General features: G+C 36.6%; 6 protein-coding genes across 6 annotated transcripts; 2 read left to right on the top strand and 4 right to left on the bottom strand.

Moving 5' to 3' along the window:
* Positions 1-17,705: 17,705 nt before the first annotated feature.
* C7974DRAFT_387125 (putative epoxide hydrolase 2) lies at positions 17,706-19,412 on the bottom strand. The gene is made up of 6 exons (XM_046141133.1): positions 19,086-19,412; positions 18,996-19,031; positions 18,598-18,938; positions 18,320-18,536; positions 18,026-18,269; positions 17,706-17,974 (listed from the first exon to the last, which is right to left on the bottom strand). The coding sequence occupies exons 1-6, from the start codon at positions 19,164-19,166 to the stop codon at positions 17,763-17,765; spliced, it is 1,131 nt and encodes a 376-aa protein (XP_045999739.1). The 5' UTR covers positions 19,167-19,412; the 3' UTR covers positions 17,706-17,762.
* A 1,043-nt stretch (positions 19,413-20,455) lies between these two features.
* Positions 20,456-22,101, top strand: C7974DRAFT_329314 (pyridine nucleotide-disulfide oxidoreductase-domain-containing protein). The gene is made up of 2 exons (XM_046139055.1): positions 20,456-21,147; positions 21,286-22,101. Exons 1-2 carry the CDS (start codon positions 20,540-20,542, stop codon positions 21,956-21,958), a joined length of 1,281 nt encoding a protein of 426 aa, XP_045999738.1. The 5' UTR covers positions 20,456-20,539; the 3' UTR covers positions 21,959-22,101.
* A 7,634-nt stretch (positions 22,102-29,735) lies between these two features.
* On the bottom strand, positions 29,736-30,885 carry C7974DRAFT_120319 (uncharacterized protein). Its single transcript, XM_046135139.1, has 3 exons — positions 30,625-30,885; positions 29,819-30,412; positions 29,736-29,762 (listed from the first exon to the last, which is right to left on the bottom strand). Exons 1-2 carry the CDS (start codon positions 30,766-30,768, stop codon positions 29,903-29,905), a joined length of 654 nt encoding a protein of 217 aa, XP_045999737.1. The 5' UTR covers positions 30,769-30,885; the 3' UTR covers positions 29,736-29,762; positions 29,819-29,902.
* Positions 30,886-41,532: 10,647 nt separating this feature from the next.
* Positions 41,533-43,223, bottom strand: C7974DRAFT_387116 (uncharacterized protein). The gene is made up of 2 exons (XM_046141132.1): positions 42,929-43,223; positions 41,533-42,885 (listed from the first exon to the last, which is right to left on the bottom strand). The coding sequence occupies exons 1-2, from the start codon at positions 43,035-43,037 to the stop codon at positions 41,906-41,908; spliced, it is 1,089 nt and encodes a 362-aa protein (XP_045999736.1). The 5' UTR covers positions 43,038-43,223; the 3' UTR covers positions 41,533-41,905.
* A 7,677-nt stretch (positions 43,224-50,900) lies between these two features.
* Positions 50,901-51,101, top strand: C7974DRAFT_305621 (uncharacterized protein; the record flags this gene model as incomplete). The annotated part of the gene is made up of 1 exon (XM_046138034.1): positions 50,901-51,101. A coding segment is annotated over one exon (201 nt), but the record flags the coding sequence as incomplete, so codon positions are not given.
* Positions 51,102-54,321: 3,220 nt separating this feature from the next.
* C7974DRAFT_304941 (uncharacterized protein) lies at positions 54,322-54,522 on the bottom strand (the record flags this gene model as incomplete). Its single annotated transcript, XM_046137998.1, has 1 exon — positions 54,322-54,522. A coding segment is annotated over one exon (201 nt), but the record flags the coding sequence as incomplete, so codon positions are not given.
* Between the last annotated feature and the right edge of the window lie 6,426 nt (positions 54,523-60,948).

Below are 60,948 nucleotides of genomic sequence, written 5' to 3'. Positions count from 1 at the left end.
TAATAGAGGTAAGTTAGAACTAAGTTAGAGGGGAGTTAGAGGTTATTTAAGTTAGGTAGTATCTTATTTATAAGATTTAAGATTTTAGTAGTTAATTCTTATATTACCTCTCTCCTTTATAGTTATATTATCCCTAATATAGTTAATTAGCCTTATACTTATCCCTATACTAACTTAGTTCTAAGCTAGCTCTGCTCTATCTTACTATCTCTTTATTTATGCCTTATTATTATTTATTTATTATATAATTATTAATAAAGGACCCTATATTTATATATAGCGCGTGCTTAGCATTAGCTAATAAAGCTATACCTAGCTAAGTTAGAGGGCTTATAAGTCTATAATACTATTTATATAGTAATTTTGCATCTCTAGTATAACTAACTAGGCTTAGCGCCTAAGCTAGTAGTAAGGTATAAATAATTATGCCTATATACTAATATTCTCTAATAGATACTACTTTTTACTATAAGTTAATATCCTTACTTTTAACTTAGGCCTCTACTAATTCTTCTCTAGGCTTATTTCTTAGTTACTATACTAATACTAGTCCCTCTTAGCGCTCTTATAGTATCCTATTAGGTTATCTACTCTTATTCTATATATGCCCTAGTAAAGGGCAATTAGATTAAATAGAAGTTTAATTTAAGAACTTTATTCTAGTATATATACTATATATAGTAGAATAAGAAGTATTAACTAGTAATATTATAATATCCTTATCCTACTTATAACTATATACTAACCTAGAAAGGTTCTAATTTATATTAGTTCTAAGTATACTACTCTTAAGAAGGCGCTTAATATATAGGTTAAGGCGTTAGTAGAAGATAAAGAGAGGATTTTAGCTAGAGAAGCTACTACTATAGAGAAGGTATATATAGATATATAGCGCAATATTTATTAGGCAGTGCTTAAGCTTTCTAGTATTATATAAGTAGTAACTATATAACTTAAAAAGATATTAGTAACTAGTATTCTTCTATACTACTTCTATATATAACCTACCTATAATATATAGGCTTAAGAGATATTAGAGAGGCTTACTAAGAAGGTAGGTATTCTAATAGAGAAGGTCTAGGCATTAAGAAAGGTAGTAGTAGACCTTTAGTAGATATATAAGGCTAGGGCGTCTACTTAAGAAAGTAGTTCTACTACTAGTAGAAGTTAGGGTTATAGTTTATAATATAGTAGAGGTAGTTATTATATATAAGGCAGAGTAAGGGATCTATAGGTATATATAGGCAGTTTTTATATAATAATAAGCTATAGTAAATCTAATACCCTTCTAGTAGGGCTTAATATTTCTAGAGGAAACTATTATAGTTTACTTAAAGAATAGCTTTAACTATTTCTAGCAAGTTAAGTTTTATCTTCTTTTCTATAGAGGCAAGGGTTATTACTACTGCTATTTCTAGGTATTACTTAGCTAAGTTAGAGTTAATGCTAGAGTATAGTTAGTAGGAACCTAGTAATACTTAAGATTAATTATCTAGCTAGGCTGCCTTAAGGTTACTTAAGTCTTATTTATATTAGCTTAGGATATTAGTATATTTATTTTACTTACTAGGCATATACTTAATCTAGAAATTAAATAGGCTTAATACTTCTACCTAATAGGCTTAATATATATTAAGAACCTTAGTAATTATAAAATATTCTAGTAACTAGTAGTTAGAGCACACTTAGATCTAAGTTATAATTAAAGTTAATTCTACCTACTATTTTTTAAAAGCTTAGAGGATAGCAAATAGTTTCTTATTATAGATCTCCTAGTTAAGTTCTGCTCCTGCTAGAATATAGCTATAGAATATAATAGGATACTATTACTTATCTAAGTATTCTTAAGATAAGATACCTATAATAATACTATCTAATATATTAGTCTTAATTCTTATAGAGTATATAGAGTTAAAGTAATATAAGGTAGGTATAGCTAGAAGACTCTATTTAAGAGACTTAAAACTAGTCTAATATGCCTCTATCTACTTAAATTTATTACTTAGGCTTTAGAGCATAATTAAAGGTTTAGTAACTTAAGAAAACTTAGGTATAAATTATTAATAGAAACTAGTAAAACTAAGGTATAACTTAACTCTAGTAATTATTATAGGGGGCTTTTAATTATATAGGACTTGCACCTTCTTAGGGTCTACTTTAATACCTATGTTAGTAAGAATATAGCCTAGATATTTAGTTCTAGTAATATAGAACTTACTTTTCTTAATATTAATTTAGAGACTAGTAGATCTAAGCTGTTTAAGAATAAGCTTAATATACTTCTTATAAGTTACTTTATTCTTAGAGTAGATTAGGATATTATTAAGGTATATAATATAGAAGTTATCTAAATAATTAATAAGTATATTATTTATATATTATTAGTAGGTAGCTAGACTATTATAAAGGCTAAATAGTAATACCTTATACTTATAGGTACTATATTAGGTATAAAATATAGTATACTCTTTAGAGATAGAATCTATTTAGATTTAATTAAATACTATATAGATATTAAATTTACTAAATATCTTAGCTTTTAATAGGCGTGCTAATAATTTTTCTATATAAGGTATTAGATATAAGTCCTTATAGGTAAGGTTATTAAGCTTCTAGTAATCTATATAAATCTACAGACTACTATTTAGTTTGCATATATATAAAACTAGAGAAGCAAAAGAGCTCTAACTATACTTAATCTATTCTTACTTAAGTTATTCTTATATAAACTTCTTTATAGCTTTAAGTTCTTTAAGGTTCTACTTATATAATAGGGAGTATAAGTTAGGTAAGAGTTCTTCTAATATAATCTTATAATTATATAGTTAATAAGGCAGTAGTATCTTAGCTTCTATCTTATTAAATATATTAGTATATTAGTAATATCTAGCTAGCAGCTTATTACATAGGAGATAAGCGTTTTTAGAGTTATCTTAGTAGTTATCTAGTAATTACTAGATTTTATATAAGTTAGTAATAAAGAATTTGTTTTAGAGTTATTATATAGCAAAATAAAAGGCATTTATAGATAAGGATATAATAGTAGTAACTTTAGATAGATATAGTATAGAAGAGAGTTAGGTTATAGTTATTAGAGTTTTATTTACTATAGCTAAAGGCTAAGATTAAAATTTTAGTATAGAGGTTATACCTTGCATATAACGTATATTTACTAATAGGCTTAATACCTATTAATAATTATCTATATTCTATAGATTATCTTATTACTTAATATCTAGTTATATATTAGGGGAGACTATAGGTTAATATAATATTATTAAAATAGGGGGAGTAGAGTTATAGGATTTTAAATACTTAGCAAGCTAAACTAACAAAGACTACTCTATATTAAGTCTAAGTTTAAACCTGCGTAACTATTTAATCCTAATAATATAATCTTAAGAACCTAAATTAATAATAATAAATAGGTAGTTATATATCTTCTATCTATCTATAATTATATAGAGTTAGATATAATAAGATATAGGGCATATAATCTAGTCCTAAAAACTCTTTACTTATACTAAGAAAGGTAGCTTCTAAATAGGGGTTTAGAGGGCTATTAAAATAGAGTTTATAATTAATAAATTTAAGAATAAGAAACCTTAAGTACTAGTATTAATTAAGAAGTAGAATTATATACTATAACCCTTATAATATAGTATAGTTACTACAAGAAAATAAGGTTTACTAAATAAATAAGATAAGGAAAGATTTAAGAAGTTATATTAGTTTAGGCCTAAGTAGAGTAATTCTCTTAGGTAACTCTATTTTCTATAGGTATTAGGTCCTTATCTATATCTTCCTTAGTATCTATAAACTCCTCTTATTTAACTTTAATTTTACGCACCTAAGGTATTATATATTCTTTTATAAAATATCTAGGTTTACTATAGTTATAGTAAGTATTAGGTATTAGATCCCTTATAGGTATTAGTATACTTAGTATTACTTATAGGTTTAGAGTACTATATATAACTATAGTTAAATAGAGTAGGTTAAGATATTCTTATTAGTATAATAGTATAGTAGGCTACTTTAAGTCTAATTAGAGTTAGGGCCTAAAGAGTAGAGGCTAGGTAATAGCTAGAGGTATTACTATTAGATTATTCCTTTATTCTATATTATAGGTAGTAAGGTATTCTACTATCTATAGGAAGGAGTTTACCTATTACTATTTAAAACCTAGGTTAGGTACTTAAAGAGCTAGAGTAAGTTTAGTCTATAAGTAATAAAACTACTCTAATTAGAGTACTTATCTCTTAATAGCTAAGCTAAGGAAATAACTTTTAAAGGCTAGGAAAGTTTTATTCCTTTCTATTTAAAGTTTATTAAAAATTACTTAACTTTCTACCTACTTATTTCTAGTAATAAAGTATATTTATAAGAGTAATATTATCTCTTCTATAGTATAGAAATAGTTACTATTATTATCTAATAAGTACTAAGGTTCTAGGTACTCTTTAGCTAACCTAGAGGTATAACTCTAAATAAGGGCTATATAAGCTTAGATAGACTAATAGTAATCTAAGTTAATCTCTAATTAATCTTATATTAATACTTACTATTACTAAAAGGTAGAGCTCTTTCTATTAGTAAGTACTTTAATATTAAGAGTTCTTTTACTTAGCTTTTCTCTAGTTATAAAGATAGTATTTACTTTAGATGCTTATTAGACTCTTTATAGTCTAGGGGTCTTAGTAGAGGGATAGAGAAGGTCTATAAAATAAAGACTAGTATAAAGTTTAGCTAGCTCCTAATATAACTAACTAATCTTATAGGCTAATACTATATATAAGTAGTCTAATTCTAACCTACTTTCCTTTAAAAGTAAGGGTTATTCTTAGACTAAACTAGAAGGAGGTTTATAAGACCTACTCTTTCTAAACTTAGCTTAAGATCTAGTTAAGGGACTAGCTATTATGCCTAATATTATATTAAGTCTACTTTAGGTAGGTTATTAGTAGTCTCTATATCTCTACTATAGCATAATCTAATGCAACTTTTCTAAAGTAATAATTTAAACCTAAAGGCTTTAGTTATTAAAAGGTCTCTAGTATCTTAACTAGAAGTAAGTAATTCTAGAAGTAGTATAGTTAGATGCGTGTTAGACTGTTTACTTATAACTAAATACTAATATAATATTATTTAGAGGCTATTACTAGCTAGGATAAGTTTTTAAGTATAATATAGTAATATAGGTAATAAAATTCTCTAATATAGTTCTAATTCTACTATAAGGTATATAGGAGTACTAGAAAAGTTAATAACTAGAGAGAATCTTATTCCTATAGGTCTTATATAAAGAATACTTAAAAACTATCTATTCTAGAACTACTATAGGCTTATCTTTTATACCTATAAGTCTTAGTTAGCTATAGATAGATAAGAAATAGTAATAGAAGTAAGTTAGGACTAAGTTAGAGGGGAGTTAGAGGTTATTTAAGTTAGGTAGTATCTTGTTTATAAGATTTAAGATTTTAGTAACGTAAGTGCATAGCGAGTGGACCGGCTAGGCGAGTGGACCGCCCTAACAAGCCATTGGGCACTCTGCAAGCAATTGCGCAACACCACAATGCTTTACTATAGCTAACAGTAGCAAATATTAATTGCTAACTTCTACTGCATCTTTCTCACACGTGCGCGAGTTGTGCCCTGCCTCACCGCAGCGCCTGCAGTGCCTTTTGTGCTGCTTGCCTGCACCTGTTCGAGCCCTACCCTCACGAGTTTCCCCCTCAAGCTGCGCCCCAACGTCGCGTTGGGCTATCAAATCCTCTGCCTGTTCCTTTGAGAGGTCTCCACCCTTCTGAATCCGCTTTCTTTTGCGCGATTTGCGCTCAGAAGCAGCCCTATTTGACGCTTCAAGCTGCAGCACTCGGGCGGCTAGTAACGTCTGTGAATGCAGTATCATTGCAGTGCCTTTTTGCAGCTAATCCATCATCTTAACTATAGGAGAAGGTGACGATCCTTGGTGCCTCTGAATACGATTGCGAAGCAACGTTGATTGAGCCTCTATCTTATTGGCGTTGGTGGGTGTCTTAGGGTTCCATTGGGGCTCCCCTGTGAGAGGCGGTGTTGGCGTGCGACGCTTCATATCAAGCTTTAATAGCACTACCAATGGATCATTAGGCACTAAGCCAGTTGCTTTGAAGCTTGATACAATGTTTGCCTTTGAAAACGCCTTATTAAACACCTTCCTAAGGGTCGCGATGAAGGCTTTTTTGTCAATCCGGCCAATATAGTCCAGCGCCAAGACTCTGATCTCTTTGCTGTACGCCCGCTTTAGGGGGGCAAAACAACCTACATCAAGTGGTTGTAGGATGTGAGATGAGTGTGGAGGCATACACAGGGTAATAATCTTGCTCTCTGTGCAAAGATTTTGGAAAGTAAGCGACTTGTGGCTCTTGTGGCCGTCGATTATTAGCAGCACGTAGCTACCCACCCTCTGGCCCCGAATCTGCTCAACAAAGTGCCTTAACTAGGCTACTCCAATATCGTTAGTAGTCCAGCCGTTGTTACTAACCCCAATGCGCCATTGGGGCTTCAAATCAGGGTACCAGGACGCGTCGTGGTTCTTTGCTTTGAAGATAAGGTAGGGCGCAATTGCCCAGCCCATCGCGTTGACTGCAGCAATCAAAGTCACCCACTCACGGTCTCCCTGCTGGACCCCAATAGGTTGAGTACGTCTCTTAGATGCAGTAACTACTCTGACGCAATTTCTAACGCCCATAGTAAAGCCAGTCTCGTCAAAGTTGTAGGTATCTTCGTCCTGGATGCCATACTTGGCCTTAACATTCCGTACTAGGTCAAACCAGGGCCCAATGACCCCTGGGTTGCTGCAGAGAACTCTCTAGCGATCCCTCTGTCGAGTTAATCGTGATTGGAGTCTAGGCTCGCGTTTGACGAAGTTTGAAGCCCATTAGGGGCCAACAGGCTCTGCATCGCGTGCAGCGCGCAATTGATTAGCTATATCTTCAACGCAATGGAGCGTTAGGGCAAGTCCTTGCTCGTTAAGCCTCCTTATATACTGCACAAGCGCCTTCTCTTCTATCTTATTAAGGGCTGATGATTTAGGCTAGGTATCGCGTGTTAACTGCCTCCTAGCGCGTCGCCGAAGGAGGGTTGTTTTTAACACCTGGTAGACAACAGCAGCGCGTCGCACGCTTAGTTCTTGGGGTTTCTTGATTGCTTGGAGTGCAAGCTTGATCCTGTCTTCTTTTAAGAGCGATTTGAGGTTATGTGGCTGATCTATTGAGGTTTGAAGGTTGGAGGGCCCAATGGCTTGTTGGGGCGGTCCACTTGCCTAGCCGGTCCACTCGCTATGCACTCACGTTAGTTAATTCTTATATCTATAATATTAAGTATATTATTATTTTATATATACTACTCTATTCTTTCTTTATTATTATATACTATATACTTATTACTAAAGTATTATACTATATTAGCTTAGTACTTAACTTCTAGTTATTAGTCTAGAACCTAGAGTATCTAGTTATAATATTCTTAGTATTTAGTAAATCTATATTATTTACTAGTATAGACCTCTACTAATAATTAGTATAATATAGTTACTTTACTTTAGATACTTTACTAGTTCTTATTAGGTTTAATATATTTATTATCTATTCTAGATTCTATCTCTAGGTTTTTTATAAAATATTCTATATTTTTAGTAATTATTTTTTAATTACTAGTATTAGTAGGTACTATCTTACTAGATATTATATTAAGCTATTATATAACCTTATTTTTACTATAATAGTTTCTAGTAAAGTAGCCTAGTTTACTATAGCTATAGTAAGTTACTAGAAGCTTACTAGTTCTAAAACTACTTTTATTCTTTATATTCTACTATTTAGGTCTCTTATTAATATTAGAAAGGTTTATAGCCTTAGTACTATAATAACTTATATTAGTTCTAGTATAGACTTATTATAATATATTAAACTAGTAGTATTCTCTATACTATTCTTATTAGATATTGTTCTTCTATAGGTTTTTAAAAGTCTATAGTATAGAATTAGTAACTCTTATATAGAAGTTATCTTATAATTCTTACTATAGCTTATATAGTTTAATATTAATATTAAACTAGTATTAACTAGTTTAATAAAGGTATTAGTACTAGCGCTAGTGCATATTAGCTTTCCTTTAATCTTAAGCTTAAGTTTTTATTTAAATATAGTTAAAAGTATAGTATTATTCTAGTTAGTATATATAGTAAGTTACTAAAACTCTATAGTATAGTTAGTAGCTAACTTAGTTTATTTAATATATTAGATATTATATCTAGTACTAGAGACTTTATTAAATATACTAAATATAGGTTTAATATATAACTTAAAAGTATTAAAGTCTTTTATCTAGTTATCTACTTTATTTAAAGTATTACTTAAGTTATACTATTATATAAAAAGCTTAATCTACTTAAATACTATGCTATATATATAGCTACTAGCAAGTATAACTCTTTTCTTTTTTTTAATATACTTACTTTAGAATATAAAGAATAGGTTCTATTATATAAGCTAATTATTAAGCTTACTATATTTACTATAGTAGAGGTTAAGTTTATTAACTATAATATTACCTATATAGGCAGCACTATTATTAGTTATATCTATATTATTTAATAAGCTAGAAGTAGCTTAGTTTTTTAAAGTAGTAAATATCTTAAAAGTATTTAAAATATTAAAGTTATACTTTAAGTAAAGCTTATAAGTACTATTTAATTAGTTCTTAGAAATAAATACTATTAAAGAAACTAAAAAGGTCTTATACTAAGAAGTATAAATATAATCTATCTATCTTAAAAGTAAAAAGTAATAATAAGTAGTATAAAGTAAACTATCTAGCTTAAAAGTTAAGTTAAGATCTAATATTATAGATTAATACTTAGGTTAAATATAAACTATAAGAGTTATATTTTTATTTACTATATACTTAAGCTATTTTAGAGAATTTATAGTCTTATAAAACTTTATCTTAAAGTTTTATAAAATTCTTAAAGATACTAGTTATTTATCTTATAAATTCTATAGCTTACTTAACTTTTATTTTATAAGATACTTTACTTTTTTAGTACTAGCATCTTATATATAGCATACTACTATTACCTATAAAGTAATAGCCTTTCTAGTAGTTATTATACTGCTTTATAATATTTATTTATAAAACTTAGTATTTTTTTTTCTTAGAATTTATATTTATAATACTCTACTACTACCTACTATAGATAAAAGTATATAGCACTCTTAAACTCTATAGAATACTCTATAATTTAAGTTATAATTAAAGCTAATTTAAGAGAAGATTTAGTAATATAAGAATAGCTTACTAACTTAAATAATTAATACTTTTAATTAGCTTACTAAAGGCATAGAGATAATAGTATATTTACTAGTTTTAGTATATAACTAGGTTATAGAGCTTTAAGCTACTAATAAGGCTGCTATATACTATAAATTATATAAAAAAAAGTAGATCTAGAGAAAAGAAACTCTTACTATTAGTAAAGAAGTATACTTAACTACTTTAAAGAAGTTTAAAGCCTATAGTAATAAGAAGAAAGTAAGTAAAAAAAATATATTAAACTAAGTACTTAGTCTTTATAACGCTATAGTAGGTATAGTAAGGTAAGATATAATATATAAATATGCATAAAAGATATATAAAATACTATATAATATAAGTATATAGTAAGTAGACTAGTATACTAAGTAGGCTACTTTTACTAAGACTATACTAAAATACTATTACTATTTAAATACCTCTTTACTAACTCTATTTTAATATATTAAAAGAGTATTAGATCTAGCTTATTCTTTAAGCTCTTAAATGAAATACAAAACTCTTAGTATAATATGCTATAGCTATCTATAGAGTCTTTTAAACTATACTAGACTATTAATAAGTAAGATAACTTTTATATATTAATACTATAGCTAACTTATATAATCTAACTGGTACTAAAAAGTAAGTAATTATTAGATATATACTTAAGCTAGTTAAATAAAAATAGTTATTTTAGCTTATAATTATAGCTAATATAGTTAATTCTCTATAAAAAAAAGTATAGTTTAACTTCTATTAGCCTAAAGTAGGCTAGTAGGTTTATTTTGCGTTAGAAAAAGCTTAAAATAGTCTTTAATTATAAGTATAACTATAAATAAGCCTTCTATAAGAATTCTATAGTAATCTAGGGCTAGTTTAGCCTAGTAGCTAATATTGAAGCTAAGTATAGTACTCTAGATAATAATATATATAACTTTAATAAAATAGGCTTTATAATAGGCTAGATATCTACTAGAGTTATTATTATAGATATAAAGAAGCTAGTATAAGCAAAATAAGTCTAGCTAGGTAACTAGAAGTAAGTAATAGTTATTAAAAGTATTAATACTATAGAATAAGCTATTCTACTCTATATTATCTTTAAAGTCTACTAATACCTATTTAACTAGTATAAAGATAATAACCTACTCTAAGATTAAACTATTACTATTTCTAAAAATAGCTAGACTATTAATAAGCTTAGTTTTAACTAGTTAAAGTACTTTAATAAGTATATAAAGATATATACTATTAGTACTTACTATTTATAAATTATTAATATTTATAGAAGCTATAACTTTATAGAATTTAAATAATACTATAAGAATTATAAGATTATAACTTTATATATACTTATATACTTATTATACTTTCTATAGCTCTTTAATATAGCTTATTTTAGCTTTTTAAAGAAAGTATATAGAGATAAGGTTAATAAGCTTATATATAACTAGATTAACTATATTATAAAGTAGAAGTTTCTACTATGCTTTAAAGTAGCTTATAAAAAAGCTATTACCTTTAGTAATATCTAGAAAAGGTTCTAAACTATAGAACTAGTTCTTTATAACCTAATAAGTTATATTAACTTTTAATATAAAGCTATATACTCTATTACTACTACTTTCTATAAATAATAAGCCTTAGTAGTTATAAACTCTAAGTGATAGCTTAGAACTTAAGTTATAATTAATGCTTATAAAGATAAAAATTTAAAGGTATATAGATAGCTCTCTTATATTAATAGTTAAGGCATTTAAAAAATTATTAAAAAAATTAGTAATTATTATATATAAGCTAGTTTTAGTATAATAGAAAACTAGTAAGCTTTAAGTAGCTAATAAAGCTACTATATAATAAAAATTATATAAAAGAAAGTATATTTATACTAAGAGAAGCCTTATAGTTAAAGAAAGCTAGTAGTTAACTACTTTATAAAAGTTTAAAGTATATAGTAATAGTAAGAAGGTAAAGAAGTAAGTGCATACTAAAGAAGGTAAACTATCCTAATAATATTATAGATAGTATAAAGAGAGTAGATATAATATATAAATATATAAAAATAGAGTAGATAAAGTTTTTAAGTAATACTATAGCTTATTTTCTCTTATATAGTGCTAATTTATAGTATTTTAAGCTATAATAAGTTAAGTTTTAGCATAGTCTTAGTAAAAGTAGCCTACTTAGTATACTAGCCTACTTACTATATACTTATATTATTAGTACTATAAACTATAAGTTATAGTAACTTATAGTAACTTATTATAATATATAAATAAAGTTAAAGTTTAGTATAGTCTTAGTAAAATCTAGTTACTTACTTAGGCTAGCTATCTACTTATAAAGTATATTATACTAGGTTTATAAAATACCTCTTCTAGTAGAATAATTTTACTAAAACCTTTTTTTATTATACTTTACTTTAGCCTATATTAGCCTACTCTAGGCCTATATAAAGTAAAGTAAACTATAATATTATTTAGAAACTACTTTTATATTATTTTTATATATTTATATATTATACTCTATTTTACTATATATTCTATACTATTATTAGGATAGTTTACTTCTATTAGCGCATACTTTTTTCTTTAGCTTTTTTCTATTACTATATACTCTAAACTTCTTTAAAGTAGTTAAGCACTATACCTCTTTAACTATTATACTCTTTTCTATCTTAATTTACTTTTTTTTATATAATTTATACTCTATTATAGCTACTAGAGTCTTTTAAAGCTTATTATATTTTTATCTTATTAATATAAGCTAGTATGCTACCTTTACTTCTTTCTTTATATAGTGTTCTAGCGCGCTATATACTAAATTTAGTAAGCTACCTTATTACTTCTTATAACATACTCTATAGGTAAGCAGATTAATAGGCGAGCAAATTACTTTTACTAAGCCTCTACTAAAGTATCCTCTATATACTAATACCTTAATAATAACCTAATCTTAACGCGTTAAAGAAAGCTTAAATATAGCTTGTGCTTTAAGCTCTTAAACAAGATATAAAACTCTTATAGCAACGCGCTGCAGCTATCTATAATATTCCTTAAGCTATACTAAGCTATTAACTTACTAGATAACCTTTATAAGGTAATACTATGCCTAACTTATAAGGGCTAGATAATCTAGAGGAGTAGATAATTATTAATTATATACTTAAGCTAGACAAGCAAGGATTTAGCCCTTAGCTAGTAGATATAGCTGCAATAGCTAATTCTCTGCGCGCAGAGCGCAATCTAGGCCCTATTAGTATAAACTAGCCTAGTATATTTATAAAGCATTAACTAGAGCTTAAAGTAAAGTTTAATTATAGGTATAACTATAAGCAAGCCCTCTATAAGGATTCTAGAGTTATATAGGGCTAGTTTTCTCTAGTATAAAATATAAAAGCTAAGTATAGTATCCTAGATAATAATATATATAACTTTAACAAGATAGGCTTTATAATAGGCTAGATCTTCTAGAGAGTAGTTATTATAGCTTTAGAGAGATAAGGAAGGCTAAAGGCAGTCTAGCTAGGTAACTAGGAGTAGGCAATAGTTATATAGGGTATTAATGCTAAAGGATAGGCTATTCTACCCTTTATTATCTTTAAGGCGCGCTACTACCTCTCTAGCTAGTATAAGGAGGAAGACCTACTCTAGGATTAGGTTATTATAGTCTCTAGTAATAGCTAGACTACTAATAAGCTTAGTTTTAAGTAGTTAAAGCACTTTAACGCGCATATAAAGGAGCGTACTGCTAGTACCTACTAACTACTAGTTATTAACAGCTATAAGAGCTATAAATTACTCTAATTCTAGAAATACTATAAGAATAACAAGATTATTACTCTATATATGCCTCTATACTTATTATACCTTCTATAGCTACTTAATATAGGCCATTTTGCCCCTTTAAAGATAGTATATAGGCACTAAGCTAAATTACTTATACGCAACTAAATTAGCTATATTATAAAGACTAAGTTCCTACTATAATTTAAAGTAGCCTATAATATAGTATTTACCTCTAGCAATATCTAAGAAGGGTTTTAAGGTACTAGATTAGTCCCCTTTAACCTAGAATAGGTTATATTAGCCCTTAATATAAAGCTTTAGACTTTATTACTACTACTCCCTACTAATAACATACTCTAGCAGTTATAAACCTTTAGTAACACTCTAGAATTTAGGTTATAGTTAACTCTAATTTAAGAGAAGTATAAGAGGTAGCAGGGCAGCTTACTAAATTCTATTCTAAGCGCGCTTAAGCACTATATAAAGAGGGGAGTAATCTTATCCTATAAGCTAGTTTTAGCTTAATAGAAAATTAAAGAGCTTTAAGCAGCTAATAAAGCTACTATATAATAAAAATTATATAAAAGAAAGCAAGTTTAGAAGGAAGGGACCCTAATAGTTAAAGATAGGCAGTAGCTAGCAGCTCTAAAGGAGTTTAGGGCGCGTAGTAATAGGAAGAGGGCAAAGAAGCAGGTGCGCACTTAAGAGGGTAAGCTAACCTAACAGTGCTATAGAAGGTGCAATTAGACAGAATATAACACGTAAATATGCAAGATTAATATAGAAGAGGTCTCTAAATAATATTCTAGCCTATACTATACTATGCAGAACTAAAGTATAGTATTTTAGGCTATAATAGGTTAAGTTTTAGTAGGGGCTTAGCAAAAGTAATTTACTTACCTATTAATCTACTTACCTATAGAGTATATTACTTATTTTAAATTATAGTTAATTATAACTTAAATTTAATTAGGTTTTTAAAAGTTTAAAACTACTAGAGCTTATTATTAGTAGGTAGTTATAGTAATAAAGTGCATAGCTTTATATTAAAGGTTAATATAACCTATTCTAGGTTAAAAAAAACTAGTCTAGTACCTTAGAACTCTTTCTAAGTTTTACTAGAAGTTATTATTATATTATATACTACTTTAAAGTATACTAAGAATAACTACTTATTTATATAGTTAATCTAGTTATATAAGAGCTTATTAACTTAATACCTATAACTACTTCGACTTTAAAGAAGTAAAATAACCTATATTAAGTAGCTATAAGAGGTATAATAAGTATATAGGTATTATAAAAGTAATAATCTTATTATTTTTATAGTATTAGATAAATACTACTAACTAGTAGCTTTTATAACTATCTATAAGTAGTAAATAGTAAGTTCTAAAAGTCTACTTCTTAGTATACTTATTAAAGTACTTTAACTAGTTAATACTAAGCTTATTATTAGTCTAGCTATTTATAGAGACTCTAATAACTTAGTTTAAAAGTACTCTTTTATCTTTATACTAGTTAAAAAGGTAAGTCTTGCTTTTAAAGATAATAAAGAGTAGAATAGCCTATCTAGTAGTATTAATACTAGAAATTAATATAGCTTACTCCTTATTACCTAGCTAGACCTACTTTGCTTATTCTAGCTTTTCTATATCTATAATAACTACTCTAGAGCTAATCTAACCTATTATAAAGCTAGTCTTATTAAAGTTATATATATCTTTATCTATAATACTATACTTAGCTTTAATATTAGCTATAAGGCTAAACTAGCTCTATATTATCTTAGAATTTTTAGAAAAGGCTCTTTTATAGTTATACTTTTAATTAAACTTAACTTTAAGCTCTAAGCAATACTTAATATATATACTAGCCTAGTTCTTACTAATAAAAAGCTAGTTATATTTAGTAAGTAGAGAGTTAGCTATATTTTCTATATTAGTAAGCTAGAGTAGGTATCTTTACTTATCTCGCTTTAGAATATATTAAATAATTACCTTTTTTTTAGTACTTATTAGTTTATTAATTTAAGCTTATAATTATATTATAGAGAGGCTCTAGCAAGGTATATACTAAGCATGCTTTAAGAAATTTTATAGATAGCTATAGTATATTACTAGAAAAGTATTATATTTTATTAGATAGCCTAGATAGTAAGCTATATATTTACTTTATTTAAGAGCTTTTTTATAAGCTTATTATTAAAGTTATACTTTAGTTAAAGACTATAAGTACTAATTCTATTAGTTCTTAGAGATAAGTAGGTTATCTAGATTAGTAAGCTATTACTAAGTAAAGCTTATAGTAAAAGAGTTATAGTAAGTAGTATATAGTAGACTATCTAGCTTAAAGGTAGGTTAAGTTCTAAAAATAAACTTAATTAATAAAGTTAAATATAAATTATAAGAGTTATATTTCTATATATTATATACTTATAAAATATATATAATACTTTACTACTTTTTTTACTCTCTATAAAGTAAAAGATTAAGAAAAGTATATTATACTCTTTTACTTTATTATTAAGAAGAGATTAAAAAAGCACCTATAAGCATATTCTCTAGTATTACTTTGCTAATAAAAGTAACTTTAGTTATACTATAATATAAAGTAAAGCTAGGCTATAATAGATTATAATACTTATATTAAGCTATTATAAGTTATATAAAGTTTAGTATAGTCTTAGTAAAAGTAATTAGCTTACCTAGGTAATTAGCTTACCTATAAAGTATATTAGAGAATTTTAATTAATAATAACTAGAAAAGTTATCTAAGTTAAGCTAAATACTTATATTATAGATAATATATCTTTAAAAGTTAAGGTTTCTACTATAGGCTTACTTTTATATAAAGTCTTAAATATAGTTAACTTTATTATACTTAATAACTTAGTAATAATAAAATAACTTTACTTAGCTTATATAATTATTAAAGCTAAAAAAAACTATAGTTAATATATATATATAGATACTAATATAAGGTATTAACTTAAACAATATCTTCTAGATTATGCTATATAACTCTTAGTTTATAGAATATAGTACTTTTTAAACTCTAGAGGCTACTTTTAACTCTAAGAAGTTAATAGTAAAAAAAGCTAAGGCTACTATAGGTGCTATAATATTTAATAACTTATTAGAACGCTTTAAAGCCTATATTCTATATAGATAAGAATATAAAGCCTACTATATTTAAGCATATAATTCTTTTATTAGCTAAGCTTAGACTAGTAAGAAAAGTTTAAAATATTCTATACTAGAAACAAATTATCTATATTAATCTAGATTAAGCTACTTTAGAAAAGAGTATATACTCTTCTATGCTTAATACTTTCTTTATTAACTATACTATACCTAGTTTTAAAAATATACTTTTTATTTCTATCTTTAATAGTAGAAATATTATAATCTAGAATATAAAGTTTAGCTAGCTTCTATTTAGTACTACTTTTACTGCGCATATTAAAGCTACTTATAATAGTAGCAACTTTAAGAACTTACTTTATATGCCTATTCTATACTATATTAACCTAATAGATTATACTATAGTAGAGTATTAGTTACTTAGCGCAGAGCCTTAATACTCTATTAGGGTAAGATATAAGGGGCAGGTATATAATATAGAGCTATAGCTTAAAGACAAGTCCTAATAGGCTATTAGGGAGATAGACTTATATACTATACTTTAAATATGCATATTCCTACTACTATAATACTACTACTCTTTATCTATATCTAAAGAACTAGCTTAGGTAGATAACTAAACTAAAAACAATAGCTTAGTATAAAAAGTCTTGTCTTAATTTTCTAATTATAGGTACCCTACCTAGTAATTCTAAGGAAGCTATAGTCTTTAATACTAGCCTAAAGTAAAAAGTTTAAGGTTGCAGTAATAAGCTTAATAAAATTATTAAGAATAATCTTGCAAGTGTAGCATAGCTATAGTTTTAAAAGCTATATATAGAGAAAGTTTACTTGCTTAGCAATTTATTTTTTAGTGTTATGAAGCTTTCGCGTCAACAATCACTCCATCAATTCAAAGGCTCAGTTGTTCCTATCTCTAGGCTTAGCTGACCGCGTTCACTTCCGTTAAGCGATGCCTCCCTTTTAAGCCAGCATGTCTCCAGCCCCGAACCGCTTTGGAAATCTTGACAAACCGAAAACTGAGCTCAATTCCCTCTTGTCAATGTTGCAGTACTTGTCTATCGATAATTTTCATGACTATGCGGTAATTTTACTTAAAACTTTATCTATGGTCCCTCCCGGTATTTATCTTAGGGTGGGATGGACTAAATCAGAGAATGTGGCGTTGCGCAAACAGCGACTGCTTAACAAGTTCATGGAATAAGGTTCCAGAGGCCATATTTACGGCCGTATTCGACAACACAGACGAAATAGAAGCCACAGGTGTGCTATGGGGGGACATAGGCTGAGATGGTGCGCAGCATAGTAGTTCGTTGATCTTGCAGGACGAAGCGAAAAGCGCGATTTACGCAGAAGACCGACCATCGAGAGCAATTTTTCATAGCAACAAGCAATCTATCTAATAAGTCTCAAAACCGAAGAACAGACTGTACCAGCCGTTCGCTAATGCTGCACCTGGTCTAGAGTTCTGTAGCAAAACATAATCTTATTGTCACAGGGACTGGAAGAAATCATAGAGTACCTCGTTAACCTCTCGAGCTTTCTCAACATGAACAAAGTGTCCAGCATCAATGGTTCTGATCTGCATTGCCGGGGCGTAGGGCAGCATGGCGCTCAATTGGGCTGCTGGGATACCGACTGTATCTTGTTCCGCCGCGATGAAGAGACTAGGCTGCTCAATTTTTCCCGACGTCGATCGAATGTCTACAGTGCATTAGATCTGTGAAACGAAAGAGCATCCGGGATACGTCTTACCGTCCTCATCTGCTGAGTTGATACCTTGCAAGAATGCTTTGTACCATTTTAAAGGGGCCTCAAGACCTCCCTGTGCTCGAGTGATGGATACCCATTGCTCTCGGGTTGAGTTGGTGATGAACTCGTTGCCATATTCCGCCGTTTGATCCGCTGCTAGCCATTTTTGGAGCATACCGACTTTGTTGAAGTGTTCCACCCAATTCGTTGTGTTGGATGTATAGTACAGGGAGTACATAGAATTTAACTGTATTATTGTCAGCTCGTGTACATACTAGAGTGTGACGTTAGGTTTACGTTTGCATCCATAAGGGTGTGTGCGTCTGGTTCGTTATGGTAGTACCAGTACCCAAGAACAGGGTATCCGAGTCCGGCTTGTGTTATACTGTTATAAGCTTCGACGTAGCTTTGGTTCAGATCTACGCCAGGGCCTATGTAGCCGATATCTAGAAGAGCAAGAGCTGAAAGGTACTTGGACTGATATGTGTGTAAGCGGGACAGTAGGAAAGATCCGCTAAGGCACGTCAGTCTAAATTCCTTGACCTAAACCAAAGTCGGGCATGGTAAATGCTTACAGGTCATGCGAAACTGCAACTACCTTCTCAATGCCTTCGCAATCGAGCAGTTCAGCCACTTCAGCTGACATCGTCTTTAGATTGTAAGCCTCCAGTTCAATGGGCTTATCTGTTCCACCGGTGCCTAGAAGGTCTGGAGCTATGATACCATAGCCACGCCTAGTAAAGTATTCGATCTGATTTATCCAACTATACGAAGACTCTGGGAAGCCGTGAAGGAACAAGAGGTGTGGCTTTTCTTTCTCGAGAGGGGCTTTAATTGCGTAGCGGTAAGTCCTTCCTGAAGCAGGAAGTTTGGCATTCTTCATCATGTGCACATAACTGGTGTTTGCAATATCCGCCTGATACAGGTTAGCGCGTTAGTGCTATTGAAGGAAGCTAGGTACCAGCAAACTTACAGTATCCAGGTTCACGTTGAACTGACATGTCGTATTCTAGTTTGGTGTGAGCCTTACATTCCAGATAACGCTGTGCTAAGATTTCAATACCTCCGCACGACTCTTTAGTACCGCCCCTAACGCAAGCGTGAAGCTATTTATTAGGAGACAAGCTTTGAGAGTGGGAATCATATTTATGATTAAGAGAACAGGAGCTGTGTTTGGTCCTGAAAAGCATCATTGTAGTGGGACCGAGTGTGGCTTTTAGTAGTTTTTGCAAAAGTAGCCAGTTGATTTGCGCCGCGAGCTCGTGCGTCAGGCGTGTCCCTGGAAATGAAGCACTTTGTGTACTGACGCCCCGTATGCTGCTCAGGTCCGGCAACACTTTCTCCGCACGGACCGGACCGCACCTGTGTGAGTTTTGATGGGGGCTTGGCAAAAGTGATCCACTCGCTCGGTGATCCATTTGCCCGTGAGGTACGTTACGTAGGGACTCTATCCACATCATCCTCAGCCATGAGCTCGTAGGTTCTTAGCAGGGTGGTTGACTCACCCGTGCTGTCGACCAATCCGTAAGGGACACTAAGACTTAATAAGGAGTTGCAGTCCTAAAATCCACACGAGCATAAGACGCTGCAACTATCTAAGACTATTCAACATTATTAAAATCATCCTCACAGAATGCCAAACCAATTAAAAATTTCAATTCTCACCTTAAGGAGTCGGTACAACATCGCTCCGGCCCATCTCTTTGATACTTGTCCCCATTATATTGACAGCCGTGCGACAAGCGTGTGGCCGAACACGTCGAACCAGGCTCACGTTAGATTATTTAAAGCGGTCCGCGCCAAGACTATCACGAAAACAGTCCTGTATTCCTCCAGACTAAGCAGTCGTGCTCAACAGCCTCTCAACTCTCAAATGAATTCGCGTCTCTGCCAGCTATAGGTAGAAGAAGCTGATACACACCTAAAGCTTCCCAAGCCAGAGCGACGTCTGTAATACAGCATGCTTATACTGATGCAGCAACTGAAGTTATGGTCTCGGAACAAGAAGATGATTACTGATTGTGTTTTTGGCAAACATGCCGGGATTACCCGAATCAAAAAGGTTCGAAAGAGGCCGAATAGTAATCAACAATAAACAGTCGGCGTCATCGAAGTTGAGCCACAATCGCGGTCGTACGCGGTCTTTCAGGAACTTGCCCTTGTTTACGTCCGTAAGCTAGACCTCCCGACCGACGAGGACAATTTTGTCACAACAACAAGCTCGGCAGCAATGTACAGGGAACATACACGGACAAGTCAAGGTGCCGTGGACTAGGTACTGCCAATATCGACAGCGAAACAATTGTGCCGAAGTCGCGGTCTGTTGAATTCTGTTCAATAATCTAGTACCAGCTTTCCGGCCCCACAACGTATCTACCTATGTATATAGATCTACTTTTTCCTCTCTCTTCTTGCTACACCAAACTGCCATCTCGTCGTCCCAAATATACAAACCATCTCCCAAGAGATTCTCCCAACACTACTGATTATTCTTTCAACCTCCATACCTCAGAAACGATGCCAGGAACTAACACGACCGAGACTATATCCCCCGACTACCTCGTCATCGGTGCGGGTGCTATGGGCATGGGCTTCGTTGATGCCCTGATCTCCGCAAAGAAGGAGATCACGGTGGCCATTGTCGACCGCTATTCCCGTCCGGGGGGCCACTGGACAGTTGCCTACCCATTTGTCACCCTTCACCAACCGTCCGACGTCTACGGTGTCAACTCTCGAAAGCTTGGAGATGAGAAGATTGATCAAGTTGGATACAACAAGGGCCTCGCTGAGGTAGCAACGGGCGACGAGATTGTTGCCTATTACTCCAAGGTCCTGAACACTACTATCCTTCCGTCTGGTCGCGTTACCTACTACCCACTGCACAACTACACTGGTGATGGAGAGTTCCAATCAATTACCACAGGAAAGAACATCCGGGTTGGACCAAACACTCGTATTGTGGACTCCACATACGTGAAGGTCACAGTTCCCTCTATGAACCTACCTTTATATGAGATCTCAGACAAAGCCAATCTTGTCACGCCTAACGCTTTAGCAACACTAAAGCGTCCTTATGGTGCCTATACAATTGTTGGAGCTGGCAAAACTGCAGTTGACGCATGCTCGTGGCTGCTAGCTCAAAACATTAACCCGAAGGACATTTCTTGGATTATGCCGCGCGACTCCTGGTTTATAGAACGCGCTACCCTTCAGCCTCTAGAGGCTACGCCTAACCCTGAACAACTGCTAGAAGAGAAGTCTAGCATTATCATGGGGTCTAAAACATCTCACGAAATGTTTCATCGCATGGAGAAGCTGGGTCATGCCCACCGTCTAGACAAGAGCATTGAGCCTACTATGTTTAGGCACGCGATTGTTACAAAGGCAGAGTTTGAAGAGGTTAAGAAAGTCAAGAACGTCATACGTCAGGGACGAGTCAAGCGCATTGACCCAGACACAGTTACTCTAGAGAAGGGCACATACACTCCTGCGCCTGACACTCTCTTTATTGACTGCACTGCGCCTGGTTTAGGAAACCTGCCACCTGTGCCTGTCTTTAATGGCAGAAACATTACAATCCAGAACGTAAAGTTCTTCCAGCCTACGTTTAGTGCTGCTTTTATTGGACACGTTGAAGGTAGTTACAGTGAGGAGAAGCTTAAGAACCATCTTTGCGACCCTTTCCCGTACACTAAAGTACCGGCGGATTACCCTACAACGCTTCTGGCTTCTATGGAGAACAGACTCAGGTGGATGGAGGAGCCCAAGGTTACTGAATGGTGTGCAAAGTCTCGTCTTGACTTTCCTGTCATGGGCCCGCCGCCTAGGGATCCTGAGAAGGCCGCAGCTTTCAATGGCAGTGTTGAGCAACAAATCAGAGGCCTCTGTGACCACTTGAAAGAGATGATAAAGAACGACGCTGCAAGTGTAGCCTAGCTGCAGTTTAGAAGTCTTCTTTAGGACAATCCTTCTTTTCTTAGCAATCTGTCTGTTGAATTTATTAAGCATTTGCATTTAAAATAAATGTATTCTACTAAAAGGTTTAGTTAGATTAGTTTTTGCGTATCCTAATACTCGTTCTAATTAGAGAAGCAGATTATAACTCTGTTAATACTAACAGAAGCCGCAAAGGCGAGCCTTTCTTTTTAGCGCTATCTTGCTAAGAAGACTATAACAGTACCTAAAGACTAGAAGATTAGGAGTAAAGCGTTTACAATGCGAGTACAAGTTTAAGCCTTAACAAGACAGCTCGAACTGTGCTTTGTTTAACAGCCTTGCAAATATACATGTCTTCTAGCTCTATCCTAGAGCCCTACTTAGGATCAGCCCTATCCTAAGGCCCTACTTAAGATTAGCTCTATCCTAGGGCTGCAACTATATAGAGCCCTATTCTAGAGCTGCAACTATATAGAGCCCTAAATATTATTAGGGGATTTTTTTAGTTAGAGTAGAGATATTTAAGCTTTAGCATAATTCTAGAAATATAGGCTTACTACTATTCTATAACTATTTAGACCTTATATAATTTATTTATAGCCTATATAGAACCTCTACTCTAACTCTATATAATTTTGCAAGCTTTAATAAACTATATAGACTCTAACGCAATACTAAATCTTAATGCAAATTAGTAGCAATATATAGCATAACCTTGCGCATATTTTATACCTATTAGCACTTCTATACAACACGCAGGCAGATAGAAACCTAATAGAGTTGCTAGGTTAAGCTATTAAGCTTTCTATATTGCGCCTCTATATATAAGTATAAACCTTTAATATTAATATTTATAACTAATAATACTAATATTACTTACTATCTATGCTTTAAAAGAACTTTATATATAGATATGCGTGTTATTACTTACTTTATATCTAAGCTACTTAGTATAACCTATATATAATATATAAAGAGTATACTTAGAGTTAATAATCTATATATGCTTTAAAAGTAGATTATAAACAGCTAATCTATACTAATGCTATAGTATAGCAAAACTAGCAGATAGGTAATAAAACACTTATATAAACCTCTTAACTATAGAGCTTAATAAGAACTACTAGCTAGTTATAGGCAGCTATATTATAGCTCTTTTAACCTACCTTAAGCGCTTAAAGCGCTTACTCTTATATTCTACTATAGAGTCTAGTAATAATTAGTTATATAGCGTCTACTAAAGTAAAGTTATAGCGCTCTTAAAGTAGAAAAGCCTACTCTAGTATTAACTAGCGCGCAATAGCTTTAAAAAGCTAGCTCTAGCGCTAGCAGCTTACTAGAGGCTGCTACTCTATCTAGCTTATTAGCTTAAAAGCTATTATATTTACTAGCAGCTAAGAAGTAGAAAGTAAGGTGCTTAATAGTAAGAGATTAAAGTTATATACTTTAAGTAGAGTAGACTATATAAGGTAGAGCCTAATATAAGTAGTAGCAGCCTAGGCTTACTTAGTAGCAGCGTTCTATAACTAGCTTAGAGTAGTCTAGACTATATAATAAAGAATATAAGCTAGAACTATAGTACTATTAGCTATAGTTTTAAATATATTCTATAAGAGTGTTATAATAAAAAAGCTACCTATAGCCTTTTGTCGCACAATCAAGCATATCGCCCTAGTCGCGCAGCTCGGTTGTGGGATTACCAATCGAGCTGGTGGCTCAGTTGTCAGGAGCTCGGAAGCTCCAGGCGCTAAGGGGCCGATATAGAGCTGCTCAGACCGAGGGAGGAGCTCGCTTCGGCGAGGTCATGTGACCCACACCATTTTCCTTTGTATTTAAGACAAGTATCGTCTCGTAGTATATAGAACTAGTGGTCCGCATAATAGATCACCTGAATATAAGCTTACTTGCTCGATAACAGTTATAAGCCCGGCTTCCACAAGAAAACAGTGATCTCCCTGCGTACTCAAGCCGAGCTTGTCAGCTGATATTCAGCCGCTCCAATTTTTCCTCCTCCTTCCCTGCACCAACGAGACACAAGCAATTCCTCTTCACTGGGTGTGTGAGCCCCACACGCCATAAACGAGCTCATCATTGCGGGCGGAAATGCTCAAATACCTAATAGAGCCTATCAGCTCAAGTCGCGAAGCGATTGGCCCAATTGGTATATACAACTAACTTGGCACGCGCGCCTCAAAGACGTTTAGGAGCTCGTTGACCCAGACGCTCGGGACGCTCCAAGCATGCGAGAAGGAGCTCCCCAGCTCCCTCCCATGCGCGCAATTGCCTCCAGACCTCTGCCAAGCACCACACAGCACTCAGCAAGCTCAACTCCGCTCTCATCAAACAGCGCTACAAGCAGCAGGCTAACTCGCTCAGCGTCTGCTGCGCTAACAGGACAAAACGAGCTGCTCAGTGGCACGGCAGAAGATCTACCTATATCAGCACCAGCCGCCCCACCCACCTCGACGCTACCAGACGCCTCAGCGTACACGGGCAAGCCAATAGATCAAGTCACATACAACCAGCAGCTCGCTCTTTTCAAAGTAGAATCAAGCGAGTAGGCAAGCAAGGCAGAGCGCCTCCAGAAGCTATGGAACTAGGTCAACGCGACAGTTGCCCCGGCGATCATGTCATCAGTGATAATGCAGCTCGTTGCTACAAACTCTACAACTCTACAATCGCTCATCCAAGCCCTACGTACAGAGCTCGCTCCCACAAGGGTTAGCACGCTAAACCAAGTACGAGCAGAGTATCGCGCGCACCTTAGAGCTGCTCGTCAGGGACAAGTAGCTCCCCAGGACTGGTATCAAAAATAGACGTTCCTGTACTTACAATCCAAATCATACGAGCTCGCCGACGTAGAGGGGGATCTCACTATCCAAGACTTCTTAGACGCAATATCGTACAAGATCGCACCTGACTAGGGCCGCACTATGCACCAAAGGATCATCTCAGACACTATTCTAGGGCTCAATTCTCTCAGTCTCAATCAGGTTAGCCGAGTATTTGGTGGACTAATGCACAAGCATACCATCAGATCAGGGAAGGACAGTCCTGGAGTTTTTGCTACTTTTGGTAACCACTCCAATATAGTTGGAGCACCCAAACAAGTTACCAACAGCTCACAAAAGAGCCCAGGGTACTCGTGCCCATGCAGGTTCAAAGGCAAGACCCACAAGTAGAAGGCAACCAAGTGCCAAGCACTTAAGACTGCGGTCAGAGGCTTATCTACCCCTCCACTTAACCTATCAGAAAAGCGCCATTCAGAGATACTCCAGAAGCTCAATATGCGCGAGCACCAGGAGACAAAGAAGGCAATTAAGCGTCTTAGCTAGACTACACCAGGCGCTGCTGCAACATCCAGAAACGCGCAGCTAAACACCAAACCAGTTGCTCCACACATTAATTTCCCAGGCAATATATAAGCTGCTTTAATTAACCCTAAATCAATAAGGGAGCTTATGCCCCATACACCCAGCAGCTCAGAACCCTCCAGAGTATACAACCTAATAGACTTTAATGCCCACCCACTGTCAGACAGTACAATCCTCAACAACAGAGCAGCTACGCACCTGGTCAACAGCGCAAAGTTCTTTGTACCTGGTACTCAACGCCCACCAGAGGAAAACAATACAGTAGAGGCAGGCACGGCCGCGTACCCCATTAGTGCACAAGGTGATCATTTATTCAAGAACGCGCTCCACGGAAAGCGCAGCCCATACACAAAGGACCTGCTCCTTACAAACGTCGCACTAGTAGAAAACTTCCATATGAACATAATCTTAGAAGCTCGTTTAAACGACAGCGGTCTCTGGTACCTAGGTCTCGATACAACGCTCCGCATAGGTTACGTGGAGGATCTCAGTTCAAGCATCATATGTGCTACTCTACAGCGCGCTCACAACCTCACTTTCTTTAAATACAAGCCACTGTCATACTACCCACTGCCTCTTATAAGCTCTGTGATACCTATCAAACAATCATACGCCACCTCACCAAGGAGCTCGTCCCCAGAGCTTTGGCACGCGCGAGCAGGTCACCTTGGCCCAGAAGCTCTCAAAGCTCCAGTAAAACAAGCACGCGGAGTACGTATTAACAGCGTGCCCAGAAAACAGTGTAAGCACTGCGCAACGACGCACGCCAAGCAGGTCATCTCCCGCCAGAAGCGCAAAAAGCCCAGCCGTCCATTCTGGAGAATTGGCTGGGATCTGTTCAATATGCCAATAGGACGAAACAGTAAACTGTGGATCCTAGTGATCAAGGAGTACTATAGTAGGAAGCTCTTTGTATTTTGCCTCCAAGGAAAGACGCTTGTAGAGCTCCTCCAGGTACTCCACAACTTTTTAAGCTAGGTACACACCCAGTACAAGCTCAAAATCTGCAAGATCACACAGGACAACAATACAGCGACAATACTATGGCAAGGGAGCTCCAAGTATGAGCATTAGACGCTCAAAGAAGGCATTAATATTAAACGAGAGCCTCCATATACGCACGAACCAAACAGCAGGCCTGAACAAGCAGGCCAGGAGGTAATCACAAAAGCGATTAAAATGTTAAGCGGGGCAAACCTGCCTGAGAAGCTCTAGCCAGAAGTTGTAGAGGCAGCTGCCTAGCTATACAATATGTGCCCAACACATGCAAACAATCTGCGTAGCCCTAACAAGCAGCTCAATAAATAGTTTAGTCAGTACTTTTAATAGTATAAACCCGAGCAGATCAGAGGGGTAACAGCAGATCTAAGACCCAATTGGAGCGGGATTTACGCCTACAGCTACCAAGCGTACCCCTTAAATAAGGAACGAGCAGCTAGCAGGAACAGGAGGGGCTTCAAAGTCACTCCAAGGGGCCATATTAGGTATCTTGTTAGTTACCAAGCATCCAACATATATCGCATATAGGTCCCTATACTTGACCAGGTGATCACAACGCGCAATGTAACGTTTAATAAGGAGCTCTATTATAATAAGAGCAATAAGGCCTCAGCAATCACCATGGAGGAAGCGACGCTGCTCATTGATATCCTCCACAAACCTGGCAATATAGTCGATGCGGGAGAAGCAATCAAGCTCCCCATCAATGTAGAGCAAGATCTATCACTCAATACGTCACCTACCAAGCAACAGCTCAGGGGTGGAGAAGCTCCACAGGGAACTCAATTGCTGGACAGCCAGGAATCCAGTGTTAAGCGAGCTGCTGAAGTGGACACCACACGCGCAACTAGCTTGGCCAGCAAGTCATTGGAGATCCATGTAGGACGACAAGAGATAGGACTGCTCACCCCCAATCGGACGCCAGAGCCCAAGCAGCTCGGCGCCGGCAGGGAAGCTCCAACCTTGGAGGGAGATCATACTAGTAGCTCACAGGAAGTGCACTCAACCATAGAAGGGAGCATGCCAGATAGTTCTCAGGTGCGCGATCCGAATCGGCACCAGGTCAGCCAACCGACCAGAGCCAGATCACCAATTGTTCTAATTCCTACTCGCAGAATAATAGGATCTGAGCAGAGCACCACGCCATCAGCAGGGAGCTCAAACCAACAAGGAAACCGACCAACAGCAACCCAATCAAGCCGTCGACTCCGCAACCAGGAGCTCAACAAGCTGGCGGATAATAATAAAAGAGGACAGTACTCAGTAATATATCCTGAGGCAACTCACGGGTATAATAAGATCCTTAAGCCCTTGTTTAATTACGCAATAAAGCAGGGCAGGTAGAGCAGGGAGCTCATTACTGTACACGCAATAATCACAGCAGCAGTGCGGCGTATAGAGAAGCCACCTAAGACTGCCGAGCAGCATACACACAGCAGCAAGCTCCCCACGCTCCCCAAACTTTAGAAAGATCTAACTAACCACCAGTACAGAGCTCTATTCCGTGAAGCTACAGTCAAAGAGATCCTCATGCTCATAAAGAGGGGTACCTAGATAGAGGTCAAGAGAGCGAGCTCGCCAGTTAAGCCCCTACCGCTCAAGTAGGTATTCACATACAAGTTCGACCAAGACAGCTACTTCCTTAAGTGTAAGGCACAGATTTGTGTGCGCAGAGACCTACAAGCCATTAAATCAATCAACTCAACGTATGCCACGACGCTCGCAGCGCGCTCATTTCACACCGCAATGGCGATCACTGCTCAGTTTGACCTAGAAATCAGTCAGTACGATTTCGTCGGAGCCTTCCTCAACGCGAGCCACCAAGACCAACCTAACGTGCTCTATAAGCTTCCTGATAGATTCAGAAAAGACAGCAAGTGCGTAAAGCTCATGCAGGCACTATATAGGCTGCGCGATTCTCCGTTGCTCTGGTATAAAGAGCTCTCCAGAGCCCTCAAGGAGCTCAGTTTGGAGGCGTCAAAAGAAGAACCTTGCCAATTCTTTGACAAGGAAAGGCGTATACTATTTCTCTTCTACGTCGACAATATCCTCCTCCTCCACCACAAGGACAATCAAGCAGTAGCAGGGCGTCTAATAAGCTCTCTCATAGAGAAATATGAGATTACTAATCAGGGACCCACAGAGTGGTTTCTTAGCATACGTATCGTACGCAATCAAGCAGCTCGCACAATAACACTCGCGCACAACGCCTATATTGACAAGCTCGCTCAGAAGTTCAATATAGCAGGTAACGGAGCCTTCCCGCATACGCCGCTTCCAGCAGAGGAGCTACTCATAAGCGATGGAGAAGCTTCAAAACAGGCAATTAAAGCATTTCAAGAACGCGTCGGCTCCATCTTGTATACGGCGATTATGATCCGTCCCGACGTCGCGTATGCTTCGTCTCAGTTATCGAAGCACCTAACCAACCCGGGAGCTGCTCACTTTAAGGCAGCCGATCAAGTCATCGCATACCTTTACCGGACCAAGCACCTGGGCATACGCTACGGTGCTCATTTAGGCAGCCAGTTACTCATTTGCGGAGACGCATCATTCGCCGACGATAAAGCGACAAGACGATCATCCCAGGGGTATATTGTGCAGCTCTTTGGCGGTCCGATTATATGGAAAGCAGCTCGGCAGGCAACGGTAACAACGTCGACGACGGAAGCAGAGTTGCTCGCACTCGAGCAAGTCGCTAAGGAAACGGTAGCTCTAAAACGGTTCCTGAACGAGCTCCGGCTTGACTTGGGAGCTGCTTGGGAGATATTTTGTGACAATCAGCAAACGATACGACTTGTTGTACAAGAGAGCGAGCGACTCACCACTAAGCTGCGCCATGTGGACATACAAAATATGTGGCTCAAACAAGAGCACGCCCGTGGAACGTTTCAAGTTCGATACTTGAAAACGAGCGATATGCCCGCAGACGGGCTCACAAAAGCGCTCCCCAGGCAGGCTCATGAGCGCTTTTTGACCCATCTGAACCTACACAAGGTTAGTGTCACAGTAAAAGAGCAGGTCAATAGAGAGGCAGAAGATTGTTTATTGTCTGGGGAGGACAACCCCCTCCCCATAGGTTTTGGGACCGAGCTCACCAACCCCAAGAGGCAGCTCTTTCGAGCGCACTACAAGGAGCCAGCAAGCTCGGCTCCCCCCAGAAGAACCAACACCCCAGCACCCGAACAAACCGAGCAGCGGACAGACAGCGCCCTGCTCCCAGGTGGCCAAGTCCTCTAGGCGAAGGTTTTACCCTTGCCAAGGAGCCGCCTGACCACCCGGGCGCAGGTGCGCACCTCGGTGACCTCCTACAAGCTCGATTAGCTCAACTCAACCAGAGTTTAGAAGCTCGATTACTTACGGTGGTGGTAGTGGGCGAGGCCAGCAACAAGTCAGCGAGCTCCTCAGCCACCGGCTGGAGCTCCCGGGGGCTACAAACAAGCAATCAGCCTAAGTCCCACAAGCTCGAAACACCAAGTCTACTTACAGCGGACGGCACTTGTGCCCAGCAGCACACTTGGAGCAACGCCGGCCCCGACCCCCCACCACATCGTGGCACTGAGCAGCTGAACTACTGCTCAGCTGCGCGGCAAAGCAATTGCCGCAGGGGGTCGGGCGCCGAGCGCCAACAGACTGACCGGCCGGCAGCCAGGGAGCAACTGGGGGCGCGGGCAGCGGCGCGAGGCGGGGGTGGCGCGGGAGCGCCCAGGGCAGCACGCTGCGGCGGCGAGCAGCTGGCGGCGGTGGCGGCGGCGAGGGCGGAGGGCGCAGGCGTCGGCGGCGGGCGAGCAGCCCGAGCCCATGCGGGCAGCGCGGCCGGGGCCCAGGCGGGCGAAAGAGACCCCGCCCGGGGGAGTCGCGAGACTCGGTTGGCCGAAGCCAACCCGCCCGAAGGCGACCCCGAGCGGGCGCGCGCGGGAGCAGCTGGCGCGGCGGCGAGCAGCTCGGCGATGGCGGCGGCGACGGCGGGGGCAACGGGGCGAGCAGCGGGCACAGGCGCCAGCAGCGCGCCACGGCGCTTGGCGGCTTTGGCGGCGGTGGCGGCGGCGGTGCGGGCAACGCGGGCGGCTTTGGTTTGACGCTATATAAGGATTAGCAAAAGGTTAAAAAGAGCTGGAAACAGGACACGAGAAGCTCAATTGGACACCGTCCAATGAAAAGCCAACCGGAAATCGACAACGTCAATTCACGCCAAGCCAACACCAGCAAGCAAGCTCACAAGGCATGACAAAACCAAAACGAGCTTGAGAAAGACGGTGGAAAGCGCGGAGAGGTGTAAAACAGTATACTTACTGCCATTGTTGTTAAGTGGACTTGAAGAGCCTCAAAACTGGCGCCGGGCGCTCGTATATATGGAGCGAGACCCGGTGAGAGTGAAGGCCGGCTGCGCGCACGTGATGCGCGCGAGCGACTGGCACCCTGTTTTCTTGCTCCCATCTGACGAGATTGACGGTGAGAGCAAACGCAAAACAGAAACGTTGACGTCACACTGAAACGATCAAACGAGCTACTGTACAACTAATTCGAAGCTCGATTTGAGACGAATGTATAGAGCAAGTTGAAAGACGCCAACTGCTCGTTGCGCCTCGATACGAAAATGAGCAGCTGGAAGAAGTCCAACCGCTCGGCTCTGCCAAACTGGACCGCCAAGATTCTTACGCTTCCCGATTATTAACCGGATGAGCATGCCGACAGCTCCCCAGAAGCTCGATACAACACAGCATTGCGCGAGCTGCCTGGGGACACGCCACACGCGCTAATCTCACAACACAAACAAATCAGCCGAACTTGTAAGCTAAGTATGAGTAAGCTCCTGAAACACTGCCTAGAAGCTCGAAACAGCATAATATTTCTTTGAGTATTAATTCAAAGCGCGATCACGCCAATAGTTAGTCAGGTGCTCGCCTATATAGGCGATCACCTAGGGGGTATGTCGCACAATCGAGCGTATCGCCCTAGTCGCGCAGCTTGGTTGTGGGATTACCAATCAAGCTGGTGGCTCCGTTGTCAGGAGCTCGGAAGCTCCAGGCGCTAAGGGGCTAATATAGAGCTGCTCAGACTAAGGGAGGAGCTTGCTTTAGCAAGGTTATATAACCTATACTATTTTCCTTTATATTTAAGACAAGTATTATCTTATAGTATATAGAACTAGTAGTCTATATAATAGATTACCTAAATATAAGCTTACTTGCTTAATAACACCTTTATATATAGTAGAGTCTAAAACTAAACTAGAAGCTAAAGCTTTAAGCTAGTAATAGCTTTACTTATAAAGTATATAGATATACTAATAATAAAGTAACTACCTAGTACTAGTATACTCTTTAAATATTATAGAAGGCTATAGTACTACTTTAAAAAGATAGTCTTAAATATATAAATAAGAAAAATAATATTATAGTAGGCTAGCTTACTAGTAGTAGAAGTAAGATAGTTATAAATATTACTATTAGTAATACTACTTTTAATAAGATAAATATGCTATACTAAAGTGCTAGTAAGTATAACTATAAGGCTATAGCTATAGTAACGCAGGTAATAAGATCTTCTAATATAGTTCTAATTCTACTATAAGGTATATAGAAGCACTAGAAAAGTTAATAACTAGAGAGAATCTTATTTCTATAGGTCTTATATAAAGAATACTTAAAAACTATCTATTCTAGAACTACTATAGGCTTGCCTTTTATACCTATAAGTCTTAGTTAGCTATAGATAGATAAGAAATAGTAATAGAGGTAAGTTAGAACTAAGTTAGAGGGGAGTTAGAGGTTATTTAAGTTAGGTAGTATCTTATTTATAAGATTTAAGATTTTAGTAGTTAATTCTTATATTACCTCTCTCCTTTATAGTTATATTATCCCTAATATAGTTAATTAGCCTTATACTTATCCCTATACTAACTTAGTTCTAAGCTAGCTCTGCTCTATCTTACTATCTCTTTATTTATGCCTTATTATTATTTATTTATTATATAATTATTAATAAAGGACCCTATATTTATATATAGCGCGTGCTTAGCATTAGCTAATAAAGCTATACCTAGCTAAGTTAGAGGGCTTATAAGTCTATAATACTATTTATATAGTAATTTTGCATCTCTAGTATAACTAACTAGGCTTAGCGCCTAAGCTAGTAGTAAGGTATAAATAATTATGCCTATATACTAATATTCTCTAATAGATACTACTTTTTACTATAAGTTAATATCCTTACTTTTAACTTAGGCCTCTACTAATTCTTCTCTAGGCTTATTTCTTAGTTACTATACTAATACTAGTCCCTCTTAGCGCTCTTATAGTAGCCTATTAGGTTATCTACTCTTATTCTATATATGCCCTAGTAAAGGGCAATTAGATTAAATAGAAGTTTAATTTAAGAACTTTATTCTAGTATATATACTATATATAGTAGAATAAGAAGTATTAACTAGTAATATTATAATATCCTTATCCTACTTATAACTATATACTAACCTAGAAAGGTTCTAATTTATATTAGTTCTAAGTAACGTGCTTACTGGGTTCGTGGGCCACCTGGTCTAGTGGGCCACTTTTGCCAAGACCCTCCCCCATCACACCCTACTTTGGCCTGCATTGGCCCAATCTAGCTCTATACAAGATAAAACAAGCTGTAATATTACTCAGAGACTACTTCTACATCATTCTTGCATGTTCGCGCGTTGTGCCCTGTCTCTCCGCACGTTCCACAGCGTCGTTGGGATGGTTCACCTCCTTTACCCTGCACCTGCTTCTTGCCCTTCTTTCCATCACCACGCGACCTGAACTCCTTTAGGGCAGTCAATCGCTGTGCCTCTTCAACTGTAACACTTCCCTCTGTCTGTATTCGCTTTCTTTTATGTGATTTGCGCTCTGTAGCAGCTGCTAGAGCCTCTTGAAGCTGGGCACGCTCTTTTCTTAGCAAAGCCAGTTCGTACGCTACCTGTGTCCCCCCCTTTGCGTAGCTCTCAAGCGCGCCATAGATAGAGATTGGTGAGCTGCCCTGGTGATTCTTAAACTTCTCTCGAATCAGAGTCGATTGCGACTCAAATTCCACAAGGTTCTTTGGGGTTTGAGACTGCCAGGGCTCGTCGTTGGTGGGCAACTGGGGTGAAGGGGTCCGCAGCTTCACATTAAGGGTTGATATGACCCTTTCTGGGTCAAAGGGGACCAGTCCGGCCCCTCGGAACCCTCCCTGGATGTTGCTGGGAGTAATAGTCGCATTATAGGCTGCTCTGAAGCATACCAGGAACGTCTGCTTGTCTATGTGGTTGATCCGGTTGCGCAAGAGCTTGTTGACCTGATGCCCATACTCCAGCTTCAAAGGGGCAAAACAACCCACGTCAAGCGGCTGGAGAAGGTGCGATGAGTGAGCAGGCATAGTAAGGGTGATAATCTTGCTGTTCTTGCTGTACTGGAGGAATGCTGCTGACTGGTGGCTCTCGTGGCCATCTATAAGTAGCAGACGGTGGGTCCCAACAGTACGCGCCTTAGTATGCCTGTCAAAGTGCTTCAACCAGTCAACACCAAGCTCATTGTTGGTCCAGCCGTTTCTAGAGACCCCAATTACCCAGTCTAGGGGCAGATCTTCGTCCTTGTACCAGTTGGAGAGGTGTTTCTTGCCTTTGAAGATAATAAAGGGTGGAATAGCCCATCCTGCAGCATTCACGCCCAAGATTAACGTAGCCCACTCTTTACTGCCTGGCTGGACTTGCTTTGCTCGTCCTGGGTTCTCTGCGTCTGCAACAACTGCTCCAGGGGTAATCTGGCCCATAGCAAAGCCAGTCTCGTCGAAGTTGTACGTGTCTTCGTCCACGATGCCGTACTTAGCTTTAACATTGGCTACCAGGCTGAACCAGCCTTGTATTATCTCAGGATCCTCGCAGAGGGCTCTCTTGTAGTCGTACTTGCGGCTAAACTTTACTTTAAGCTTTGGTTGACGCTTAACAAACGTACTGGGCCAGTCTCGGCCAACAGGGGCCATTCCGCGCTCTGCTCGCAGCAAATTGGCCATATCAGCCACATCTGACAAGCGAGGGGGTTCTCCTCGCTGTATGAGGTAAAGAACATGATCAACAATCGCCTCCTCCGCGTGCTCGTCCAAATACCGTCGGCTAGGCATAGAATCAGCTCTTGAGGGCTGTCCCGCGCGTCGTCTGCTTAGAGTAGTTCGGGGCACGTTGTAGATAGCTGCAGCGCGTCGCTCTGAGAGATTCGCGTCTTGTTTAAGAGCCTGGAGTGCAAGCTGTACCTGAGCTTCTTTCAACGCGTCTAACTGGTGTTGTTGGGGAGGCATTAAGGTAGTAGTAGTATTTTGGTGTGGTCTTGGCAAAAGTGGCCCACTAGACCAGGTGGCCCACGAACCCAGTAAGCACGTTATACTACTCTTAAGAAGGCGCTTAATATATAGGTTAAGGCGTTAGTAGAAGATAAAGAGAGGATTTTAGCTAGAGAAGCTACTACTATAGAGAAGGTATATATAGATATATAGCGCAATATTTATTAGGCAGTGCTTAAGCTTTCTAGTATTATATAAGTAGTAACTATATAACTTAAAAAGATATTAGTAACTAGTATTCTTCTATACTACTTCTATATATAACCTACCTATAATATATAGGCTTAAGAGATATTAGAGAGGCTTACTAAGAAGGTAGGTATTCTAATAGAGAAGGTCTAGGCATTAAGAAAGGTAGTAGTAGACCTTTAGTAGATATATAAGGCTAGGGCGTCTACTTAAGAAAGTAGTTCTACTACTAGTAGAAGTTAGGGTTATAGTTTATAATATAGTAGAGGTAGTTATTATATATAAGGCAGAGTAAGGGATCTATAGGTATATATAGGCAGTTTTTATATAATAATAAGCTATAGTAAATCTAATACCCTTCTAGTAGGGCTTAATATTTCTAGAGGAAACTATTATAGTTTACTTAAAGAATAGCTTTAACTATTTCTAGCAAGTTAAGTTTTATCTTCTTTTCTATAGAGGCAAGGGTTATTACTACTGCTATTTCTAGGTATTACTTAGCTAAGTTAGAGTTAATGCTAGAGTATAGTTAGTAGGAACCTAGTAATACTTAAGATTAATTATCTAGCTAGGCTGCCTTAAGGTTACTTAAGTCTTATTTATATTAGCTTAGGATATTAGTATATTTATTTTACTTACTAGGCATATACTTAATCTAGAAATTAAATAGGCTTAATACTTCTACCTAATAGGCTTAATATATATTAAGAACCTTAGTAATTATAAAATATTCTAGTAACTAGTAGTTAGAGCACACTTAGATCTAAGTTATAATTAAAGTTAATTCTACCTACTATTTTTTAAAAGCTTAGAGGATAGCAAATAGTTTCTTATTATAGATCTCCTAGTTAAGTTCTGCTCCTGCTAGAATATAGCTATAGAATATAATAGGATACTATTACTTATCTAAGTATTCTTAAGATAAGATACCTATAATAATACTATCTAATATATTAGTCTTAATTCTTATAGAGTATATAGAGTTAAAGTAATATAAGGTAGGTATAGCTAGAAGACTCTATTTAAGAGACTTAAAACTAGTCTAATATGCCTCTATCTACTTAAACTTATTACTTAAGCTTTAGAGCGTAATTAAAGGTTTAGTAACTTAAGAAAACTTAGGCATAAATTATTAATAGAAACTAGTAAAACTAAGATATAACTTAACTCTAGTAATTATTATAGAGGGCTTCTAATTATATAGGACTTGCACCTTCTTAGAGTCTACTTTAATATCTATATTAGTAAGAATATAGCCTAGATATTTAGTTCTAGTAATATAGAAATAGAAAGTACCTAGAGATAATAGATTACTAGTTATAGTATAGAAGTAGGTCTAGCTAGTAGTTAAAGATTATATTCTTGCGCTATTTTAATAGTTACTAGAGAAGAGATTACTACCTAGCTAATAGAGATATACTAAGATTATTCTACTTAAGAAGCTAGGTAAAGAAAACTATACTATTATAAAAGTATAGAAACTAATCTTACTACTAGCTATACTTAGTAAGGTGCTAGAGTTAGTAGTAGTAGAGAGAATCTTATATATAGTTAAGATATATAGGCTGCTACTAACTAACTACTTTAGAGTATATAAGTAGTAATTAGCAAAGTAAGCACTAGTACTTCTCTAGAAATAGATCTATACTATATAGCAGAGCTAATAAATAGTTAGCTTAATTAGCTTTAATATTAAGAGAGTATATAATAGAGTATATAAGAAAAGACTACTATAAAGAATATAGGTAAGAGGCATACTAGAGACGCTACTATAGTAGGTTAAAGCGTTTTACTTATAGCGCACTATATTAATCTAGGTTAATAGATAAGTATCTAAGGTTTAAGAGCTACCTTAGGCAGGTCTGCTATAAGGATTACTACTATTTTCTATCCTTTTCTTCTTTTTTAATACTAACGTACCTTATAGGCTAATAAATTATACAGGTTAATAGATTACTTTTGCTAAGACCCTCCCCTATTACACCCTACTTTAGCCTGCATCCGCCTACTATAGGCTAGTATAAGGTAAAACAACCTATGTTATTACTTAGAGACTATATCTACATTATTCTTGCACGTTCGCGCGTTGTACCCTGTCTCTCCGCACGTTCTATACTGTCGTTAGGATAGTTCGCCTCCTTTAGCGCGCACCCTCTTCTTTAGCTTCTTACTATTACTATAAGCGCTGAACTCCTTTAGGGTAGCTACACGCTAGGATTCCTTAATTATAAGGGTCCCTTCCTGCTAAATCCGCCTTCTTTTATATAATTTGCGTTCTATTGCAGCTACTAGAGCTACCTAAAGCTTAGTGCGCTCTTTCTTAAGCAAAGCTAGCTTATATGCTACCTTTGCTCCCCCCTTTGCATAGTGCTTAAGCGCGCTATAAACAGAATTTAGTAAGCTGCCCTGCTGCCTCTTATACTTGTCTTGAATTAGAGTTAATTGCAACTTAAATTTAATTAGGTTTTTAGGGGTTTAGGATTGCTATAGCTTATTATTAGTAGGTAGTTAGGGTAATAGAGTCCGCAGCTTTATATTAAGGGTTAAAATAACCCGTTATAGGTTAAAAGGGACTAGTCCAGCCCCTTAGAATCCTCCTTAGATGTTGCTAGAGGTAATAGCTTTATTATAGGCCTCTTTAAAGCATGGCAGGAACTTATGCTTTATAATGTAGTTAATCTAGTTATGTATAAGCCCTTTAGCTTAGCGCCTATACACCTGCTTTAAAGGGCTAAAACAACCTATATTAAGAGGCTAGAGGAGGTGCGATAAGTAAGTAGGCATATATAGAGATATAATCTAGTTAGCCTTGCAGTATTAGTAGAAATCTAGTAATAGGTAGCTTTTGTGGCCGTCTACTATAAGCAGACGGTAGGTCTCTATAGTGCGCTTCTTTATATGCGCATTAAAGTACCTTAGCTAGTTAGAACTAAGCTAATTTGTAGTCTAGCTGTTTTTAGAGACTCTAATAACCTAGTCTAGCAGCAGAGTTTAATCCTTAGTCTAGCTTAATAGGTAGTTGCGTGCCTTGAAGATAATAAAGGCTAGAATAGCCTACTCTGTAGCATTAATGCCCTAGATAACTGTTGCCTACTCTTAGTTGCCTAGCTAGACTTGCTTAGCTTGTCCTAGCTTCTCTATATCTATAACAACTGCTCTAGGGGTTATCTAGCCTATTATAAAGCTAGTCTTGTTAAAGTTATACGTGTTATTATCTAGTATACTATACTTAGCTTTAGTATTAGCTACTAGGTTAAACTAGGCCTATATAACCTCTAAATCCTTATAGAGGGCTCTCTTATAGTTATACTTGCAACTAAACCTTACTCTAAGCCTTAGTTAACGGTTAACAAACATTTTAGGCTAGTTCTGCCTAATATAGGGCATTCTATGCTCTTCTTGCAGTAAATTAGCTATTGCAGCCACATCTAAGAGGCAGGGAGGACTTCCTTAGTTAATAAGGTTAAGAATATAATTAATAATTGCCTCCTCCTTATACTTGTTTAGATTCTGTTAATTGGCTATAGAATTAGCTTATAAGGACTGTCTAGCGCATTGCTAGCTTAGGGTACTTTAGGGCACGTTATAGATAGCTGCAGCGCGTCGCTGTGAGATTTTCGCGGCTTGTTTAATAGCCTAAAGCGCAAGCTGTATCTAACGTTCTTTTAACGCGTCTAATTAAGGTTAGTAGGGGGGCATTTAGATAGTGATAGTGTTTTAGTATAGTCTTGGCAAAAGTAATCTATTAACCTGTGTGATCTATTAGCCCGTAAGGTACGTTAACCTAGTATAATAATATATTAATATATATAGTAGTATAATTACCTTTATAGATAACTTTACTATATAGGTTATAAGACTAATAGTATAAAGTAATAGAGAGAGTATTAAAGCTATTATTAGAAATATACTTAACTAGAAATAGAGAAGTAAGGTAATATTTAAAGTAGAAAAGATAGCTATTATCTACTTTACTTATAAAGTATATAAGAGTAGTATAGACCTCTTTTTTATTAAGAGATAGAGTATAGTGCCTAAGAATTATATTAAGATACTTAGTATACTTATAAATACTAAGCTTAAGTACTATAAGTATATTATAAGAGTAGCTATAAAGAGGCTAGAAGTAGCACTAGAGCTAAGAAATCTAAGAGAGCTTTTACCTATAGTAGCATATTAGCTCTTTATAGTAATAGTTATACTAATAATAAACTATATATTAAATATATAGATATATACTTATAAGAATAAGCTTATAAGGCCTATTAATAAGGTATAGAGGATAAGAGTATAAGTAATTATAGGCACCTTTATTATAGTAGTAACTTAGGTAGTAAAAGTAGAAGTATATATCCTAAGCATATAATAATAATTCTAGAAGTAAGTAGTTAAGCTATAAACTAATATCTATATATTACCTAATACTAACCTACTATAAAGAAATATATTATATATATATAAGTTTAGGTAATAGTATTACTTACTACTCTACTAGGTAGTAGAAGTGCTTAAAAATATAGAAATAGAGTAGATAGAGATAATCTAGCTATATACTCTAGTACTATAAGAGAAGAGAGTATAGGTAGTAACTAAGAATATAGCATAGAGGCTTAAGGCTAACTAGGTAGTATATATTATAGTTAGTAGCTTATTATATAATAGAGTAGTTAGAATAGGAGGTATAATTAAGATATAGAATAATAAAATATAAGTATTCTCTATAATACTAGGTAAGAGAGAGAAGTAGAACCTATACTTAGTAGAGCTAGTAGCTATAGCTAAAGCGCTAAGTTAGCTACTAAAGCTTAGGTTTTATAATATTATACTAATAATAAGAAATAAAGCAGCTATACTTATACTATAAAGATCTTAGTAGTAATTAAGCTAAAGCTATATTAGCTACTTCTATAAGACTATATAGATACTAAGAAGAGATAATGATATAGTAATAGTGCTATAGCTACCTATAAGTAAAGAGTATAAGCTTATATACCTTACTAAGTAGGAGATAAAGATATTAATAAGACTAAATACTATACTATAGATATAGCTTTTAAGAATATAATTAACTATATATAATATTATATATAGGCAAGGCAATATTAGAAAGGTACTAGAGAAAGTAAGAAGCTATTCTAAGTAAATTAATATAGTACTACTAGAGAAGTATATATAACTACTATATAACTAGCTATTATAAAAGGAGAGTAGTATCCTTATATAGCTTAGAATAGGTATAGTATAGCTAAATATATATCTCTACTAGATTAAAGCTTATAATATAGAATAATATAAGTATAGATAGGTAATAGAAATAGTAGAGTACTTTTTATTCTAATATAGATAGTAGATAGTATAGTATATAGAGATACTATAGTATATATAGATAGGTAGAGGAAATATATTACTTTATCTAGATAGTAAAGTAGTAATAGATAATATAAATTAGAAGCTAAATATAGATATAGTATAAGTAATAATATAGTTTATATAGGTAATAGAAAGACTAGATACTAACTAATATCTAATAGGTAGATAACTCTTAACTAATAATATAAACTTATTAATTACCTATATAATTATAGTGCAGATAATACTTTAGCTACTAAAGATAAGATGCTAAATACTTAGAGAATCTCTTAGAGAAACTAACTCTAAGCTAGTCTATAACTAATAATACTAACTAATAAGTACCTAATAAGAGATAATAGATAGAGTAAAAGTAATATAGAGATTAAGTAAGGGCTCTAGTATAATAATAAGCTATATAGAGAAGTAGGTTATAGAAGGTATAAGGGCTAGTAAGGCTATAAGGTAGTATAAGTAGTATAGTAGTAGATTAGTATTAGTAGCCCTTTTAGCTTAGCTACTAGGTATAAATAAATTATATATATATATAGTATAGTACTATAACTAGCACTTCTTTAATTTATATAGCTATATATATTATATTAAGCATATAAAAAGTAGCTTAGTTAATATACTTTTAGTAGAGCAGTAATATATAGCTATAGCTATATAGTATAATACTATTTACTATTAAGAATAAACTATACCTACTAAGACTTAATATTTAAGCTCTATTATATACTTAGTAATAAGCTAGATACTAGCTAAGTTAGTATATGCTTTATATCTAACTCTAATATAGCTTTTATACTACTAGAAGAAGACTAATATAGTTTTATTCTTCTAATTCTTCTAGCTTATTCTAAGCTATATAGAGAATTTTCTTTATATTAAAGTATAGCTATAGGCTAGAATCCTTCTATCTCTTACTATTAGGAAATACTTTTCTTTAAAGCCTATTAATATAAGGTATTAATAGTTAGTAGTATAGTATAAAAGTTATCTACACTATCTTAAGAAAGTCTTACTTATTAACTATAACTTATTTTTTTAAATTAGCTAGTTCTTTAGTATTAAGATAGTTCTATTTATTAAATTATAGAATAATTCTTTCCTACTATCTATTATAGTAAATATAGATCTAAAAGAGTACCTAGAAGAATAACTTAAAATTATATATAAATAAGTGCTACTTATTATCTATAAGCACTCTAATAGCTATAAAAGCTTATATGCTAGTCTTCCTACGCGCTTCTAAGCTTGCTTATACTACTTCTTAATTATAAGGTTAAAGTTAATTAGAAATATAGGCTATAATAAGTTATTCTTATCTTTGTTTACTAGTAGGTTATTTAGTAAGATATTATATTAAAGCATACTTACTTATATATATAATAACTTATACCCTTCTATATAGTATTTAAAGCGCTATAAGCAGACTAGTTTTAGAGCTTACTATATAGATAGGCTTTCTATAGTTATGCATAATAACGCAGTAATAGACGCAGTTTATAATAGCTGCTTTTATTAGGGAGCTTAAGCAAGTGCGCTTGCTTAGTGGCAGTAGAGCATCTGTGCAGCTCAAGGACTGTTTCTGCCTGCTAAGACTGCTGCTTCCATCCCTTTGTGAAGCCGGCTGCCCAGTAGTCCTTGTCCCTGGCTGTGGTGATTGTAGGGTCAAAGCCCAGCTGCTCCTCGCTCATCCAGGAAACCCAAGGACTGCAGACACAAACTGCAGCCCGTCCTCGTTGACGTCGAACTGCTCGGACGCGATGCCCCCCAGTCGATCGAAGCTCCACAGCCGCATGAGCGATCCACACAGCGTGAAGCCAAACACAAAGCGGCGGCTGTCTTGAGCAGCAAGCACCTCCCTCGCATACCGGTCCAGGTCAAGCCACGCCTTCGACGCCTTGTCGGCCAACGCGTTGCTCTTGAGCTCTCCCGGCACGAGGATGCGTGACCAGTGATACTTGGAGTTGACGCCAGCGCTCTCGTTGTCTACGAAGCCGATGTCCAGCTTGCGATCGGCCGTGAAACCCTGCAAGGGCTGGTGAGGTCGCGCTACGGTTCTGCGTCGAACTCTGGGCCCCGGCCGATGCTCTTCTGCGAAGTCCAAGAGCTGCTCTGTAAGCGGTGAAAACCAGCTTAACACCTCTCCCTCCCTCGCCCCTTCAGGCCAGCCCTGCCAACCAGTCTCTTCCTGGAAAAGCGGTGTGTCTCCCTCTTTGCACTTGTCGAACACAGCCTGTGCTGCTGATCCGAGATCTGCGACCTCCCCGAAGAAGGCGTCGAAGAAACCAGGTACGCCAACGTACATGTGCCCCAGCTCCTCCTTGAGCACGTCGTCGACGTACTTGCGGTGCTCGGTCGAGTTCGCGAAGCTGCCTGTGCTGCGCAGCCACGGTGTTTGTTGAATCGAAGACGCGGTGCGGGGAGGCGGAGTGGACGCAGCAACGGCGGCGTAGACCTTGTTCCAGATAACTTCGTCGCGTTCTCTGCGAAGAACCGCCTGAAGAAGGGGTACTAATCGTTCGGCATCAAAGTCATCGGCGTTGACTGCTGTCATGAGTTGCGACAAGTCGTCTAGGAGATTCTTACCGCCACGGCAGGATGGTAGATGGCGAGAAGCGGGAAGACCTTGTAGAGCATGTGTGAGATCGAGTAGAACATTGTTGAGCTCTGCTTGCATTAGACAGTTCTGGTTAATGGTGGTTATTACTACCTTCACCGACAAAAAGTTCACATTCTGGCTTGTGAGAGTCGCAGAAGGCACTCAACCCATCTCCTATCGGCTTAGATTCGAGTATTTCCGAACGAGGTAGAGATGCCATTGCGCGCAGACGCGTAGGAGGAAGTGGTTTAACGCGAGGACATTCTGCAGATGCAGATCCTCTTTAAGACCGTATGGGCTGTGATAATTATGAGCGACCGAGATTGGAGTGCGATGTTGAGTTCATGTTCGAGACGAGGCGGAACCGCACGACAACGCGCAGACCAAGGAGGTTGGCGTGGAAGAACGTCGGCGCTCCTGTCGAGTCAAGCGACCTAACTACGAAGAAGCTTGTCCTTAATCAGGCTTGGCCTGTGCGCACCCCACCGTGCGCCAACGCCTGCCGTTCGCATCTGTCATAAAAGTAAATTGACAACACGATTAATCGAATCTAGCTTGGTGGAGTTGTTCAGAATAGGATGATATGTGTAGGCTCATCTTTTGCTGTTGCAGTCACCTGTGGAAGGCGTTCTTGGTTCCACGTTTGACAATCCTCTGGTCTGAAACAGCATCCACCCACCTGTTTACCACAAGACACCACACACAGCGACAACTCGGTTTTTGAAATTACCATACAAGTTATAAGGCAAGGAAGCTGGTTCGCACGTTGAACTACTTAGCGGCTCGCAACTCCCTTCTGGAGGTAGAAAATGAAGGCCTACGCAACCAAATTGACACACGGAAGACCTCCCGGAGGTACCGCCAAGCCCTACCGCTACAGGCCTCCAAGTCCTATACTTCTAACGCGATGTTGTGGTCTCCAACAAAGGTGGATGAAGCCAAAGCTCAGCTGCGTCAAAATGCTCGCCAACAAGCTGAGGAAGCTGCTGCAAAGGCTCGCAGTAAGGCAGACGCAGCCGAGAAGAGGCTTCAGGCAGAGCAAGAGAAGGAGCAGCAGAAGGTGGAGTGAGCGAGGATGAAGGAAGAGAAAGCCCTCAGGGAGGCTGCCAAGAAAGCTGAGAAACAACGAAGAAAACAAGAGAGAGACGATGCCAAATCTATCCAATTATCCCAAACAGGCAAGCGTAAGGCCTCACAAAAGGTACCTACAGAACCTGCAGCTAAAAAACAGCGTGTGCGTGGTGCTACACAGGTTGTGGTTGAGGCGTCACCTTCCCCGACACCTCCACCAATTACTACACGCAGCGGCCGCACCACGCGCCCAAACAAATAGTGGGAGCAGGGCAAGCATCGCAGGAGTTAGTAGACTGTTACAACAAAAATTCTCTATGTAATAGCTTTTGTGTGTGGCTCTATAACTTCATTTTGGTGGTTGCCAAAGGTGGTTTTCGCGTGCACAACATGAAACCGTGCACGAGGTGCACGGACACTGTACCGTGCCGGACGGTCATGTGCCTCGGACGGCTACATGCCCGATTTGCCCCACCAACCATCATTACCACCACCGACTTTGCCACGCCGCGACCACCCCGAATGGAGCCTATCGACGCCGCACTTGCAGCTATTGATGCTTTAGGACCAGGAGAAAAACTCGTCTACGCTCAAATTGCGAAAAAGTATGGTGTTGAGCCTACAACGCTTAGGCGGCGGCACCAAGGTCTCACCACCTCGCGTGCGGCCTACCATGAGAACCGGCGAGCTCTCCACCCACAACAGGAGATCGAGCTTATACAATGTATCGATCGGATCAGCAAGCAAGGGTTACCGCCAAATAGAGATATCGTACGAAGACTTGCCTCACAGCTTGCCCAGAAAGAGCTTGGTTACCACTGGGTTGATCGCTTTGTTCAGCGCTATCCCGATCTTCTTAGACCAAAATTGGTCACCACGATAGATCGCAATCGCCACAGAGCCGATTCAGAACTCAAGTACAAGCTCTACTTCGAGCTTCTGCGCGATAAACTTGATCAATATCAAGTCGAGCCACGCTATATCTACAACATGGATGAGAAGGGCTTCATAATCAGAGTCCAATCGCGATTAAAGAGGATCTTTTCTCAAGCCTCTCTAGAATCTGGAATCAGAAGGTCTTTGATCTAAGACAGCAACTAAGACTAGATAACCCTAATTGCTTGCATTTGCGCTAATAGATCTCATCTTAATCTAAGCCTTATCTACCAAGGTTAATGAGGATTAATCCAGAACTCGTGGTTGCAAGGCTTTAATCCAAACATCCATCGCGCCCGGATAATCTCATCTCCCTCTAGCTAATCGAACAACGATATCAGGCTTCAGTGGCTTAAACAGGTGTTTGATCCTGCCACCAAAGCAAAAGCTCGATCGTCTTACCAATTGTTGTTCACGGATGGCCATCAATCTCACCTCACGATGGATTTTATCGACTACTGCGATTGGAATAAGATTCTACTAGCGATATTTCCGCCTCACGCGACCCATACTTTGCAGCCTCTCGACGTTGCCCTGTTCAAGCCTCTATCGACTGCGTACTCAAATGAGCTATCGAGTTTCATGGATCAGTGCTATGGTCTGCTACCTGTTACTAAAAGCCACTTCTTCCCGCTGTTCTGGAGAGCATGGGAGGCCTCCTTCAAGGAATCTTCGATCCTCCGGGCCTTTGAAGTCACAGGCCTATCGCCATTCAATCCAGAAGTAATACTCCAAAAGTTCAGAACTATAGCTGCTGAAAGTGATAGCGACTCGTCTAACCTCAGCGCTTCTGACTGGAGAAAGATTAGGCAGCTAATTGACCGCGCCGTCAACGACAAAGAGAGTAGGAAGATGTCGCAGCTTAGTCGAACTATCATGAAGCTATCTACCCAATCGAAGCTTATTCAGCGCGAGAATGAGAAGCTGCGAGAAGCTCTGATCAATGAGCGACAGCGGAAGCAGCGATCCCAGCCTGGAGCACTTGAGCGACCTGAAGATTATCATGGTGGAGCTGATTTCTGGTCGCCGCGGAAGGTGCGAGAAGCTCGCTGCCTCCACGAGCAGAAGAAGCGCGACCTGGAGCTATTGCAGCAACAAAAAGCTGTCGCGATCCAAGCTCGGGAGGAGTCAAAGCTGATCAAAGCGCGCGAGATCAATGCGAGGCGTCAGGCGCGAGCGGAGGCGAGGCTGCTGAGGGAAAGGCAGAGGGCTGATGAAGCCGCTGAGCGAGCAGCTCGTCAAGCAGCCCGCAAAGCAGCGAAACGACTTCAACAAGCTACCAAATCCTCTCAAAAGGGTAAGAAGAAGAAGATTGAAGCTCGTACAAAGCCTACACCAAAAAAAACTATCGTTAGTGATCGTGGTGGTGGTGCGCAGCCCTCGACTCGCCCAACAAGCCCACCACCGATTCGATCGCGACGTGGGCGCGATATTAAGTTGCCAGCCAAATATAAGTAGACAGAATATCGCAATACTATTTCTAGATCGCAACACCAGAATATCCCGCAACAATAGCTATTTAGTGCGGTTCTACAGCCTCGTCTTTGTAGTAGTTTTGGTGGGGCAAATCGGGCATGTAGCCGTCCGAGGCACATGACCGTCCGGCACGGTAAAGCACCACCGAGCCGGACACTTTTCCTTGGCATTGCGAACACCACGTACAAGACAAGCAATTACTTACTACCCTCTGCAGATCCTGCGTACGATGCACTTGCATCAGATGCAGAATCTTCTTCTGCATCTTTCTGGCACGTACGAGCGTTGTGCCTAGTCTTCCTACAGTTGCCACAGTGCCGTTGACCTGGCTGTGCTCTTTCTTAACCACTACTACTACGCGCTTTCTTTGACACTGTACGAGCTGCAGCTGCGCTTTTAGCTACTGACAGTGCTGCTTCGCCATACTCCATTGTACCCCTATGCTGGATCCGCTTTCTTTTCCGAGTCTTGCGCTTAGTTATCTCTGCTAATTGCTCTTCAAGCTCGTGGATGCGAGCAGCTTGTAGCACATTCTGGTGGAGCATTTCTTCAGCACCTTTCACAAGCCGTGAGTACCCTACTCTAGCTTCTTCTGGTGACTGTACGATAGCATTACCTACAAGTCTTGCCTGAGAGCTAAACTCGTACGAATTGCTTGGTGTTTGAGACTGCTATGGTGTTTCTAGTAGAGGTACTGGTGGAGGGGTATGAAATTGCACCTCAAGCCGATTAAGGACTGCCTGCGCATTGACGGGGACTAGCCCTGATGCCTTAAAGGCTTTCTTGCAGTTCTTGTACGTGAACACGTTAAAAAACGCGTCTCTAAAGGCTGGAAGGAAGCCTTCTTTGTTGATGTGGAAGACGCGTTAGGATGCTAAGGCTCGTACGCGTTGGGAGTACTTTAGTTTTAATAGTAAGAAACACACTACATTAAGTGGCTAAAGTATGTGCGATGAGTGGGCAGGCATATAGAGGGTTAGGATCTTGTTCTCTACGCAGTAGTCCTTAAAATCCTGGTTAAGGTGGCTCTTATGGCTGTCTAAGATAAGCAGCCTATATAACCCCTTCTAACGCGCTCTTGTATGCGCGTTAAAATGCTTTAACTACTTAAGACTAAGCGCGTTGTTCGTCTATCTGTTCTTAGAGACAGAGAGCTTCTAGTTGTATGGTATATTAGTCTCCTTATACTAGGCTAAGATGTGCACAATGCCTTTATAGATAATAAAGGGTGGGATAGCATGCCTAGCAGCGCAGATGCTCTAGATAACTGTAACCTACTCCTAATTACCTGGCTAGATAAGATTTGGCCTTGTACGTCTCTCTGAGCCTATAATAACCTTTATTGAGCTAATTACTCCTATCTGGAAGCTGGTCTTATTAAAGTTATAGATGTTATTATCTAGGACCCTATACTTGTTCTTTGTGTCTTGTATGAGCTTGAACTACGCGCTAACAACCTCTGGATCTTCCTGCAGTGATCTCTGACGGTCTTTTGCTTAGTTAAAAGCTATCTTAAGCTCTGCTGTACGCAATACAAATCGCTTAGCCTAGTTCTTGCCAATAAGTGTCCTACTACGGACAGCTAATAGTTTGTCTGCAATATCTGCTACCTCACAGAGCTAGGGGGCAAATCCACGCGAATCTAGGTCAAGGATATATTGTATGATTGTTTGCTCTTCTGCTGCAGAGAGCTTCCGGCTGTTAGGGGCTGCTTCTTGTTGAAATGTGATTTTGTGGAGCTGATTAGACACCCGCTGGAAAGGTACGTTAAAGGCTGCTGCAGCAGCTTGTACGCTCTTAAATTGTCCTGATGTGTAGGCCTGAAGTGCAAGAATAACCCTACCTTCTTGCTGAGTTAATACCTGCTTGCGTTGTTCTTGCATGTTGCATTGTACAAGAAAGTTGCAGTGCCAAGAAAAAGTGTCCGGCTCGGTGGTGTGTCCGGCTCGGTGGTGCTTTACGTTAATGATCATTCACTGGACTGCTGTCTTCGCCTCTGGTTTCACGCTACTGGTTTAAAGCAGTGATTACGTATATGGTAAGCATTAGACCTCTTAAAGATATCGCGACAAGCTCATCTTCATTGCACATCTCAGGATGCTCGAAGGCACTGAGCACGTTTTCTCGGAATCGTGGCCATAGAAAGCAGTCGATCCGGGGGTGCTGCTTCATTAAGCTGTATTTCAGTGGGTTGTAGCGTTGCCGGCCAATCTGCAAAATGATCGTAGGAGGTTAAGCCCAACGATAGGCCTTGCTCGTTCTTGAGAGATGTCCCCTCCCACCTGTAGAAGTCTTCGGTGACACCTAAGAGTGCAGCATTTGCCGCCAATGCAGTGGCTACGTTGTACTTGATAAGAACTGGTAGGTACGCCACTATCGGATCCCTTGCATGTAGCTGATATATGCATGTTCCGCGAAACGATTCATTAGAGCCTATACTTCGGGCTTTGACGCCATGCGTTCTTGAGGCCGTGGTCGCTTCGACGCAAGTGCCGTACAGCCTCTTAGTCCTTGGAGATCAAAACTTCGCAGGACTGCCAAAATCACCAGTTACGTTGACAGGGGGAAGGCCCTGAGACGTCAGGAATCCGCAGAAGCCACGGCAATCGGAGCCTTTGTCGAGCCACCCCCCCCCCCTACAGGAATTTGTGTCGCACTGGAGATACCTGTCCAAATTTTCTCTGCTTTCACGTAAAGCAAGATGCTGAGACAACCAGTTGAATTTGATGCGCTGCGCGGGGCTCTCAATTGGGAGTTTGATGGGCGATCTACTGACGTTGTGGCTTGCCCGGGTTGGGTCGAAAACGGATATAGCAGAAATATGCAGACTGCTGACATGCAGTGAATCGGTGTGCGACAACGGCACTAGGATGCGTAATGTAAATGAACACCCCCGCAGTTGCTAAATGAGCCTCATGACTGACACTGGAAGTGTTTGAGGAGTCACTGGTAATGACGTTCAAGGGAATACCTTGGCGCCGGTCAGCAGCCTGCATGACAGCAACGCAACAGCCGCTAACCCGTACGGTAGGTAGCGGATCGAGTCTGGCCGATTACCGAATCATGTCCGTGCACCCAATGCACGGATTCAACCAATGCACGCCTCTCCACCGCCTTTACGGCAATCACAAATCTGAGGCTGTATGATATTTAGAGAAAGTTTGAAAAATTGCTTCATAAATTGATGCAACAAATCTTCTATATACAATCAAACAGATAGAGTGGCGGTGCGGCCGCGAGTAGGTGGTGTGAGTGCAACTTAGTAAAGGAGGCTCGACTTTGGACGACTACGAGCACCTACAGCACGACGTACACTCTGTTTCTCCCTCATTTTACCTCTTTTCTTGTTGGGCAACAGCCGCTACAGCGCGTACCTCTCGGAGGGCCTTAGGAGACTGCATCGTCGCTTCCCCGTAATACTCCTGCTGTATAGCTCTACAGCGTTAAGTTTTGATGATCAACAGTATGAATAATTATAGAGGAATCTCTAGTCTGCACTCCTCAACCCTGCTTTCTACTCAGAAAGCCTACACTGGACACTTTAGCATTGTATCTTGCACGTTCGATTGCAATGTGATGCCAGCTCGAAGTCGAATGCTGAGAAAACGAAGTGGGCCTCTAGGTTCCTGATTCGTTAAGCTGTGCCGTCTCCACACTGCCTAAATCACCTGGCTGTCAGCGGCTTGCATCAGTGACGTCTGTAGTGTCCAGCCAAAGTAGTGTCGACGCAGACATTGAACGATGCCATCAAGATACAGGGCATGTACCAGCGTAACTTAATGAACCCAGCCTGTTCAAAAGAGTCTCAGCATAGCCGAACACTTGCACGCGCTCAGCTAGTCGCTTAGGCCCTCTCATCCAGCAACACCACATTTCACGGATACCACAATACTCCGTTGTTCTTCAGACAATTGTGCGCAGCTGTCAGTGGTCACCGTGTCAGTTCTTCGCCAATTTCCGAACTCTGCCCGGGGTTCCGAGACGCAGGTAGATGACACCTGCTAAGGCGCGCACTCTAGTGAGGACAGTGTTTGCGAGTCAGTCGTTTTCTATCTCCGAGTGTAGCTAAGCCTTGACGCAAGCTAGGGCATTGCAGCATCTTGTTATTTTATCAGCTATAAGATAGACAATGTGCCGCTAGTAAGCAGCAGCACCAACACCTAGATCTCTTTGTTAGCCTATGTTTCAAGCATGCTATGCAACTAGTTTTAGAAATATAAAGGCTACTTTACAAGCTATTACCTAGATAGGTATAATAATAACTATGTTTAGAGCTTTAGCAACTGCTTAGAACATGTTGTTTAGAGCTAATAATTTCTACTATAGCAATAATATAACAATCTAACTAATTATATTCTGCACCTTATTTAACACTTTAGTTATAGGCAATCTTTTTACTCCTAATAATCTTAGCATTAATTACTTAGCTATTATTCTTAGCTATCCTGCAGAAGTAGTAAAAGAATAGAGTGCAAACCTATATGCTACTAAGTTAGCTAAGCAGGGTTTTATTACTATTATCCTAGATTATTCTTACTTTAGTAGGAGCAAGAGAGAACTATATTAGGCAGTAGCTCTAGAGCTCTATGCAGAAGCTTTTAGTATAGTAATAGACTATCTTAGCCTGCTAGATTTTATTAATTATAAGCATATTAGTAGGCTTAGCATTTATAGTAGTAGTTCCTATATTATTAGTGCTGCAAAGATTAATCTATATATAAAAGCTATTATAACCTTAAGCATATATAATATAGGTTCTGCCTTTTATAATAGCATAAATAATTTAAAGAGTACTAAATAGTATAAGGCTATAATTACTGTAGCAGCAGAATAATACTAGATTAAAATAGCAGGTAGCAAAACTAAATATAGTCTAGGCATACTGCTTGCTATTATAAATAAGTTAATAGCTATTAACTATAAGTTTTATAACTTTTATTATACTTTATATAGCAAGTATATGCCCCTAGGATTATTCCTAAATATTATAACTAGCATAGTAATCTTAAGCAGTATAATGCTAGTAAATTTCTATCTATTTAATAATATTAAAGATATTTTACTATATCCTTTACTTTTTATCTTAGGTAACTAGGCCTACTCTTATAAATTTAGCAAGAATGCTTATAAACTTACTACTAAACTAAAAGAGCTCTTATAGATTCTAAGTGCTAGGTATATTAACCTCTATAATTATATAGATCTTATTCTATAGGGTAGAATTACTAAATTCTTCTATATGCATCTTAGCATTTAAAAGTTAAATATAGCTAGGTAGAGGGTCCCCTCTTAGCATTAAATTACTGCCTTAATTAGTTATATATATAGTAATATTTAGTAATTATATTCTTTTCCTATATGCCTATCTTATAAGAATAAATAGTGGTTTTAAAGTAGAGTATATAGTTCCTAATAACCTATACTACTGCCTTATAGTTCTTAAAACTTAAGCTTACTCTATTTTATAATTTCTTAGCTGCAAGACTATCTACTTAATAAGCTAATATAGTAAGATTATTAGAAAGCTAAAGCTTAAGAGCAAGTAATTATATATAAGCTACTAATATTCTACTAACTTCTATATTAGCGCATATTAGATAGTTATATTAGCATATCTATAAGCAGGTTAATTGCTACTAGGTCTACTTTAATACTATTCTATAACAAATAATATAATACTATACTAGAAATTAGTATTAGTAACCTATATACCTTAGAAGTAAAATAATAATAGCTACTACTAATTTACTTACTTTAGAACTTAGCGCTATAGTAGTTTTATAACTATATAAGTTACTAGATAGATAGGCAAGCTTAGATAAAATAGTACTATATTTATAGCTAGATTATTCTATACTAATAAAGATGCCTAGCTTTATACTAGAAAAGCCTATAAACTATAAGATTAACCTTAACCTAGGCAATATTGCAGAGAAGACTGCTATTATTATAGAAGATAAGAGTAGAATAATATTAAGATTATAACTTTAATATAGTTCTAATTTACCTATAAAAGGTGCTAGTAGGCTTAGTAAAGTATATATCTAAGCATTATATACTATAAAGTAGGCATAGAATAACTCTTAGGCAAAGTAGTACTATAAATAACTTATTATATAGAGCTAACGTTATTATTAGTAACTTAAACTTTAAAAATAGTAAGAAGCTTATATTAGAGCTGTTAGGATAGGAGATTATATAGTATATTATATACCTTTGCTAACTATAATATAGTACTAAATATATTTAAACTAATATTATAAAGTAGCAAGACTAATTGCGTCTATTCTAGTAAGCAGAATATGCGTTTAGGCAGATCTATTATATTATTGCAAATACTAGTATTGCTACTTAGAATAATATCTTCTTATTTAATAGTTAGTCTAATCTTTACTATCTAAATAAGGCTAATATAGCACTAGGGCTAGACTTAGTACTAATAGAGCCTAAATTAAACATTATATATATAAATATTATAGGTATTCTATACACTACTAAGCTTGCTATGCACTACTTTATTAAGCTTAACAGTACTACCTCTTTGCCTAAATAGGTTAACACTTGCCTTATTCTTATTAGTTCTAGGGCTGCATTCCTTAATTGCCCTTGCAGGCTATAGTATTTATGCTTAAAATAGGGTATACGCAGTATAATACATTCTTTATAACAGACTGCTAGTTTTTATAGTAGTTAGGTAAACGTGTTTTTACCTTAGTATATTACTACTCTTGCATAGTTTAGGAGCTATGTTCTAATTTAGATATAGGTATGTTTGCACCAACATTCTTATAAAGGAGACGTTTAATTATGTTAAGGGCGCCGGCGTGCACATAGCCGCAGCAGAAGATGCAGGGCAGGCACTACTGCGCCTCCTTAGCGACACCAGCATAAATAGGCGGATGTTATTTATTGCCCTAAGGAAGTGGGCAGCCAGGGGATACGTCGATCTGGATATCGATAAGTACCTGGTGGTCTCGCTCTTGAACAAAATCTAAGAAGACTAGGTAAAACCGACGCCAGTTTCTTTGGGCTTATTTCCCAGTTGAATGTTGATCTGTACTGTATGATCAAACGGAGTGGTCCTTGACGCTCTTTTTTCCCTAATCTATTTGCTGCGAAACTAAAAACTAAATGTCGCAGCTCTGCGCAACTCACTAGACATTCCCTTTACTTGAGGTAGCGGTACCAAAGGCCGCACGAATGCGAAGCGCCCTTGCCCTGTGAGCAGGCTTACAAGCAAGTAATACGGGACGTTAACGAATGTGACGTCGCAGTGACTACCGCCACCCTTAATGAGGAGGGCGACCGACCCACTCCAGCAATGACCTTGTGGAGAAACAGTTTGATCGTGTAGGTTTCCAAAAGTTCAGGCGGTGATGCTACCTCTCGAGAGCACAACACTTTTTGGCATGGGGCAGCGAGCTTCGGACTATTTCCCGATGTATCTTGGCTCTCCGAAATGCTGCCAACAGAAAATAGTTGTTAGCCTGGAGTCATACTGTGCACGGACACCGAACGCCCGGTGTCGCACGGTTGGGTGCGGGGGTTGCAGATGTAGAATCTCAAGAAGAGTGTGTATGTTCATGTACTGTTTTAGCATCATAGCTCAGCTTATATCTAGGCCCTTGCGCGGCACAATTAGTAACACAGTTTAGGTTCACGACAGCGCTCGGCCTGCGACAGTTTCCCATCTTAGTACAATATCCGCCAATGTATCCTAAGATGCAGGTGACTGAGCTGAACAACTTCAGCTACAATGGTGCGAATGACTTCCAAAGGAAACGGAATACAGACACTTTGGTAACCATATTGTTCTTTGCCCGGATACGTACTTGCCAATCAGTGTCAAGCTTGGCGTGATACTTGTGCCGGTAGAATAGTTAGTACCTGGATTTATCAAAGGTCTAGAGATAGGATAAACGTAGTGTATGTGGGGAATCGATGTGTCTTATGGCTTCAGACCGTAAGCCAATCTTTCTAATTGCTGTATCTACACACTATTTATTCTATAATGTATTTGCTTAAGGTTCCTCATCTAGGGCTGGAAATCTTGTCTTGTGTAGGAATGGTGCTTCTAATGTAGTACCAACAACGGCTTGGTTCACTTTGCTGTTCACCTGCAAGCTGAATATGTCTGGCCGTGAATAGTGTCTGACACAATTGACTGTTTGCTTAGCAACATAGATGTTGTTAAAGTCAAGCTCGTGGTATAACAGACCCTGCTACTTCGGGTCTATAGGCTTTGTTAAACCCCTTCTATTGGGTCTAATAACGACTAAAAATCCACCACCGATAACGGCGGTATGTAGCGCATCAACATCCTCAGGAGCTGCTTTAGACCTAAGCCTATTAGCTTTCAGACCTTTCTTAGTCTGCACTTAAGAAGGTAGAAGCATAAATATACCCCCTTTGACTGCGTATACATGCGACGCCATTTAACAAGACTTGACAGAATTAAAGAAAGGCATGTCTCTAATCACAGGGAATAGACATAGCCAAGACGCTATATAGATTTATTCACCTTAGAAGAAAGTGTTATACTTTAAGAAGGGCTATAGATGCTCGAAACACTAAAGCGCTCCAATGCGACCTAAGGTCGTCTATATAACGTTGCAACTATAGTTGCCTAACTATAAAACAACATTGTTAGCATTTTATAATTTTCTCTAATGTTAGACATACTCTATTGCTAAAGACAGTCCTCTTATATCCTATAGGCTTTAATTTTCGCTAATATAGTAGAATTGCGCTACTAGTATTAATAAAGGTTTAAGACATATATAGACTCTCTTAGTCTTGCTTAGAATAGTAAAGTATAACTATAATATTTGCTGCATAAGCTGCGTTTTAGATTCGGAATATATAGTTTAAGTCTACCTTAATAGAGTTCTAATAATATTGCAAGGTATACCTAGACGCAGCTTTCTTATTATATGCAAAGATATATATTAGATAGCCTAGAATCTAAAGCTTAGGAAATGCAATTAACTTAGCCCTGCTCCCTCTAGCTTCTGCAATTAACTTGCAGGTATGCTTAATAGTAGCTTTAATATTAAACCTATATCTCTTAGTTAATATTCTTAAACTTCTAATATCTTATAGTAATATAGGTATACTAAGAGGGCTTAGCTTAAATAACTGCGACCTTTACTAGCTCTACTAGATCTTTTCTAATAGATTTATTTAATATCTTAATATATAAAAAGTCTAACAAGATAGAATATATAGACTATATTAATATAGTATTAAAGAAAGGTAAATAAGAATAATAAAACTTAACTATAGTAGTATAATAATATAATTTTATATATCTTCTATTAATATTATATATTAAAATCGTACCTATATATAGTAGATTTAGATTTGCTATATATATAGTTCTGCTTATGCGACTTTAGGGTGCCCCTATCTAATCCCTATAGTATAGTAAACTATAGTGCACTAGCAGACTAATTATCTTATATTAATCTAGCGTTTCTATACTACTATATTACTACTACTATACTACTATATACCTATACTACTATATAACTATAATACTATCTTTTTATAATAGTAATGCATAATAATAACTATAGTATAGACTTATTAAATTAATTATTACTAGCTAATTAATTATAGAAGTATATAGTAGTAGTATATATCTTACCTAATATAGATATTCTCTATTATTAAACTCTTATATACTTAATTACTATAAGGTAAGCACAATTATAAGTAATATTATAGAAAAGGTAATAATATAGTTACTAGGACCTAGAGTTAATATTAGAGAAGTAATTAATCTAGAATGCTTAGCACAGCTATAATAGACTTGCTTTATTCCTAGACCCTATCCCTAGAACTATCTTTATATCCTATCCCTAGCTACTATACGCTATAAGGTTATAATATATAGCTATTACGTTATAATACTCTTAGAATATAGTAAGATAAACCTATATAAAATTCTAAGTATATAAATACTAACTTATATATATAGATTATACTTTAATAGAATCTATTTTAATGCTGCCTAGTTACCTTTATATTATTAGCTTAGATAGTAGTACTTAATATTTATAGCTGCTTATTAGTACTATTAACGCTACTTACTACCTAGGGGTTATTATTAGTAGTCTAATTATTAGCTCCTATTTAGACAAGGTAGAAAGGCATAAAGCAATTATTAGCTCTACTATTATCGCCCTTATTATTCTTATTATCTTTACTATACTATAAATATTTATATAGGCCTTAATAGGTTAAATATATTTAGGACTATATATTAGCACTTTTAATACTATAGGACTTAACTAGACTATAGAGACTATAAAGTTATATTAATAAGGGCTAGCAATAGGATTAGCTATAAGTGCTGCAGCATATAGTGCTAGTTAGGCTTTCTTTATATCCTATAGTTTAACTAGATAGTATAGTAGTAAGTTTATATAGAGGTTTACTATTACTTTTTAGATAGTCTTTATCCTTATAATTATAACTGCTTTCTTCCTTCTACTAGAATCCCCTTATTAGTTAGTCTAGGTAGGTCTTTTTAAAGAAGCGCAGAATATACTAAGTAATCTTATAAAGGATAATAGCTTTAATACCTTATAGTATAATAAGAATATTAAAGATAAAGTTATAGCAATATAATAAGCATTAATAGAAGAAAGGTAGAATAGTACCTTATCTAGCTATTTAGAAATGCTATTTGCTTATAATTGCTACTCTATAACACGCTGCATATAGACAGCTCTATTTATTTAATTTTTAAACTAGTTCTATATTAGTATAGGTCTTATTATAACCTATAGTAACTAGATATTTATATTAGGTAGGTAGTTAGGAGATATTACCTCGCTTCTTGCAGGAGTTAGAATCTTAGTATAGGTCCTCTTTAGTCTTCTAGGTGCATTACTATTAGATAAGATAGAAAGATAGCTAGCTATAGTTATAGGCGCCTTTATAGGATTAGTTATGCTATATTTTATTAGTATAAGTAGATACTTTATAAACAAATATATAGACTCTAATCCTACTAAGGCAAAGCAATTTAGTATAGTAATAGTAGCTCTAGTATTATTATAGTTAGTATAGTATAGGTTAATATAGTATAAGTTTTTATCCCTCTTCCTAGTGTTATAATTCTATGCGCTAATTTCTATAAAAGTAGGCGCTCTATTTATATATCTAAACAAGATCTTTATTATATAGTTATATGCTAAAGGTAGTATATTTAGTATTATAGAATTTAGTATAGGATTATTTATTTATAATATAATTAGCCTATATCTATTCGCCTTAATTAGATTTAATGCTCTCTTTATATTTAGTAGGTTAAGCTTCTTTATTAGAGTTATATGCTATTTCTTTATGCTAGAGACTGCTAATAAGTTACTTAAGAATATTAATTATCTTTTTAACTAAGGCGCTCCTAAAAGAGCAATATACTAGATTTATATAGGAAGAATAACTCTTAATAGTAACTCTATATTAATATATTTTACTTTATATCTTTTATATTTAATAGCTAATATTATCTTATATTTATAAGCAGTGTTATAGCAGATTCTATATAGAGTTATGCGTAGAAAAACAGTCTATTATTATATATATAGCATGCGTTAGTTATTATATATAAATATTTATATACTAGATAGAGCAAAATCTCTTATCTTATTATATCTTATCTTATCTTATCTTATCTTATTGCGGAGTTCTACTTTTATTTATTATCGGCCTAATAATAACTATCCTCTATACTATTATAAGGCTTTATATATCTTCTATAAGTTTTCTAGTTTGTTATAATAAACTTTATTTAATAAATAAATATATTAAATCTAGAAGTAGATATAAGCTACTATTTAGCACGTATATTATATATATATACTTTATACTATAGATAAAAGTATAAGGTTTGTTCTATATAGCTGCTCTACTATTATTTTATCTTAAGGTATGCTATTTAGCTAAGTATTAAATAGTACAATAGCTAATCTCTATGCTTAGTTTATTAGAGTAGGAAACTACTATATTAGTATAACTTAGAGATAAATTAGCATAGGTAAGTAAATATATAATAAAAGTTTAATACTTACTTATAACTAAGAAGGCTAGCTAAATTGCTAAAGAGATATTAGTATCGCGAATATAATATTAAAGATATAGTATCTATAGTAATATAATTAGCGCATATAATAAGCTTACTCTTATTAATAACTCTATAATAGTCTAGAGTTATTCTAGGCAGTCTAAGTTTTAGCCTTATAATTAGTAAATATAGTAAATTAGAGTATAGAGGCCTAACTAGCTTAGCTATAGGCGCTAGGCTGCCTTTAGCGCTATACTAACAGATTAATATTATAGAAACGCTAGCTATACTATATATGCTTCTAGATGCAGAGGAGATATACTATTATCTTAACCTCTTTATAGAATAGTAAAACTTATATATCCTAATTCTGCTAGAATATAGTATAAACTCTTTTATAGACGCCTACTCTCCTAGTATAGAGGATATTACTAGAAGAGTAGTAATTTAGTCTATACTCTCCCTAACTTATAATATATATAGAATTAGCTATCTAAATTATAAGGACTAGGTTAACTATAGTAACTTAGTATATATAGAGGCTACTTAACTTATTATAGACTTAGCTTTATAAAAACCCTCTATTAAGGTAGTATAATTAGCATATCTTCTAGCCTATTATTAGTATAGCTATAGATATAAGAATAGTATATAGGTATTTTATAGTATATACCTAAAATTATATTTAAAGGTACTATACTAATATAAGAAGGCATTATAATAATAGTAGGCAGCTCTATAGGCCTTTATACTAGTTATAACTATAATAGGTAGGTTATATTAGGCTATCTATTACTGCGTTATATTAAAACCTAGGTAGTAACTTACTAGGCCCTAGTTCTTATAGATAGAATGCTTAGCTTATGCTTAGGTTAGAACTATCTTCTATATTCTATAGATTTTAGTATAGCTAAGATTAAGTTGCATATTCTAGCGATATTAATAAATAAATAAGATACTATACTAGTAGAGAGATCTCTAACCTATACTAACAGTATGCTTAACGCATTCTACTATGCTATAGATCTCTAGAAGTTAATAGATAAAATACTCTCCTAGATATAAGGTTAATATTTTATTTAATCTTAAATACTAACTATCTATATAGATATATATAGTAGTATAACCTTATCTAACTTTAATAAGATACTTAATACCTTAGTATAATTCTTAATAAGCTCTCTAATATTATAAAGAACGCCTATATAAAGTATTATGCTTAGAAATACTTACTCCCTTTAGAACTAAGCTTTATATAAGGTAGGCTATTACTATACCTACTCTTACTATAGTATATTATCTAAATCTCTAAATACTATAAACGCAACTAACTAGTACTATAAAGCATAGTGTACTATAGTTATTAGATTCTAGTCTATTAATCTTTCCTCTTTCTTCTATATTTATCTAATAATAGAGATAATATTCTCTCTAGAAGCTAGGATATTACTATTTCTATACTACTTATCTATAGAGATAGTGCCTTTAAGATTATAAATCTATATAAGACTTATAGATAGTACTATATATTATAGTATATTATCTTTATTATTATATACTTTCTTATAAATGCTTATATAATATATATTATTAACTATAATAATATATAGTTAGAGACTTTATAAGGAGTAAGCATAGCGCTAAATAATTATTTAGCTATTCTAGAGGAGATAGCTACTATATAGAGAATAGTAGGTAATACTATTATATTAGTAAATAAGTTAAAGAGTACTTATAATAATTAAGAAAGAGATAATTTAGCAAAACTAAGTAAAATTAATATAGTAATAGAATTTAAAAATACTAAGATAGGTGCTAAAGTAATTAATTAAGCTATAGTTAATAGTTAGGACTTATTTCCATATTCTTAGAACGTTTAGAGTTTAGCGCTTCTAGAACCTTCTATATTGCAAATAGATATGCTATAGAGCCTTCTTACCTAAAGTTTAAGCTAGGTATCTAGAGTAATAGGTACTATTTTTATATACTTTTATCTTTCTAATTATACTAGCATAATCTCCCTCTCTATAATATAATAAGTGCATATACTATAAGACTTTACCCTAATAATAGTTCTTTACTACTAATAGTAGTAAGGTAAGTAAAAAAAAAGTATAATAAGAAGGCCTTTATTATAACCTTTATAAAGGTTTTTAAGAAGCTGTTCTCTAATATAAATATTATATCAAGCTTTAAAGTAACTTGCCTAGTGCCTAATAACCTATTAGTAGTGCTATTAAAGCTTAATATTAAGCTTTGCACGTTAATACTACCTCTACTAGATAGCCTAATAGAACCCTAAGACACCTACTAATGCTAATAAGATAGAGTCTTAATTAATGCTACTTTACTCTTATATTAAGGGCACTAAAGATCGTTAATAATTCTAATAGTTAAGATTATTAACTAGTAGTAGAGAGGCACTATAATATTATTATATAGGCAGATATTATTAGCAGCCTAAGTGCTATAGCTTAAAGTGCTAAATATAGCTACTTTAAAGCGCAAATTATGCAAATAAAAGTAGATTTAGAAAACTAGAGACTTATTAAAGGAATATAGTCTAGTGCAA

This window comes from Boeremia exigua, assembly GCF_020726555.1.
Source record: "Boeremia exigua strain MPI-SDFR-AT-0100 chromosome Unknown C7974scaffold_3, whole genome shotgun sequence".
Classification (NCBI taxonomy): Eukaryota; Fungi; Ascomycota; class Dothideomycetes; order Pleosporales; family Didymellaceae; genus Boeremia; species Boeremia exigua.
This window is presented reverse-complemented; position numbering and strand designations above follow the sequence as displayed.

Excerpts from the sequence above, each read along its gene's own strand:
- C7974DRAFT_120319 (XM_046135139.1), bottom strand. The coding sequence starts at position 30,768 with ATGGGAGCAAGAAAACAGGGTGCCAGTCGCTCGCGCGCATCACGTGCG. Across the intron at positions 30,413-30,624 it reads TCCACTTAACAACAATGGCA|CGTCAAACCAAAGCCGCCCG; the intron begins GTAAGTATACTG and ends ATCCTTATATAG.
- C7974DRAFT_387125 (XM_046141133.1), bottom strand. The coding sequence starts at position 19,166 with ATGATTCCCACTCTCAAAGCTTGTCTCCTAATAAATAGCTTCACGCTT. Across the intron at positions 18,939-18,995 it reads TCAACGTGAACCTGGATACT|GCGGATATTGCAAACACCAG; the intron begins GTAAGTTTGCTG and ends AACCTGTATCAG. Across the intron at positions 18,537-18,597 it reads GTTGCAGTTTCGCATGACCT|CGGATCTTTCCTACTGTCCC; the intron begins GTAAGCATTTAC and ends GACGTGCCTTAG.
- C7974DRAFT_387116 (XM_046141132.1), bottom strand. The coding sequence starts at position 43,037 with ATGGCATCTCTACCTCGTTCGGAAATACTCGAATCTAAGCCGATAGGA. Across the intron at positions 42,886-42,928 it reads TGAACTTTTTGTCGGTGAAG|AGCTCAACAATGTTCTACTC; the intron begins GTAGTAATAACC and ends TAATGCAAGCAG.
- C7974DRAFT_329314 (XM_046139055.1), top strand. The coding sequence starts at position 20,540 with ATGCCAGGAACTAACACGACCGAGACTATATCCCCCGACTACCTCGTC. Across the intron at positions 21,148-21,285 it reads ACTGCAGTTGACGCATGCTC|CATTATCATGGGGTCTAAAA; the intron begins GTGGCTGCTAGC and ends AGAGAAGTCTAG.